General features: G+C 41.8%; 2 protein-coding genes across 2 annotated transcripts; one reads left to right on the forward strand and one right to left on the reverse strand.

Annotated features, from left to right (window-relative positions):
* Window positions 1-7,739: 7,739 nt before the first annotated feature.
* On the forward strand, window positions 7,740-11,837 carry LOC125302816 (protein FAM180A-like). Its single transcript, XM_048256135.1, has 4 exons — window positions 7,740-7,929; window positions 10,601-10,720; window positions 11,234-11,259; window positions 11,351-11,837. The coding sequence occupies exons 1-4, from the start codon at window positions 7,848-7,850 to the stop codon at window positions 11,630-11,632; spliced, it is 510 nt and encodes a 169-aa protein (XP_048112092.1). The 5' UTR covers window positions 7,740-7,847; the 3' UTR covers window positions 11,633-11,837.
* A 176-nt stretch (window positions 11,838-12,013) lies between these two features.
* On the reverse strand, window positions 12,014-50,955 carry LOC125303318 (solute carrier family 23 member 1-like). The gene is made up of 13 exons (XM_048257007.1): window positions 50,910-50,955; window positions 50,456-50,565; window positions 49,047-49,178; window positions 47,143-47,300; window positions 43,179-43,338; window positions 40,086-40,267; window positions 38,643-38,763; window positions 24,994-25,150; window positions 24,447-24,700; window positions 14,824-14,988; window positions 14,528-14,636; window positions 14,137-14,232; window positions 12,014-12,711 (listed from the first exon to the last, which is right to left on the reverse strand). The coding sequence occupies exons 2-13, from the start codon at window positions 50,501-50,503 to the stop codon at window positions 12,452-12,454; spliced, it is 1,842 nt and encodes a 613-aa protein (XP_048112964.1). The 5' UTR covers window positions 50,504-50,565; window positions 50,910-50,955; the 3' UTR covers window positions 12,014-12,451.
* Between the last annotated feature and the right edge of the window lie 21,134 nt (window positions 50,956-72,089).

The raw sequence follows: 72,089 nt of genomic DNA on the forward strand, positions 1-72,089 counted from the left end.
CCATTGGCTGTCTTTCCTTTCAGTATTGTTTTTCTACGTATACAGACACAATAGAAAGAAAGTCTCATGGAAAGTATTGTCTCTCCTTCTCTCTATCTATCTATCTATCCATCTATCTATCTATCTGGACTTACAGTATCTGCTATTTTTTTCCTTAAACACCACCCACCCCCACTCCTCTCTTGTTCTTCCCTGCTTCTCTGTTGTCTGTCTGAAATCATATTTTCCGGGCAGATGGCTCTAGGCAGGACGAGCACGCCCAGTTGGCGCGAGATGAAGGGGCGGCCCGCAGGCCCACACAAGGGCTCATGTGTCCTGTGTCTGTGCCGAGGAGAGGAGGGGGGCAGCGGCCGACGACCTTCGACCCCCTCCCAGCTCTGCAGCTGGGCTGCGTCGTGGTCCCCGTGGGGAGCAGGAGAGAGATGCATGCTGGGACGGCGTACACCAGGATGTGCCGCAGACTTTATTAGAGTCCGGCCATTCCGGAGGGGCCGGATTCGCAGACCCCTCGTCTGTTTTGGAATGACTTCACGGCAGAGTCGGGGGGAAAGAATAGAGCATGGTTCAGCGGGCTCCTCTCCGCGGCTCCGCTACGGGTCTGCGCACTTTCCCAGATGCTCGGCCCTTAATGGATTAAATGGTGAAGAGGACCAAGAGGAAGAAAAACACACACTGCTCTGAACAGGGTGTCCAGTACAGAAAACGCATACTAAAAGATCAGGAGTTTTGCTCGACACACACACACACACACACACACACACACACACACAGGTGCACAGACACACACACACACCACACACATACATTACACACTCTCTGTTCAGCAACTATGGTCTGACACCAATTTCTTTTTTCCCCCACTGCAGCCTCATAGAAGAAAGGCACATGCTGCATACTGCTTGCATTCACATTAATAATACCGTGATGATGCAGTGACGCTGAGCATTCATTTTCATTATGGCCTGTAGTCTTGGTCATTATGGCCCATGCCGTTCTGCTAATGACCCAAAAGCAGCTGGGTGAGTCCGGCACTGACCATGTCCTGATCCACAGCGGAGTCGACGACTACTATGCTCACAATCAGTGCTATGAGTGTTATTACTGAAATGAATCAAAACAAGCCTTTAAGTCCGGGGCTAGGCACCAGAGACCCCCTGGACGGAGCAGATGCCTCAAACAAATTTGGCGATGTCACAACAGTGGTTAGCTTTAATTCATTGCATGCTGATTGCTACTATCGTTCTTATTGTGATTTGCATCTTGAAGCAATTTAGTACAGTGGCCAATTATGTCCGTCGTGGTTTTAAGTGAAAGACCAAAAACAAAAAAAAGAGAGACAGAAAAAAATGCTGTTCATTTGTCAGCGTAATCGTTCCAACCATGGCGACGTTCCCGAACATATTCCCACCATGGCGACGTTCCCGAACATATTCCCACCGCTGCTATTTTCAGTTCAGATGGAGAGATGCTGCAAATCTGGTCTGTCCTAGACAGAGCCCCTCCCTCTGCCTGACAGCGGCGTAGCGGCATCCTTCTCCTGGGAAAAGTGTTTTTCGGCTGCCCCGCATGTTCTTGATTACAGTCATCATCGACTCATCCACCATATTCAGATGGACAATGGTCTGATGGTCATGGTTAGCGACGTGTGATTGCCCATGGGGGAGACGGAGAGGGGGGTGGGTGGCCACAGTCAGTCCCGCAAGTCTAAAGTGTGTCTTGTGACTCATCACTAACAAGAAAAGGATGAAAACAAGGTAAGATGGAGATAAAGAGGAGAAAGAGCGAGAGAAAGATAGAAAGAGAGAGGGAGAGACAGAAAGAGAGAGGGAAAAGAGCCAAATGCCCCTATGTGAAGATCTGGGACACTAATAGAATTGTGACAGATGGTTTCCACAGAAACTCCCTGGAAAATATAAAGAAGTGCCTAAAGCAATGCATGCACATGCACACACACACAATATGCCTCCTTATTTCAAAGGACAATTTTACCTCAAGATATGACCTTGAATATAAATGAGCATTACACTGTGGTTTGTTTCCACACGGTACACTAAAGGAATGATGGTGCATAGAGGAGACGTGTCTGGTCTTTAAGGTCCTGCAGAAATATGCGACTGTGATCAGAAAAGACAGTAGGCTACACAGTGAAAACAGTAGCCTGGACTGTGGTAAGGGATATTCACGGTTCTCTAGTGCCACCTAGAGGCATGTCTGGATATTCACAGTTCTCTAGTGCCACCTAGAGACTGTGCGATCACTCGTGTATTTAGGTAGACACTGCTGTAACTATGTTTTACTAGTAGATACCCCCATCTTGTGGCAATGAAAATTCACAACCTAACAACCCATCTACAACCAGAAGTTGAAAAGAAAATGACATAACAGCCTACATAACTGCATATAGGTATATGTAGGTAGTAGGTCTATGTGTGTTTGGAAGTCTGATGCATTTTGAGTGGGCTTTTTTTTTCAGCTGACAATGCAGTACATTTTCAAACTGGCCGTACTGGACTGTAGGTTATTGTGGGCATGTGGTGTGGCAGGCAGGGATTCACACAGTGCAGTTAGCAGACCCTAGGGGACCCTAGGAAGTCAACAAGTACTCGCTAGTATGCTCAGTCCTTTAGTACATGAGTTCACTCACTCTTGTGTGCTAACATAATCTAATTTCATTGGAATGCAGATGACTCGAATCAGTCATCATCATATCAGCATACAGTCTAAACAATCATTTGAAATGTACTCCACATCCCATTTATGAATAACAGAAGACAAAATGGCAGCTCATCTGCATTCCTTACTCCATCTTATTAAAGATAATGAGACTCTGATTAACTTCTCATTAAACCTCCATTGCTAGTCATTAGCATTGTGATCAATAGTAAAATATTCACATTTTAGGAGATGGTGTGATGGTTCAATGCAATCCAAATATGAAACTCCATATGTCCCTTGACTGCCTCATTTGTTGAACATCCCAATCGCATAAGGAGTCACGAGGCCCTAGTTAGACTCTAAATTACTCAGTGAGAAACTCACTACATATTTTCCATCATTTTTCCACAAATAAATGTTCTGCCGCACATACAGTATATTGTTTCTGTCCTGCTCATACAGGGGTCTGGACCTGGTCGGGCGCCAGATTACGGCCGGATCTGTTACACATTTCACAGCTGGACGGGATTAGTGAAGACCTGATTCTAGAAGGGACCCACACCAGGACTAGGGTCAGGCTCATTCCACAATCATCTATCTGCAAAGGCTTTGACCACAGTGCAAGCAACTTCATCAAAAAGACATGTTATAGTAATGCAATAGGCCCCGATTCTGAAAAGACTATCCATAGAAAACAAAGTCACTATTATATTTTACCATGTCATTTTTTCCCAGCTGGTAACTGCTTCCAACACACTGTAAGAATGTTTTTATTTTATAAAAACTTTTGTTGCAAAAAATGTCAGCTGATTACTACAGGAATTCTACTTTTGAGTTTCACAGAAGACTGAGTCTGAAACACAAAGACTGCAGTGTTTTATATAAAGCACATCAGTGTGTTGCTGTTGATTTGAAAGAGTATGTCAAGTGGTGCATGGTTTTGTTGCAATAATTACATTTTTAGAAAGGATTGTTGAGTTTTGATTGCAGTGTTTCATTTTGGGATAGATGTGAGTTGTTTACTCAAGTGCTGTGATTGATTGATTGGTGAAGTTTTCTTCATGCAGCAGCACATGGATCTGAATTTTTCTTATGCAAAACAAAACCTATTTGTTGAACTAACAAAAAAAAAAGCTTTCAGCCCTGCAGGCTGAATTTCAGGTGCTGCCCTCTGCCCCCCTTGCTGTGTTTTTCATGAGTCCTCTGGTAGCCTGGTTAGCACACAGACCTTCTCTATTGGAATTGAGAGTGGGTCTGAACAAGGTTAATTGACTTACGACTTCCAGCAGGGGCATAACTAGCAGTGAAATTAAACTTAAATTGGTGCGTTAAACTCTTACCAAATTGTTTCAGAAGTGCAGCAATCTTGTAAACGAAGGTTAAAATGCAGTTGTTTACGCCGTACCAAAGAAATACACGTCCATGCCGGATTGTATTTATGTGCACGTGCTTTAGGGAAATAGAAAATGGGCTTCAATGGCTTCGTACCCAGACGGACCTGCAGAGCAAATCCCAAATTTGCCAAAGGGACGTATGGGTATTCACAGACTATGTGACTGGTCAATTATTTAAATAAAATGTTAAAAGATAAGTAGATCTCTTTCTCTTTTTAATCTTAAAAAAGGACTAATAGTTAAAGGAAATAGCTATGTGTATGTAATATAGGCCCCTATCTTGCCGATCTAAAACATGGTCACTGGTGAATAGCTGAAATAAATGAACAGGTTTGTCCAGTCCACATTGGGGGTGGTTTTGTTATCAAACGTTGGGCGCCTGGTGCAAATAGGCGGTTCTTATGTTTCTTAATCAGTCATGGGTGTGTTTTGGGCGTAACATCCTTTAAACCAATGAGAGTGACATCTGTGAATAAAAAAAACGAAGGACATTTATCCTGCAGAGGAGTTGCTGCTTACATCTCGTGACTCGTTCAGCTGTGCTTCATATGCGCCTTCCGCTATAGACCAGAGTTTTCTTGGTCAGTGGCGTAATGCTTTTTAGATTGGTGTAAGATAGCGATTTTTAGATCACACGCCAGACCACACCTTATGTTGTTAATTGCCACACCCCTGGGCGCATCGTAATAAAAGAGAAGCGCACGGCAAAAAGTTTGAGTGTAAGATAGGAATAAACTTTGCGTCGTGATAAGAATACGGAATGCGCTGCGTTTTTTTGATCGTCAAATTAGAGCCCCTAATGTCACATCAGACAGCATGGTAACAGTTTGATGCGGTTGTTTCAAAGCTGACCAAAAGATGGAGCTAAACACTGGTTTACTGCACACAGATGTAACTTTTTGATGCTTCAAAAACAGGATTTTACTGGATCACACAGAATTGCCATGTGAAACCAAAACATTACTTTATTGTCTCAATATAAACCAATTTGATCATTTAAAGTGAATTAAGCAAGTCTAGATGACTTCACATCCGTTGATATTAGTTTGTTTTATTTACAAACAAATGTACATTTGCGGGTGCAAATTCAGTTGTAAGTAGAGCGTCATAGATACCTTTGCCATGCATATGGGTCCAACCTCTACAAGCTAATGTGACTGAATTACAAACCTACATGTACAGACTTTGTACAGACAGGGGTAACACACAAGGACACCTCTTCCTGTCATTTGCACGTCCAGTTCAGTTCCGACTCAAGCCTCGTCTGCTCCAGTGCCCACTGCCTAGACCTCTCCAGTGCCCGGTCCACTCTAGTGCCCACTATAGACCTCTCCAGTGCCCGGTCCACTCTAGTGCCCACTGCCTAGTGCCCGGTCCACTCTAGTGCCCACTGCCTAGTGCCCGGTCCACTCTAGTGCCCACTATAGACCTCTCCAGTGCCTGGTCCACTCTAGTGCCCACTATAGACCTCTCCAGTGCCCAGTCCACTCTAGTGCCCACTATAGACCTCTCCAGTGCCAGGTCCACTCTAGTGCCCACTGCCTAGTGCCTAGTGCCCGGTCCATTCTAGTGCCCACTGCCTAGTGCCCGGTCCACTCTAGTGCCCACTATAGACCTCTCCAGTGCCCGGTCCACTCTATGAAAAGTACATGACCATTAACCACATACCTGCATTGTCTTTAGCAAGGAATGGAAGGGGCATGCAGAGATATTGAGGTGGGGTCAGTTCAATGGTGATATTTTCCCCGTTGCCTAGCCTGAGAGGACGAGGACTTGTGGCCAGATCTCACACACACACACACACACACACACACACACAAGATAGCAATCAATAGCAATTTCTCCAGTAATTGTTTTTTACTTTTGTTTTGTTCTTTTGTTACATTTTTATAGAGTACATTCACTTACAGTATTGCATTGGAAATTGTGATTCTATTTAGTTCTGTAAGAATGTTTTTATTTTATAAAAACTTTTGTTGCAAAAAATGTCAGCTGATTACTACAGGAATTCTACTTTTGAGTTTCACAGAAGACTGAGTCTGAAACACAAAGACTGCAGTGTGTTGCTGTTGATTTGAAAGAGTACGTCAAATGGTTAATGGTTTTGTTGCAATAATTACATTTTTAGAAAGGATTCTTGAGTTTTGATTGCAGTATTTCATTTTGGGATAGATGTGAGTTGTTTACTCAAGTGCTGTGATTGAGTGAGTTGTTCAAGTGCTATGAATTGTTTGGCTGTATGTAGAGTTTTGACACAATGAGTCTAATTCTGCAAAAAGTGTGTAAGCAATAGCCAAAAACTGTAATAAGTCCATTAGAAGGCACAATATTGGACAGATTTTGTACATATGATGTAAAAGTTTTAGGTTGCAAAATGCATTTTTCTACAAAAAAGTGAATTTGTTATCTGCATTTCAGTTTTTCACAATTGCTAAAACACTAAACTCCTTTTGGCAAAACCATAAACAGTTTTCACCTGGTAAAACACAATTTGCAGATCTCATTAATTCTTTTTGCAAAACTCTAAACACATTCTCATGGAATAAAACACATTTTGCACTTTGATGCACTTGGAATGCCTATTGCACAAGTGGCTAAAAAAGTAAACACAAAGAAAGCACAGATGTCATCCGTTAAACACGACTCAAAATTGATACCACTTGTTTCAAATGATGTGACACAACCAATATAAGCTAGTAGGTAAGTAGAGTGCAAGTACAGTAGGTTGCTGAATAGTGCAGGTTCATATCAACATTGGACAGAAACAGTGAGGCATTTAGAGTACATTGTAGGCTGTCGACTGTAATGTACTTCTCATTTAATGTACTGAAATGTCTTTATTTTCTTGCTTTTGTTTTATTCTTGTTTTACTTTTTTTAGATGCAAAATGCATTTACTCTATACATACACATACTGTAATGTAAACAATGAACATTTCTCCTGGATCTATATGCCTTGCCCTGGGCACTGTGTTTTCATTGTTTGAAGTAGTGTGTAATGACTGCTCAGTAGTGTTTTCATTTTGACTGCTTTGTAAATTGTGAATGATGACATTGTTTGTTATAGAGCACAAGAAAAATAGTTTTGAGGTGATTGTTAAGAATTTGCAAAAGTGCAGAACCACAGAAGGTTTTGTGAATGTAGTTTAAGAATGGGAGGTTGTGTTAAAATAATTGTGAAAAACTGTAAACAGATGACGATGAGAATGAACGATGACAGAAGTAATGTCCATGCTGACGAAGAACGAGCATCCAGAGAGCGAGTCCCCTCGCTGCTGTGGTGATGTGCAGTGCAGGTGAGCCTAGGTGCTGATATGTGATGTGTGAGCCCCAGAACTGGGATAAGCAGCAGCTAAGAGCATCAGCAGTGCTCCTGCTCTGCTCCACCTGATGAGATCCAGATGCAGTGACAAAAAAGAAAGTACTGGCTAAGTAGGAGAGAGAGATAGAGCGAGAGAAGAGAGAGGGGGGGGAAGGAGTGAGCAAGAGCAACAATGACAGAAAGAGAAGTACCATAAGAAAAGAAAGCCACAAGAGAGGACATTTAGTGTGCTGTTGAGAGAAGACTGTGATTTTATGGTTTGCTGGGGCTGTTATTTTGACCGATGGTGTTTTTGGGGGATTTTAGTCAAGGCTACATCATTCTGGGGCTTTTGTTTTGATCTGTGGAGTACTAGACCGTCTCTCTCTTCATGACCACACTGGGTTGGGGCTTTTGCTCTTAGCTTTGGTGCCAATAGTGAACGAAAGTGGAGTGTATCTCTCTCTCATCTCTCTGACCGATGGTGCTGACTTCAGCATGGCACCCAGATGGTTCGTCATCCTCACTCTTCTCCAGTGTGCTTTATTTTTCTGTTTCAGTACAGCACGGCAGTACAGAGGTAAGATTCCATATCTGTTTGGATCTCTCTTGTACTGTGTAGCACTGTGGTATTGGTCCTGTGGATTTTGTCCATGATGTGTTGACCTGCAGTACACCACACTTCAAATTATAGTACCTAATGACTTACACATGAGTGTGTTTACAAATAGCAGTCAGGATGTGTCACGCTGTTTGCGTTAGGGAATATACTGTGTTTATTCACAAGGGTTACTTGGTATTAAGGTCAATTCAGAAAGGGTATTCTTCTGTTTCTCAAGAAGGTATTGTTATTTCTAGAGCTCAGGTATCAGAGACAGGCAATGTGTTTCACATATGCCTTTCTCTCTCTCTCTCTCCTTGTGTTGAGATTCCTCTCATTGGAAAATGGAAAGATGGTGCCAGCTCATTCTAAATGTACAATTCTTTTTAAAAAAAAATGTTAAAAATAATTAAAAGTCCCTTTTAGGCAGTGAGATATATTCCACTCCCTGTGTGAGACATCTGAATATGTGAAAATTGATATTTGTAATATGTAAAAATCTGTTTTGATTGTATTTGTGTTATTTTATTTTTACTTTCACACTGTCTAATACTGAAAAGCTCTGATTTTGTCAATAGGTCTCTTTAAATCCCTACCAGTTGTATGTTGACTGTTGATATTGTTTTGGTGCCAGGCACACAGTGCATCATTGTGCTATTGTGATGCCCAGGGCGTAAGCTTCATGATGATGCTTAATTAATGTCACACACTATTTTTGGGCATAATCAGAGCCACACATTCTATTCTGAGCATAGCCTGTTTTGACATTTGTCCGTGTTTTGTCACTAGATTTAAAACATGTGTGAGTGACTGACTGCACACTGAGTTGTGTTTATTAGCACAGATGCTTCAGAGGCGAATTAGCCATCATACAAGCCAGCTAAAACCATTTGCAAAACAATCCCTAACGCCACACATCTGCACACATCATTGCCTGGTCTGATTCAGTTGTTGCACATCACCTAGTATAGGAGAATTTTAAGCTCATGTCTAGTGTGTGTGTGTGTGTGACAGTAATGGGACATAGTTTTTCTCTATTGTGTTGTGTGTCTTTGCAAGGCTTCATGCCGCACAGCTGCACTGAGTTCTTAATATTCTCTCATGTGACTATGTGATGACTGAACTCCATTTTTGAGTTGACAGCTACTGGCTGAAGCGTTCCCACATGCTTCTGATACAGAGCAAGGAAGAGATTTCAAGTATGCTGCAGGAAATAGGCAGACCCACAAGAATGAAAACACCATTTCATCCCACTGAGCAGCTAGCTCAGGGCCAGATCTGCTTCACAGTCAGTCGGCATGGTAGAAGATGATTAAGGCCACACAGGCATGTTAGCATAGCACAAAGACTGAGACTGTCTACTCTCCATATTCTGACAGATAATTTCTCAGGAATGTGGTGGATTCTGATTAACATTTAATGTTAGGACAGACTTGTAAATTGCATTGGTGGATTGTGCAGTAACGATTAAGCATTTGTGAAAAATATGTCAGACACACTTGCAATGAAGGTTGGTATGAATGATTTATACTTCCATCATATATCATTTATATTTCTACTAGTTGAGTTTCCCCACCAAAGTCCAGGAGTGCATAAAACTTTTACATCACCTCCGAAGTATTCCTTAATGGCCTTCCATCACTGCTGTGACTCATTGTAAAAGGAGAAACTTTAAATCAGCCAATTGTATGGAAACACACACAGACAACAGTTTCCATGGTGATGGTTCGATCTCCAACCACTCAGAAATCCCTTACTATGGGGAAATACATCCAAAAGTAGAAGTAAACAAATTATACAGGTGGGTTTCAAAAAAGTAAAATATCGTGGAAAAGTTCATTTCCCCCCCTAATTTAGTTCAAAAAGTGGATCTTTCATATATTCTTTAACATCATGACCCCAGAGTGTAGCACTGTAGCTGCCTGGCTTTTCTTTATTTGCTTTAAGAAGAAACTGCTGCTCAACCCTTCTCCCATTTCCAACCTCCTAATTTTCAGTTCTGGGCTCCTGTAGATAATATCTCCTCATTGCTTGTGCTGTCCAATTTTAAAGTTTGATTTCAGGGAGTGATTGAGGGCAGTGCTGTTTCAAGAAGTGTCCTTCTAATCATGTCTTCCTGTTCCAATTAACAGGCCAAACGGAATACATGTTAACATCAGACTTGCAACCTGATGTCCAAACAGAGGCTTATTCTCAAATGTATGAAACGCAGGTCCATGCTTCAGATCTCCAAAACTGGTAGCATGCAGCATATGGGTTTGATATCAGGGGCTCTGAAGAGAGAGAATGTGTCTATATCTACATACAATATATCTACAAATCTCTATGGTTGTTGGCCACATCAAAGAGGTCTATGAACTGAACGGACCCTCTGCTGTTCTGAAATAAGATGAGCTTTTGCATGATAGCTATAAAACATGTTGTCTCCACAGTGCATCTGTCACAGCAGGCTACTGTACATCCATGTCTACAGATTACAAAATCTTCACTGAAAGTATCATTCTTCTTTGCTGTTTTTGTCAGTCTGGCTTATTGCCAAAATACACAGTGGATTAGAGCAGAATACTTTGACGGATGATGCCAAAAAAACATCGCTAATCATGTTGACATGTCAGTGTATTTCTGTCTCCGCTGTCTGTCCTCTTTCCAGCTCTCTTTCCTGCTGTGCACAGAGCGAGGAGAGGGACCGCAGCAATGGTGAATCCTGTCTTTCAGAAGTCCATCAAAGATGTTGATCTATTCTATGAGGTAGGCTTGCATCCTGAGGAGAGTTTAAGCTTCAACTATTAGTTTTATAAATTGAATCAATATGTGTTTCAAGCTAAAAAATATGAATCCTTTCTCTATTATTAGTCTAGAGAATCTAATACATTGAAATACTGTACATTCCTTTGTGATAAAACAATGATGAATAAATTATGCCATTTTTTAATGACAAAGAACATCCAAGACTGTGTTCCCCAGCTTTATATTATGTAAGTGATAGAGAGAGAGAGAGAGAGCATGCATTTGAATTCTCTCACTGATGAAAGATTGTGATGAACAGCTCCTGTTGTCTAGACATATATCTGCATCTGACTTCTTAGGCTGCGTCTCAAACAGCTTACTTGCACACTTCAAGTATTTAGTTTAAGTATATAGGCTAATGCAGATAATGCAAAAACTCAGTGCACTGAAAGTACCTGGATGACTCCCTAATAACAGTCAAAAAGTTCAGTGTGGAACAATAGACACTACTCACACTAAATGGGCATCACTTTCGGTAAGTGTTCCTTTACCTCAGTGCACACTAGCAGTGTACTGGTGGAAGTATGCGGTTTGAGACACAGCTTTAGTCTTGTTCACTGAGAGTACCTTTCATGCCAAGTCTGTCTGCTCTCTCCTCCTCAAAAGATCTTAGACGCAGGAGCTGGCGTCCCTGCGACACACACACATCCTAGAGGTCATCTGTGAGGACTTCCTGCCAAAGAAGCTGACAGACATACGCCGCTTGACCTCTGCCCTCTCGCAGCATGCAGGCAGCGCCACTCTGAGGCGGGAGGACTTTGAGCGCACTATCCTGACGATGGTGTACTCTGCCCAACATGTGGCACAAGCCTCCAGCCACCACCAGAGGGAGCTCTGGGCCGAGTCCTTTGTAGAGCTCTTCAGGGCTATTAAAAGAGACCTTGCCGCTAAATGACTACAGACTTGTCGCTTGTAGAGGTCTTCAGGGCCATTAAAAGACACCTTGCAGCTACAGGTACACAGCTACAGATGATAACCTGTGTTTAATGCCAGGTCACTTGAATGGGGCACTGGACCCTCTTGAGTGACAAACATTCATAGAATGTGCATATATTTGGCCATATGTTTTTTCTTTTTTTGTGACGGACAAATGCATTTTTATGTGTATGTGTGTATGACATAGTAATTCCTAATATTTTTTTTTCAATTTTAATAAACAACATGTTTATCATAAAGAATTGTACAGCCAGTGCACACAGAATCAGCTTTCAAAAGTCTATAAAAGACCATTCAAAGCTCTATAAAAGACAATACATACATGTTTATATAACTCTGTTTAATACTTTACATTTCATTGCATGACATATCCTGAATCTTGCTTCAGAAAATTATTTCCAAGGTGCCTGATAGGTTATGATAAAACTCTGGCTATTTTAAAGCACCAAAACCAAATGATTTGTACAGCGTAGTAGTAACTTTAAATACAAAAGGTATGGTGTATATTTTTATGCTGAGGAAAGACAAAAAGTAAAGTGAATGATTTTACATACCCAAAATACTTAAAAACAACATTCTTTAATGCCAGGACACAAACTTGGCAACTGTCCATGAAGGATAAAAATAAAAACTGTAAAAGCAGTGCAAAATATGCTGTCGATACTAAGCTAAACACATTGAACACTTTGGACCAGGGATCTTTTCAAGCAGAATTAAACTTCCCAGTCAGCTGCCTGAGTTGCAATAGCAACCCACACCACAGGGGGAGCCATAGCCATTATAGGCCCACTGAAGCAACGATATCTGTGGAGGTCTCCTTGAGGACGTGCAGCGAGCCCGAACTCTCGGGAGTGCCATCAGATGGGCTGCGGCTCGGTTGGTATGGGCAGAAAGGAATGTAACGTACCCACGGTACGGAGGATAGGCGGGCACTGAGGTTAAAGGGCAGGTTGTACACCTCGTCACTCTCGATGGTGACGTTCGAGTCCTCCTCGTGAGTTTTGTTCCATGCGATGATGCCCCGCTCACGTTTGGTCCCTGAGTGGGACAGGCAGGAAGGGAGGGACAGCGTGGGGTGGGGTGGGGTGTGGTGTGAGTATAAGAGATGAAAAGGTATAATGTTGTTTTAAAGGATTCTAAGGAATCCCATAATCCAATGAAATAGTTATTCAGCTACAAAATGGCATCAAGACACACACGGTACAGAGAAGGTCATTGCGGTACATTGCAGATCATGCTTATTGGATAGGTCCATGCCAGAACCATTTCTGTCTAAAACTACACAGGGGCATTAAAGCAGCAATAAACAAGATTTGCTGTCAGGGTCCCCCTACAGTTGAGAAGCGCAATAATAAACAAACTAAACATGCGTCTTTTGCAACAAAGAATGAACATAACTCCAATATAATATAGAGGGAATTCACCAACAGCAGTCTGTAGAGAAAAATCTCCAAATTCCTGTAGCATAACAGCTCTTTTCTGTTTCGATTTTGAACACAGAGGGCTGTATTACAGCGATCACAAACGAATGGCCAGAAGCAGAAACTTTATAGACATTAAAGGCGTGGCCAGTCCACATTCACTAATTTAATGGCGCGATTATGTGATCAAACCCCAGGTGCTGGGCGCAAAAGGGTTGTTCTTATGTTTCTTAATCAGTCATGAGTGTGTTTTGGGCTTAACATTCTTTAAACCAATGAGAATGACATCTGCCATTCCCTTCAACAGTAAGCATCGGTATTTTGATAGTCAGCGGTGATTTTGAAGGAATTTGAAGGACCGTATAGAACAGGGATTCCACTAAACCTTGCTTTACTAAAACCTGTTTGTGACAAGTAGTGTATAGCCTACAGTACATGCATCTGCACTCGTCTAGTAATTGAACTCATAGGCAAAGTGAAACTAACCTTACCTTGGTCTCATAGTCAACAACACAGTAACTACTTTCAGTATTGAATGGTTACCATCGAAAAACAGCCTGAAAAAAGCAACACTTACCCCATTAATATTTGAATGACTGAATAAAAATCCTAAGGATATCCTGCAGAGGAGTTGCTGCTTACATCTCGTGACAGTGCATCTTCAGCTGTGCTTTATATGCGCCTTTCATTATAGACCAGGTTTTTCTTGGTCAGTGGCATAATGATTTTTAGAGGGTGTAAGATAGCGATTTTTCGATCATACGCCAGACAACACCTTATGTTGTTAATTGCCATGCCTCTGGGCGCAAGGTTTAATAAAAGACAAGATAAAATCAACACTTTATTGAGTGTAAGAAGCTTTGCATTGTGCTTTGCGCCACCTTGCGCACGATCGGGGCCAGAACGTTACTACGTCGGTAATCGCCTATATAGAGGGCCGCTCAGACAATTGCAGAAGTGCCGTTCGTCATGTTATAAGGTAATGTGCATCCAAATGATTTTGGAAATGTTATGTTAAGTTGGTGCCTTTAAGGAGACTTACCTGGGATGGTGTTGTCTAGGATGAACCCAAAGAAGCCCCCAACAAACATACTGGTCGTCAGAAGCACCTGCATCACCTGGTCAATCTCAACTATCCCTGCAGTGGACACAGAACCATTTTCACTTGTGTGCGTCTTATCATCCGCATAATGATAATCTTGGTCTTATTGGAACAGCCCTATTTTTTTTAATTGTGCTAACTCACTTTTCAACACTCAGAGATGCTTTACAAAAAAAACATACATAACCTGCATAACATACAACAACAACATACACCTCTACTACTTCTTCATGTTCTAGCATCTAGGACAGTATTTTTTCATAACAAATGGAAAGTAAGCTGCAACATAGGGAAGAAGAATCAGGATCCAGTGAAATAGTAAAATTTTTACCTGTCGTGATGGCTGTGGGGTTTTTGAGTGTCCAGTTGGGAATGACCAGTCCAGTGAACATGGAGAAGCCAAAGATGAAAATGTTGCGGGAGGAGTTCATATCAGTGTACTATAAGAAACACATGACCATAGGATTTTAATGACCCTCACAAGACAGTTCTCCATTACCCTCAGTGAAATCACGTCATACGCTGAATTTCCCATTATTGTTATGAATAAATCAGGCCCTGCCGCATGATCTACATGAAAGCAAGCTAGTCTTAGCGTTGCCATGGTTTCAAACGAGGGCAGCTCACCTGGAGGTTGGACACTCCCGCAGCGGCTATGACTCCGAACATGACCAGGAACATGCCTCCGATGATAGGTGTGGGAATGGTGGTGAATATGGCAGCGATTTTGCCAAAGAGGCCCATGATGATCATTAGGAAACCACTGGCAATGATCACACTCCTACTGCCCACCTGGACAAAGATGTCAACTCCATGTTATTCATATACAGTGCCTCTAAAAAGTATTCACTTTCTCCTCAGAAGAAACACCCCACTAGTCTAGAGAGGTACACGCAAGTTACTTCAGCAGCCCTCAAAAGGAAGTCATCCACTGAAGGTTCTTTGGCCCCACCCTTCAAACAAACCAAGCATGTTTTATTTTTTGATTAATCACTTGGATTAATAATTACAGTGCATGAAAATGCACTGTACTGTTATTCCAAGGCTTTTTTTTCTTCTTCTTCTTCTAACGAAGTTAATGCAGCTTAAACCGTTTAACATTAGAAACTTCATTCAAACTATGTTACGAGGGTCTTACTTAGGACATGTGGGCTTTGTATTTTTCAACTTTGTAACTTTTATACTTTTTAAACTATTAATTAAAAAACTAGTCAAAATTTCCCATAGACTTAACATGGGCTGATGACATCACAATAGAGCCGTTAAGCAATTAGAATCCTATGGCAGGTGTTCGGGCCACCTGGACCAACTGCCAGTCTCAGGCTTTAAGCATACAAACTGGCCCTATTAAGACTACACATCCTGTTCAACTGCTTCCTCTGCCAAAAACTGTTTCAAAATAAAAGTCCTCACTACAATATTTCACTGTTAAACAATTTAACCCTTTAAACTACTGAACTTTTTAACTGTTCAGCCATTGTAACTGTTACTTGTCATCAACTATGACTCCTACCCACTGTAGCTAGTTAGCTAAGTTAGCTAAGTCACATGGTTAAGATAGTTAGCATGCAAGATGTTAGCATGCTAATTAACATTTTTAACAAAACTGCTTAAAATGATTAGCTAAGTTAGCTAAGTCACATGGTTAGCATAGTTAGCATGCTAGCATGTTAAGATGCTATTAGCATTTTAACAAAACTGCTAAAAATGATTAGCTAAGTTAGCTAAGTAACATGGTTAAGATAGTTAGCATGCTAATTAGAATTTTTAGGAAAACTGCTAAAAATGATTAGCTAGTTAGCTAAGTCACATGGTTAACATAGTTAGCATGCTGGTTTAGCATTTTTTAGCAAAACTGCTTAAAAAATGATTAGCTAAGTCACATGGTTAAGATAGTTAGCATGCTAACATGTTAAGATCTTTATTAAGATTTTTAGCAAAACTACTTAAAATGATTAGCTAAGTCAGCTAAGTAACATGGTTAGCATAGTTAGCATAATTAGCATGTTAACATCTTTAGTTAACATAACTGCTAAAAATAATTAGCTAAGTTAGCTAAGTAATATGGTTATCATAGTTAGCATGCTAGCATGTTAGCATGCTAATTAGCATAGTTAGCATAACTGTTAAAAATGATTAGCTAAGTTAGCTAAGTAACATGGTTAGCATAGTTAACATGTTAGTTAGCATAGTTAGCATAACTGCTAAAAATGATTAGCTAGGTTAGCTAAGTAACATGGTTAAGATAGTTAACATTTTAGCATTGATTAGCAGCATGCGATTTGCACCTGTATCAACTTCCAGCTGCAAATCTAGGCCCCATCAAAGAATCAGTTCAACTGATTGCACCTGTATCAACTGCTTTCTGCTGAACTAGGCCAACTCTCTCTGTATCTCTCCATTCTACAAGGATATAAGGCACATTTCAACCAACTTTCTATCCATTCATCCTCTTCAAACCATTCACTCATCCACCCATTAAACTATCCATCAACATCCATTAACCAATCTGCCTATCAACATCCATTCAACTTTCTGTCTATCAACATCCATTACACTATCTACATTTTTAAAACTATATACTCTGTCTCAGGCTTTAAGCATAGGATATGGCCCTATTAAGACTGCCATTAAGCAATTAGAATCCTAGGCCAGGTGGCCAGGCTATATTAAACCTCATCTACCTAGTTCAGTCATTCCAACTATTAAACCTCATCTACCTAGCAAATAATTTAACCTTTTACACTATCCACCTATTTAACTGTTCAGTCATTCCAACTATATTAAACCTCATCTACCTAGTTCAGTCATTCCAACTATATTAAATCTCATCTACCTAGTAGATAATTTAACCATTTAAACTATCCACCTATTTAACTGTCCAGTCATTCCAACTATATTAAACCTCGTCTACCTAGCAAATAATTTAACCTTTTAAACTATCCACCTATCTGTTCAGTCATTCCAACTATATTAAACCTCATCTACCTAGTTCAGTCATTTCAACTGTATTAAACCTCATCATGTTGGTTGCCAATTAGCACATCATCTGTTTTAACAATATATTTCACACCATATGTTTTGCATTTTCATGCACTGGTAATTCCCTGGAATTGCGTTTTCTAGTTTATTTTGACATCACTAATGTATACTGTATATAGACAACCATATAAGAGTAATTGTTACTAAGCCTGCCCTGGGTACACCAAGAATAATGGTGGGGGAGGCCACCAAAGCACCTATGACAACTCTGAAGAAGTTAAAAGCTTTAGCAGCTGAGATGTTGATACTATGCATGCAGCAACTTATTCCAGAGTTCTTCACCAGTCAAACTTCACCATTCTATGCTCTTATTGGACTTGTTTCCTACTGGACAAGTAGCCTGGGTGTCTCCATGAAAACAACCTCCAGAGAGCAGGATGGAAAACGTGGAGTGGACTATAGTCTACTACATAGACTTTTTGCCTCTTCCAATATCAAAATTGAGCTGTTTAATGCCCAATCACTCTCAAACAAATCTTGCCTCATACTGTAAATGACCATATCCTTGATAAATGTCTTGATTTTATGTGCATTACAGAGACCTGGCACCAACCAGATACTTTTACCTCTCTCAATGAGAGCTGTCCTCTGGGGTACAGCTATCTCCAGAAAGCTCGCAGCATAGGTTGTGGTGTCAATCTATCAATCATCTATTGCAGCGATCTGGATTTGTCCCCGTTGCCCTTACCTGAACTGTCTTCATTTGAATGTCTTGCATTTAAATGTAAGCCCCCCTCCCCAATGCTGGTTATTCTCATTTACCGACCACCAAAACCAAACTCATCCTTTATCTCTGAGATGTCAAATCTTCTCACAACTTTCTGTACATCCTCTGCTGATATAATTTAGGGCGATATGAACATCCACTCCTGCCGTTTTGTAGCTGAATTCCTCCAGTTACTGGACTGCTTCAATTTAGGGCAACTTGTTGATGTCCCCACCCACACCAGGGGGCACACCCTGGACCTGGTCATCACTAACTCTGGCCCTCTCTCCAACCTCCTGGTTTATGACCTGGGTGTGTCTGATCATAAGGCCATTTTCATGGGGCTGCCATCCTCACCCAACATCACTTAGCCTAAACGCGACATCTCCTTCAGAAAGACCACCACCTCCTGAAAGACTCAGAAAGACAGAAAGACTCACCACCTGTCTGGAGGAGATAAAGGTGTGGATGAAACACAACTTCCTCCAACTTACAGTAACAACTCCAAAACTGAAGCCATCAGGTTGGCACCCCTCAGCAGACCCAGTCATCATCCATAACCAGCATCATCTTCTCTGGTCGCATCCCCCTCTCCTCATCAGTCACCAACCTTGGCATTAAAATGGACCCCCAACTCACCTATGAATCCCACATCAACCACCTCTGCAAGATCTCCTTCTTCCACCTCTGTAATATTGCCAAACTCCTCCCCGCCCTCTCCCTCCCAGATTCTCATCGGGATCCCTAGCAAGAGCCTCCAGCGGCTCGAATACATCCAAAACTCTGCAGCTAGGATCCTGATGAGAGTGCGGAAATACGAGCACTTTACCTCTGTTCTTAACTCACTCCACAGGCTTCCCTCCCTTCCTCCAGGACTGAATACATTTCCCTCATCACTCACCAATGCATCTATGGAAATGCCCCCCCATACCCCAAAGAACTACTCACCCCACAAAACACAACACGCTCCCTCCGCTCCACTCACTCAAACTACCTCCACATACCCAGAACAAACCTCAAGACCATGGGGTATAGGGCTTTCTGTGCTGCTGCCCCTTGTCTGTGGAATGCTCTCCCTGACACCTTGAGGGCACCACAAACCACAGACAGTTTTAAAAAAGGACGAATGGAAGGTGAAATGGAAGAAGGTTTGTTGGTCTGATGAGACCAAAATTGAGCTTTTTGGGTCAGACTACATGTAGATGCTATTTTTGGCAAAGACAACAAGGTGAATGCAGAGTCAAAGTCCAGACCTCAATCCTGTAGAAAATCTGAAGCTGGACTCTGAAGCTGGCTGCTCCCCTTGCAACCTGGCAGAGCGTACAATTGCACTATCCTATCTACGCAGACTCCATGTTTTAATTGCGGCCAAAGGTGCAATTACTCAATGCTGACTTGAAGAGGGTGAATATTTATGCAATCACTTATTTTGCATACCGGTAATATACACTGCTCAAAATAAATAAGGGAACACTTCCCTTCATAACTTCATAGGAGTATAGCAACAAGTCTATCAAACTTGTAAGCTATTGGTCTAGCCAGTTACGTAACAGAGGTGGTTGTGAATCAGTTTCACCTGCTTTGGTGTCATCAAAGTTAACAACAGGTGCACTAGAGGGGCAACAATGAGACGACCCCCAAAACAGGAATGGTTTTACAGCTGGTGCAACTGATCATTTTTCCATCTTTATCCTTGGGTGATTTTTCACAAGTTTCGCATTTGGGTAGGGTCAGTGTCACTACTGGTAGCATAAGCCAGTACCAACTCCTCCAGAATGGCACACCAATACATTCCATTGCCAGGACTTCTGTGTCTCCCAGCGCAGTCTCAAAAGGAGATTACTGGAGACAGGCAGTTGCTCTAAGAGAGCTGGACAGTGTGGTAGAAGATCCTTTACCCAGCAGCAGGACCAGTATCTGCTCCTTTGTGCAAGGAGGAACAGTAGGAGCCCTGCCAGAGCCCTACAAAATGACCTCCAGCAGGCCGCTGGTGTGAATGTCTCTGACCACACTGTCAGAAACAGACTTCATGAGGGTGGCCTGAGGGCCCGATGGCCTCTAGAGGGATCTGTGCTCACTGCCCAGCACTGTGGAGCTCAATTGCCATTTAACATAGAATACAAAATTGGCAGGTCCGCCATTGGCGCCCTGTGCTTTTCACAGATGAGGGCAGGTTCACTCTGAGCACATGTGACAGACGTGAAAGGGTCTGGACATGTTGTGGAGAACATTATGCTGCCTGCAACATCATTCAGCATGACCGATTTGGTGGTGGGTCAGTGATGGTCTGGGGAGGCATACCCTTAGAGGGACGCACAGACCTCTATGCAGAGGCCGCTGGGTTCCCCCTGGTGCACAACAATGGCCGGCCACATGTGGCGAGAGTGTGCAGGCAGTTCCTGGAGGATGAAGGCATTGATACCATTGACTGTCCCCCACACTCCCCTGACGTAAATCCAGTAGAACACCTCTTGGACATTATGTTTTGGTCCATCCAACACAGGCAGGTTGCACCACAGACTGTCAAGCATCCATGGAACTGGAATCCATGCATTTCCACAGAATTATTTTTGGAATCTGATCCCTTATCATACCTGTTCAATTCTTACTCGTCGCTCGACTTATCGTGACTAAATTCAAGATGGCTGCAAACGCTAAACTTTGTGAAGATACTGTCTGTATAAATCGTCTTGTAAGTAAACTACCCGTGCTTTTTCAAAGTTCTCAATGTCTCGTTTTAAATGTCAGGGCCCTCGGAAGTCTACCAATGAAGTGTGGAGATACATTGAGCCTCCTAAATGGTGTAAAACAGTGATTTATTTGCATGGCTAGCCCGATGCCAAAGCACCACCATTGAAAAAGCTGTTGGTAGCATCGGCTAACTAGCGCCAGATTTTGGAGTGCAGGGGACAAGCCAAGATGGGCTATGAGACATACGTTCACACTCGGTATCATGTTTCAACACACTTTAGGTCAATATCACACCGGAATTCTCCTTTAATGGTGCTGTAGTGGGGGAGGTGCACCGATCAGACCACTCTTGCTCAGAAATCATAGACCACATTGCACATGAAATGGAAAAAAAAGCTAGTCAGAACAATTATAGAAAAGAACTCTCGCATCACTGTTACAATAGATGAGAGCACTGTGTTTGGGCGAGCATACCTGATTATTTTTATCCGATGTGATGTTAATGGAGATGGCGATATTGACAATGTCTTCCTAGATCTAGTTGAGTTGAAGGAGGGCACAGATGCCACTTCTATTTATAATTTGTTGAGAGGAAGTCTGAGGGAAGCTGGCTTTGATGATGTTTTTTTACAACATAATCTTATCAGTGTTGCTTCAGATGGGGCCTTAGTTTTAACTGGTAGTAAATCTGGTGTAATTACTAAACTTAAGCAAGACTTCCCAAGGATAAAATGTATTCACTGTCTAGCTCACCGATTGTAACTGGCTGTAGCAGACTCCCTGAAATCTGTCTCTGGCTGTAACCATTTTGAGATTTTCATTTCCAAATTGTATAGTTTATTCAACCAGTCCCACAAAACTACTCGGTTGCTGCTTGAGGCAGCTGGAGATCTAAACGTACAACTGCTCAAGATTGACCAGGTATTTACAATTAGGTGGGTGTCAAGCAGCTTTCAGACTGTGAAAGCTGTCTGGAGAAACTACCCGGCCCTGGCCAGATTCTTCAGAGCTGAGAGTGAAGATGCCAGTAACACAGATGTTATGAGGAAGAAGTACCTTGGACTTTATAAGTATCTTACCAATTCAACTTTTCTGTATGACCTGGCCTGCATGAAGGACATCCTAAGAGAACTGCAGAACCTTTCGCTGAAATTGCAGCAAAGAGACTCCTCACTTGTCAGCAGTTTTTACTATGTGCAACAGACTGTCAAAATCCTCTCAGCAATGAAAACAAGAGGTGGGAAGTCCATCTCCAAGGCTGAGAAGTTTGTGTCAGTTGGCTAGTTCAAAGGTGTAACCCTTGTTGGTGTCCGTTCAGGAAAGATTGATAGACATCAGTTTTTTCAGGCAGTTGTGGACAACTTGACTGCTAGAATGCCAACGAATGATCTGGTGCAACTGATCCAGCCCCGACAAATCTACCTGGCCAGAAAAGCAGGAAGACCTCATTTTATATGGGGAAGCCGAGGTCAACTTGTTTGCCAAGTTGCTTGGAGAGCGAAGCAGAGAGGCTGTAGAGGATTTCAGAGATTTCAAATATGGCAGGAAGGAAGGAGACACGCTTAAACGGCTCCTAATTGCTAGCAAGACCTACCTGGCAACCTCTGCAGAATGTGAGAGAGGGTTTTCTGCTTTGAATGACACTGACAGGAAAGCACGTAATAAACTGCGTGTCGACAGCCTCACCTCTCTTCTGTTTTTGGATTTGAATGGGCCACCATTAGCTAGCTTTGACCCCACTCCATTTGTAGAGTCTTGGGTGAAATCTGGCCATCGCCTTTCAACATCATGGGTTCCAGGGCGAAAGGGCAAAGATTGCCAGCCAAGACCAGTGTGGTCAGTTTTTTCAAGATAATTAAATGGATGAGTCTTAGCTTTTCAATGTAACATGATTGATTGATACCCTTAACTTGTAAAGATACATAATTGGTTGATTGATTTACCAGGATTATTGATACGTTCATAATCCTGAATTTTGATAGTAAAATGATTACATCTGGGTCAAGGCAACATATTTGATTGAGTCTTTCAAAGCTCTCAAATGTGATGGGGGTTGCTTGACTTTTCATTGCAACATGATTGACTGATTAATTGATAAATACTCTTAAATTAATACATAATTGGTTGATTGTCTTAACTTGACTTTGTTGTTCAATGTAACATGATTGATTGATACCCTTAACTTGTAAAGATACATAATTGGTTGATTGACTTAACTTTTCATTGTTTAATTGATTCAATTGATTAATTCATAATCCTGAAATTTAATAGTAAAATGATTACATCTGGGTCAAGGCAACATATTTGATTGAGTCTTTCAAAGCTCTCAAATGTGATGGGGGTTGCTTGACTTTTCATTGCAACATGATTGACTGATTGATTGATAAATACTCTTAAATTAATACATAATTGGTTGATTGTCTTAACTTGACTTTGTTGTTCAATGTAACATGATTGATTGATACCCTTAACTTGTAAAGATACATAATTGGTTGATTGACTTAACTTTTCATTGTTTAATTGATTCAATTGATTAATTCATAATCCTGAAATTTGATAGTAAAATGATTACATATTGCTTTGAAAAGCACATACACCCTTCTGTGTTGTTTTATTATAATGCATATGAATCTACACAAAACTGGGAAGTATGCTAAGATGAGGCATCCATGCTAACCAAAATATATCTTTGGACTGTGGCGCACTTTTACGCATGGGGCAGAATTTTATGGACGGTTTAAAACAGTGTTTGCCCCTGCCCGAATTCAACCCTTCCAATAACGTGTAGGGTGCATTGTACTTGCTAGTAAGATTATTTTACCTTGTCGGCCAGCCAGCCAGCCAGCCAGCAACGGTCATATGACCTATATTTTGAAGGAAAATTGACTGTGAACCACAAGTGTGAAATCATGTGTGTAAGACTATATAAAATGGAGAGTGACGTCATCAGTCAAAATAGCTGTACCCCCCGAAGCTGATGGTATGGACCCTTTCAAGAGAGTTCCATTATCAGCATCATAGTTGGCCCCACAAGACTTCCTTTTTAACATTCCATATGTTATCTTAATGTAGAGGAAGTAGATTGGGGCCCAAATAGAACGTTCAAGCATTGTTTTTGTTTACCTTGTTGAAAGGGTCTATAATTCGAACACTGCCTCTGTAGGTTGATCATTTTCATTACCAAAAAATAATGTGGCATCCTTTACCCAGTACACATTACCCAGTGCATATCAGTATAGATATCCAGCATGAGTTTTTTTCCCATTGAGATCTGAAGTGTTCCTTTAATGTTTTTGAGCAGTGTATTTTTAATTAACTAACATTACTTTGTAGAAATCTGCTTTCACTTTGTCATTAAATAGGGGATTTTTGTAAACTATTGTAATAAAAGGCCAAAATAAATTGATCAAGATTCCATTTATAAAAGCAGTAAAAGTGGAAATATAAAAGGGGGGTGAATACTTTGTATAGGCACTGTACATTATAAGATCTCCAGGGTTTCACAGTGGATTACTTTAATCATCATAGCATATGATATTATATGACACACACAAAATATCAGAGGGCTTTGGGTATTGCAAATAAACTACAACTATCTACATACTTTACATGTTAACACACATGATCATGTCCTCTGTCATATACAGTAATGAACAAAAATGTCATTATTTATGCCATTTTAGGATGAAACATATGCAAGCTCTTCACCATAGATTCATCAAGCAGGTATGATGACAAGAGTGATTTCTATTTGTGTTTTTTCCATCCTTTTCTATACAGGAGTGAAACCAACCCTCTCTAAGTCTCTCACCTTGGTGATGCCGAGGACCCCTACGTTCTCACTGAAAGACGTGGTTCCATTGCCTGTTCCCCAGGCCCCAGCCAGCAGGCACCCTAAGCCCTCCATGCCAATGCCCCGGTTGATGGCATGTTTAGGTGGAGGAGGGGCCCCAGAGAGGCGGGCACATGCATGGTAGTCGCCCACAGATTCAATCATGGAGGATATCACCCCTGCTAGGATCCCAAACACGCCAGCCAAGCTCACAGTTGGCAGCCCCCACTGGCCTGAGGAAAGAATGAGGATTATATCAGAGGATTTAAAACGCTATTGTGATTATTTTTTTGCCCAAAGAACAATGCATCTATAATTAACAGCGCATGTGCCTTTGTATTTTCATATCCAACCACAAATCTGTATTTAAACAAATCTGAATATCAAAAAGAGATAAAGCATGAATAAATGCTGATCAAACATATAATAATCCATTTCCTCAAGCACATGTGAGAGTGATTACTACAAACTAATCAAGGCTGTTAACAACTCGTCCTGAGGGTTAATTGTTCACTGGCATCAATACCTGGGTATGGAAAGGTGAACCAAGGTGCCCGGCCTATGACGTCTCCCTTGATGTCGGTGCGTGCCAGGTAGCCGTATTGTGAGGAGTCAGAGGGCAGGACGTTGGTGACGGTGAGAATGTAGCAGATCAGCCAGGAGAGCGTGATGCCAAGGAGCACCTACAGGATATTAAAGATGCACACACACATGGAATAGCTTTACTTCAGAAGAATAAATGCTACAGTGAGGTACTAATTTGGAGATTGAATCTAGGTATTAAAAGTAGTGTGTGAAGCGTGCAAAGAAAATTGTGCCAATAGACCATAATGTATCTAATTACAGCTTTTGTTCTCTAACTATCAGTTCAGATTGTATAAAAATCTGGCAGCCCTTCTAAACCTCTTAATAGAATGGATGCAATGAGTAGGCTATTATAGGTATTCAAATGATCTATCTGCCAGTTCAGTATTTGTACTTCTGGCTAGTTCTGTCAGCTTTAAATAATCTGTGTGGAGGGAGGTATTCAAACAGTGCCACTCAGTTAATAAGATTAGAACAACACAGAGTCAATGTAGTGGTCGTTTAAATCCCACATATAACTCACACCAAACTTAAGTCTACTTCGTCTTACTACAGTGGCCTAATAAACTAAACTTATTGTGATAAGCATGTATTTACAGCAAGGCAGACCCACATGCATTGTTTCCTGACTGTTGATGCTGTTTATTGTCACTTTGTGAATGAGTTTGGATTTTTCCAGGCTAATGTGCTACTGCTTTTTCTTTATGTTCAGAGTTTCACAACTATTCAGTTTTTAGCACTTCTGAAGTTTAGTTTAGTTTAAATCTTTAGGCAAACATTTTCTCACACTACCCGGGTGTAAGCCTTGAGTTTAGTCCCTCATCATTCCTAGCCTACAGCCTAATTTTCCAAATCGTAACAGCCCCTATGAAAATATGCCAAAAGTGCAATGTTAAAAATAGTCCTATTAATACTAATACATATTCAAATTTCATATGTCAGGTGTTTAACTTCTGCTTTAAAAATAGAGGTAAAAATAGTATTGTATGGAAATACCATAATCTACATTAGAGATTTTAAAAACGAATGCATAGTGCTGGTCAGCAATCATTAGTCTTATTGGTTAAGTAGTGAGTAAGTTCATGTATCATGACATCCTATTGGTTGGGGAAGGGTGAAGAGAAGAAAGAGGAAGGGGGGGACATGTGACCTCCACTCCAAGAGCCCACCCCCTACTCTGCCTCTGATTGGCCCAAGAAGGTCTGGCTGAGAGGGGGTTATGGCCAAGGCAGTCACATGTATGTCAACGTAACTTTCACAAAATCCAAGCATAAAAAAGCCAAACAAATGACGTCCATCTGCAAATATGGCCGTCTCAGTCCATCTACTGAAGATAAAATTCTTAATGAACGTTTGAAGTTTTATAATAATAGAATCAGAACATTTTGGGAGCAAGTTGGGTAACACTTTACTTGACATTATCGACATAACAGTGACACGACACTGTCATGAACACACGACACTGTCATGATACATGCATCCTAACCCTAACCCTAATCTCTAACCCTAATCCTAACCCTAACCCTAACCCTAACCCTAACCCTAACCCTAACTCTAACCCAGGGGAACCCAGGGGGAACCCAGGCTGGACAATTTTACAGAGGAAAAGAGCAGAGAGATTGTGGATTTTAAAACTTCAAACACTACACCCACAAGGTCTTAATGAAAAAAATTAAATTAAAGTTTTAAACCACTCTGTGTCTTTTTTTCAGCTCCTCTCTTTTATTTCCTTTTAACTTTTATTTTATTCTGTTTTATTTAATTTATTTGACTTTTAGATGGGATTAGTGAGGCGGGGACAACTGGCCAGTGCATAATGGTCCAAACAACCACTCACCAAAACAAATTTTAATTCTAATTTCCTAACCTAGCCCGTGCCGTTGTTCCACCGCCCCCAGCTCCCAACTTTTAGTCTGCATTTCACTGGACCAAACTGAAAAGAAAACAATAACCTCTTAAACCTACTTTTTACCAGTCTAAGCCTGGTTTCCCTTGCCCACTGACACCTTCCTGGTCTAGCCGCCAAGCACAGACCCATACTTGAACCCAGATCCTTAGGTTGTTGGTCAGCTACTCTACCACTAGACCACAGCAACCATTTTAATTTCTTAACTTTTCTTTTATCTATCATTTCCCTTTATAATCCTTCTAAGGAAAACACTTCCCTTCTGGGATTTGAACCCGGGCCTCCGGAGCCCAGTTACAGCATCATGACCATTGGGCCATTGTTTTTACCCCTAGACTAGATGCTTTCCACCCTATTCACTTTCCTTATGAAAGAATAGATACATTTTTTTAAGCCCTAGAACCTCCTCCTGTCCTTTTCTATTTATATACAAGTTGTCATCCTTTTTATTTCATTTTTTTATTCATTATATTTCATTCCTTTTATCCTTTCTTATCTTATTTTATTTTTATTTTCTAATTTCTTCTAAAAAGTGAACCTGGCTGCTGGGCCCACTTGAACCCATTACCCTTGGAGTCCCAGATTATTGCCCTAACCACTACACTATGGAGCCTTTTAGTTATTCCCTACCACTACTATCCCTTTCTCCTCCCCATCCCTTTTAGGTTCTAAACCTTTTCTTTTTTCACAGCACCACTTTTTCCAACACTACAGGTTCATTATATAGAACCCTTCCTTCTACTTGCAAACACCCACACACATAATGGATTCATTCCTCTTCCACCTTTCTTTTATTTTAATTTACCCCCCTTTGCTTTTCTCAAAAATTGGGTTGCATTGACAGGGGCTTGAACCCATGACCTCTGCACTACCAGACCCCTGCCCTGACCACTACACCACCAGAACCTTAATAGGGATTTACCCCCAAAAAACATCCTTCTCCCCACTACTTAATTCCCTTTTCACATAGCTTCCCCACACAGCATTCACCTACTGAAAACTAACTTCATCCAACACATAGACCTCTACTTAGACTCCAATTTCACTTTGTACATAAAAAAGAAATATCTCTTTTTCATAAATGCCAATTTTATTTCTTTTTTTTCTTTTCACTCTTGGGTTTGAACCCATGACCTTCCCATCCCCAGACCCGTGCCTTAGCCACTTTACCACTGGGCACTTAAAGGTTGTCATCCATTAGTTTTTATTTGTTCTTCTAAGTTTTATTTCCTACACACCAATTGGATGTCAATCACATCCATCACCTTACATCATCATTTTTTTAAACCAATCCCAAGTTCTCTTTTAGAACACCTGACTCCCACTTCCTTTTCCCAACTTCCTCTCCTACATATAGGACACCACAATACAAACACAGACTAGCCCTGAAGAAGTAGCAATGCTACGAAACGTTGGCTTTTTATAACTTTTACAAAGACTCAACACAGTGCTAGAACTTTTTAAATTTCGATCTTAGAAGTTCTTACCTAAGCTATTTGGCTTTTTTAATATTAAACTTTTAAAATTTTAACTGGAAGCTGTGGAGTTTCCCCTCAAAAACAAGGACAATATCCTCTCTACGAACCACCAAGGACTTCACCACTGGATCATCAACTTCAGCCTTCTCCATAAACTCATCCTGACAGGTTTTTTCCAACCTTAACACAAGGATTCATTACCACTGGCTGTACAATAAAGTTTCTACTGGACTCTGAAGCTCACCTAACCGCTTAGGTGAGCCTTTTACCTGACTACTGTTTTTACTGAGGTGATTTCCCCACAGCTATCCCCTTTTAATCTTGTTTAAGCCTGTTTTGACTCTTTGTTTTCTTACATTTTAGCTATCCCCTTCACATTTTAGTCCTTCTCTTTTAATTAAAACTATTTATTGCCCTTCCCTTTTTTATACAAGTCATTTTACCCACACCTTTTCTTTGCCCCTTCTATTTTTGTCCACCTGCTCACCTATAACCACACACATTTACTTTAATCTCATTTACCCCCCATGGTTTAGCCTAGCCTTACACTCAGCCTTTTTCCTTATTTCTTCCTTTTCTTTTTACTCCATTACTCACTTTAACTTCCTCCCTTCCCCACTTCTTAACCCTACACACGCACGCACACACACGCACGCACACACTTTTTTTTTTCCTTCTCTCTTGATCCCTACCCCACATACATTTACACTTCTCATATCTTAATTATATCCTCCTTTTTTAATTATTTCTTTTTTTTTTACTGCATGTTTTGTCTCCATCCACCCATAACATATCATGTCTGCCACGGTTCCCCCTCCCAAACACTCAGCTAGACCCACTCATAGACATCCCCCCTTAGACCCCAACCCCATCCTAGACCTACTGCACTCCTACCCACCCCCCCTCACACTTACAGAAATGCAATTACCAACCCCACACAGAGAGGCTTTCCTTTACAGTACCCTACCCACTCCTACCTTCACATAACACATCCTCTCCTACCTATGCCCCCACCCAACACCAGATACATTCACACACATAGACCCCCTAGGCCCACACACACATATGCATCCACCTTAACCTCCACTAGACCCCCCTCTTCACACACACACACACACCCCACTCCACCACCAGACATGTACACAAACACTCTCAGACATGAACCAGATCCCCTCACACGCCAACAAGCCAAACAATACTTTAAATTAATCCAAGTCACACATCACAAACAGATCACACACACAGCTCTGGATACACACACTTTCCCCACAGGCATGTACAGACAGGTCACCAAACTCACAGAATTCATCAAACCAGCCGCCCCCACACCCCAGACACTAGAACTACTCAGAAACAACACAACACAGTGGATGGAACAGAACATGCAAATTTTACACAACCACTACACCTCACAAATTTTAAATTTTACTACATCTTCAGCACCTTTTAACAACACAGCTTTTCAAATAGCGTTGGGCTGGGCCAGGATGAGGTACCAGAAAAGATTCACCGACTCCACTCTTCCCACAGTTCACCTGGCCCTCAACCCCCTACTCCTGCCCCTTGCCTACACCCTCCTCCCCATGCCCCCCCATCTACTTTAACATGCCTTTCAGATTTTCCACCACTTTCATCCACAACTTCACCATCACACACAACCACAGACACGTTAGCTCAAACACTTCCCAACCCTACTTCCACTTCCCCTCCCACTTCCACCCTTCCAACCATACACAATCACAACACACCACCAGGATCCACCAACTTACAGACTCACACACATACAACACCGACAGCTGACACACTCACTACACCACACTTTACACCTCCACGCACTCCTGCTAACACAACCACACACCTTTCCCCCTACATAATATCACAAGCACATACAGCAAAGCCACTACCCCAGCGTCCCACATTGAGAGTCACCACACAGTTTCACCACACACTACACAGCCAACCTGAAACAAACACTACCCTCACCACCACACACTCACCCAGGTCAACACGTACACAACCCCCCAACCACTTAGTAGTACACACCCTCGATAATATAGTTTCCTTGTCCCCACAGCACCCACCAGAGGAGGAGAGGGAGACTCCGGCGCCTCCGCAGCTGGAGAGGGCGATGACGAAAGGGCGGACTCATCAAGTCAAACGATTTGTCACAACCGCAGCTGAGCCCTCTCCATCAAAAGCTGTGGGACCGCCGGAGACACCCAACCCTCCTATCCCTTCCACACCCCACACCCCACCACACACCATCTCCAAGCTCCTCTTACAACCCACACCACCCACTACACACCTCTTCCACCCCACTTACCACCGGGCCCTCAGAAACAAACTGGAAGAATGGTCAATTTCAATACACAAACCACTAGCTTTCATAGGAGATTCCAATCTCAATAGGATTCCCCCCTTCACCCATCCCGATATACAAATTGACAGTTACCCTGGAGCCACCACCTATCACTTTGCCAAACTCTTACAGAAAACCACCCCCCCCCTTAAGTGAAGTCGCCAGTGGGCCTCAACAACAAGGACCATGACCCCAAAAACACCAGCATCAGACAGTTCCTCATCCTCTACAAACATGCTTCTACAGTTTTCCCCAATGCAATCATACACATTCCACTTATACCTATACCTTTATCACCGCCGCCTTAAAATACTCCATCACCTACACTCCCACCCCCTTCACTCTCCCCTCCACTTGGGAACCCCACACTTCACAATTAGATAAGAAATTAGTTAAGCACATTCACAGGGACAGGCGGGCACTCAATTCCTTTCTCAGACACCTCCTCCCCCACCACCAGCAACCTCACACTAGCGAAAACAGGCCATTTCACAACTCACAAACAATAAAAAATATAGTCATCAAACCGGCGGACAAGGGTTCCAAAATTGTTATCATGGACACCCATCACTACCTCACTGAAGCACACAGACAGCTCAACAACACCCAGTTTTATACACCCATAGCACAGTCCACCCAACCCAAGAAAGCACAGTCTGAAATCTGCCGTTAGTCACCCTCACTTTATCAAGAACACTTCATTAACCATAAACAAAGTATATTTTACAAGGACGAGGACCACCCCGACCACCACAATTTTATCTCCTCCCCAAAATTCACAAACCCCCACACACTTGACAGTTCCTCTCAGGTTCCTCCTGGTCGTCCCATTGTGTCAGATTGCAACAGCACCACATACAACATTTCCATTTATATTGACTCCTATCTTAACCCCCTTTCCAACAGACACCCTTCCTACCTCAAGGATACATACCACTTCCTCACTAGGCTTCGACCCATGGCAGTCCCACACCACACTCACCTCTTCACTTTAGACGTAGATAGCCTTTTACACCAATATCAAACACCCCGCTGGATTACAAGCAGTTCAAAACACTTTTCAAAATGCCCCAGACCCTCACAGACCGACACCATCCTCCTGCAACTTTTAGAAATCTGTCTCACTCACAATGATTTTAACTTTGACAATAAACTTTACCTACAAGTACGTGGACTGCCATGGGTCAACGCTTTGCACCTTCCTACGCCAACATCTACATGAGTGAGTGGGAGCAGGCAGCCCTGGCCAAGTGCCCCTTCAACCCACTTTTTTATTTTCGTTATCTGGATGACATCATTGAGCTTGGCCACACCCCTACAGGATTTCAACACTTTTTAGACACCTTTAAACTCACATCACCCATCCATCTCACTTAAGGCCACTATTGACCCTCACCAAATTAATTTTCTAGACACTACCATCTTTTTTTAAACCCCTATTTCACCCTTTTACACATAAACTTTTAGCTCCAAAGTTTATTTTAAAACCCACGGACACTCATCACTTTTGCACAAGCACAGACCTTCACCATGCCATACAACAACTCTTTTCAAGCCCTCCGTAAGAGGCACTATTCTAAACGTTTCCTCCGCCACATTAAGCACTTGACTTTGGCCGCCTTGCTCCCACTCACTCATACACCCCAAACACTTGCCCATCACCCACTCCCACACCAGACCTTCCTCTTAACCCCAACCCGACCCCAACCCAGATCCTAATCTTAACTTTTTTTCCTAACCTTAGCCCTGACTCTAACCCTAACCCCTTTCCTAACCTTAACCCCAACCCTTTTCCTTTAACCCCAACCTTTTTTCCTAACCTTAACCCCAACCCCAACCCTTTGCCTAACCCTAACCCCAACCCTATACCTAACCCTAACCCCTAACCTTTTCCCTCTTCTAACCCCTAACCCTCTTCCTAACCCAACCCTGACCCACCCCATCTCCTGCCCCTTATTGGCACCTACTCACACGGGCATACAACACCTTCACCACACACTGAAACAACACTATACTGATTTCCAAACAACACACCCCACCTTCCAACACCACACACTCATCTCCTCAAGATATAGACGCAATAATAAAACCTCAAAGACCTCCTCATACGCACCCAGCTTCACCCGCCACTTACAACCACCACCCCCCTAAAGAAAAACGTTACACTTCACCCTCACCTATTCATCACCAATATTCATAGTCACTGTTCTGCACCCACTAATCCACTAAACTTAGACACTCCCAACTTAGTATATGCCATCACATATATGACAGTGCACTCACTGTCACATGTTGTACATCGGGAAAACTGGACATACACGTGATACGCCTCAAACAACATCTGCACAACATACATAAAAATACACTCAACACTTATCTCTCGTCACAAATTTCCAGACGCACAACATCACACATTTGAGGGTCTGTGGCCTTGAAGGGAACCCAGGCTGGACAATTTTACAGAGGAAAAGAGCAGAGAGATTGTGGATTTTAAAACTTCAAACACTACACCCACAAGGTCTTAATGAAAAATTAAATTAAAGTTTTAAACCACTCTGTGTCTTTTTTTCAGCTCCTCTCTTTTATTTCCTTTTAACTTTTATTTTATTCTGTTTTATTTAATTTATTTGACTTTCAGATGGGATCAGTGAGGCGGGGACAACTGGCCAGTGCATAATGGTCCAAACAACCACTCACCAAAACAAATTTTAATTCTAATTTCCTAACCCTAACGTGTTATGACAAAACCAAATGTCACTTAATAACAGAAGCGTTATGTCATAAATGTTTATGACACGTTCATGACTGTCATGTCACTCTTATGTCGATACTGTCAAGTAAAGTGTAACCGCAAGTTGAGTGAAGCAGCTTAATTCAATTCAAACTGCGCCGTGGTGGAGGAAGAGTAGGGCGGCTTTTGGAGTGGAGGTCACGTGTTTCCATTTTAGGGTGGAGCTCTGCAGCCAGACCCCTCTCGAGAAGCTTGAGCTCATACAAGAGAGCTACAGAAATGTTCTCTTATATTGAGAATAGTGAATGGATTTGCATATAACCATCTTTCCACAGTTTCAGTTAAAGTGAGTTAATGCTGCGGAGTGAGACATAATGCTAGTGCATGTGTTTCATGTTTTTAGTTATTGACGTTTATCAAAGTTTTAGCCCTCACAGCGGAGGGATATTAACCTATCCTACTGCTAGTTGTAGGTGTAGGTAGGCTATTTGAATCGTGCGTAAGCCCTTTTTTATGCGCTTCAGTTACACAGTTCAGTTAGCACTTTTCAGTTATGTGCATTCTCCCATTCCAGATCTTGTCACAACCACAGCGTGCAAGTTCGAAATCAAGGCGGCCTTATGAAAGAGGCGTGATTTATTTCAAATATAACCTGACTGATCCACCACCTCTTTAATTTAGGTTGATACGAAAACCTGGAACGTGGACGTTCTCATTGACCTTCTTAATGCCATTTAAATCCAGAACGAACACAAAACCAGTCTTTGATTTTGAAAACGTAAGCATGGTGAACTGAATAGCGAACTGCCTACAGTAAAATGGTGTGTCATCTAGTGTTAATTTTGTCACCCATTTTTAATTTAGTCAGTCTTGTGACAAAATGTCCTTTTTAGTCTTTGTCATATTTAGTCATTCAAAAATAATTTTTGTTAGTCAAGTTTTAGTTGACTAAAAGTCTCGTCATTTTAGTCTAGTTTTAGTCAAAAGAAAACTAAAGGGTATCTTAGTCTTAGTCAGTTTTAGTCAACACATTTTAGTCTTTTTTTTCATAACAAATTATTTCTGATTACCATTTGAGTCAAATAGTGTTTCACACATCTCAATTTTCCAACAATATTGTGTGTCCACAGGGGTACTCGTCTGTTATAATTACTCATTCTGATTTTTTGTCAGTCAGTATGTTTATATGCACAGGTAAGTCGAGCTACAGTTATAGCTCGGCTGGGATTTGACCATAGACAGTAAAAGATTTGACTGGACCACTGTCATATTAGTAGACCAGTGTTTCTCAAAGTGTGGTCGGGAATCACTGGTGGTCCATAAGTTATCCCAAGTGGTCCATGAGCAGGCGTGGTAAAATATAAAATAGATGAGTTGTTTGCAATATTGAACCAACTTGTATGTAAAAACAGTTCTGCAACACTGTCTATGTAAGATATGCCAGTTTAAATCATACAGTATGAATCCACACAATAAGCAAAGTGCAAAGACAATAAGCAAGGTGGTTCAGTGAGTAGGCCTATAGTGTAGACTAATTATAGGCTACTGTTGAAGTAGGTCTAATTTTTTTTTTTTTTTTTGCTAGGGTTAGTTAAGTGGTCCTGAAACTGAAAAAGTTTGAGAAACACTGTCGTGAGACCAAAGTATTAATGTTTTACTCCGCCTAAGCTAGATGGCGATATGCCCAAACACAACACATTCCCCAAACAGACTCTCCATCTTAGCCATAGCTAACTTGCTAGAGAACTTTCCATATTAGCTTACTTGCTAGCAAACTTTGCATTATCAGTCTAACTAGTTAAATAGTTGACATTACATGATGAACATTTTCGAATGGACATTCTGGGGGATGTTAATTTGTATGAGAGAAGCTTCAACTTCTGGGTATGTAGCATTGTGGCATAAAGCTTAGGTTGCTAACTCTGGCAGAAATCTCCAGTGTTCTTGTTCCATGTAGTTTCGTGTTGCAGCCACAGGGTTGCAGCAACAGCACGTGAACTAGTCTACAGGAAAGCTGTTAGCGTATGAACTCATTCGAATATTTTGAAAACGTAACAGCTAGATATTCTGTCTTCTCATTTTGTAGACGAAAATGAAGAGAGATTTTAGTTTTTATTTCATGCAAAACATTTTAGTCTCGTCTTTTTTCGTCAACAATAATGCATCTTAACCCTCTAGGCGCCACTGTCGAGTTTACTCGACAAGATGCGGTACTGAATAAAACGGCCGATTTAGTCAAATAGGGTGTCATATTTCGATTCGACATCCACTCCCACTAGGTGGCAGACATGTCATCGTCATCCCCGAGTCGAAAAGGTCATGGTTTAAACAAAACTTTTGAGCTACAGCGCATTGAATCAGTGCGTGCAATACCGGAGCTAGTGTGCGTGTGAGCCACTTAGTCAGAGCGATATTGTCAACGTTAGCGAGTATTTGCATTAGATTATCGTCTAATGGCATCAAAAAAGTTTACCTGAAATGAAGTGTTGGGTCTTCTATTCGCGGACCCTGATTCTGAAGGGGAATATCTGCCTTCAGGAAATGACGGTGATTCGTTTAGTGAGGCTTCAGATGCGTCCCTGCCTTCAATGATGCAGCTGGACAAAGTGAGAGTTTACTCCATAGTTTAGCTTTACACCAAGCACAAATGTTGAATCGTTTGCCCAATGTCACTGGTGGGAATAATGTTTCACGGGTTCGGAGTGTTCATCGGGAAGTTAGCAGGGTGTTAGTGGTGTGGCGAACAAGGCTGGAGGTAGCCTAATAGCGCTAGCTTCTGTCTTTTGCCTCTCCACAATGTGGCGACAGTAATTGGTGGAGCCTTTGTCTAATGCGACTGGGTATGTTAGGCGAGGTCCAAGTGCTCATAGGAGAGTTAGGGGAAACGTAGTGGCAGTGTGGGGAGTCGCAATGAGAATGACAGTAGGCCTAGTCCAAGCTGCCAAATTCTCTACACTTTCTTGAGAGGCAGATCTGGCCATGCTGCTTTCGCATGGTGGAGGTGGTGACAGGCTCTCCCTCTCCCTCTCCCACACACACACACACACACATTGGGTCATGCATAGTCTATCACAAGATGATGGGAATGCCGGCCCTGTATGGATAGGGATAGGGAGTCATTATCTCTACAGCAAAGGCCTGCTACACTACAGCAAAAGGCCTGCTACATAAAAAAAAAAAAAATGTCAGCCATTTATTAGTTATGATTTACACTGTTGATTTGCTATCTATTTCCCTGATCATTTAGGACATACACTATGTGTTCCTTTTGTGTGTTCATGTCCTTGTGATGTGTGTGTCTTTGTCAGCTAAAAAAAACATCAACAAAAACAACAAAAGAAAAAAATACTAACATTGTCTCTTGTCTTGTCTTGTCTTGTCATCTCACTCCTGATCTGTGCCTTGCCGTGACAAATGAGCTTTTGAACTAAACAGGTCTAGTCTACTTGTGTTTTGTGTGTCATCTGAATAATCTATATGTGCCCCATACATGGAATCAGAGTGCCTACTGTATGTAGTAAATGGAAAATCTCTACAGCAAAAGGCCAGTCTACCGCTACATGCATTTGGTTTGTTTCGCCATTTATTAGTAATGATTTACACAGTTTGTTCACTACTTACTATTTACCTGAGCATTCAGTATCGTGCAATATAGCATACAGAAGGTGAGGGACATTTTGGGGGAAAGAAGTGGTGCATTTTATCATTCAAACATCACGACTTTTCATGAAAATTCTATAATCCAAGATGGCCGCCACCATATGACGACATAATATGCAAATTAGATATAAACATTTAATCTCTACATAAACTTTGGGTCATCCTTAATATTTCTCTAATTTACAGAAAGTCTCTATCTCTTATCACTTTTAAGATATAGCCTTTTGAAATGAAGATGTCAAAATTGATCGTTTCGGAAAAAAACCTCTGGCGCCTAAAGGGTTAAGATAGTCTTAGTCAGTGTTTCAGGACATTACTGCCGTCTTGTCATCATCTCGTCTTAGTCAAGAAAAAAAAGGTCATTGACAAACATATTTCCTCTCGTCTCGTCTGACGAAATTAACACTAGTGTCATCACATAGCCTAACAAAGAATTGACTGAACGAAATTTCCCTTTTGCTCTGAGGTTTGTTTATAAAGAGTCAAGACATGATTGAGGTGTGTAGATTCTTAATTTAAAAACTCACTGTTAAGAAAGAAAGTGTCAGTGGCAGCTGCTTCTAATAATATCAATTTATCTATGCTAACAAAGCTGTAGACTGACCTGCAGTTGCAGTTTCAAATACAGTAGAGACTCTCGCATAACAATACCAGCCTCCATTACAAACGAATCAGAGACAGAAGAATATAAACAATGCTGCTCGACAAAAGTGCAGGTGTCTGTGCCAATGTATGGAGGACTTTAGTCAAGTTGGAAAGAAATGGACAGATTCGAACGAAGTAGGCCTAGGCTATGGGATTATGACTTCACGTCAAGTTAAAACTGAAGATGCATAGTCAGTAAGCTCCAGTTTCCAAAGGGGGTGATTATAACAGAGTTTTCCCTGTTTAACAATGTAGTCTCATGGATAAGGTAATGTTGGGAAATATGCCACCTTGTGACACTGTAATGAGAAAAACATAAATCCTTATCAGCATATGAAACATCAAATTTGATACTGCAATGTTAATTTGTAACATTCCGTGTAACCTACATGAATTTAGAACTAGACCTACTGCCGACATCGAGCAATATGCTGTTTCACCTTGTAGTGGCGCTTGACCCACATAGCTAAAAAGCTGCGTCAGTGGCAGAATGCGCACAAGAGTTGTATACATAAGAAACGCCCAGATTTTGGGGTTGCTCCTCCCAAAATGCGTAACTCCCTCCATCGCGCATAAATGACAGATTTAACTCAAGGGGAGAATTCGCACAGGTTGAAAAGCGCTTAGTTACACGTTTTTTTTACTTACGCACCCTTACATACATGGGAGAATAGCACCAGGCTAATATTACGTATCAAGATTACAATAGTAATTTTTACGAATCCAATTCTAGTCCACTTGAAAGGGGTTACACTAGGCACTTCTCTTTGAATGAGAAGGGAGAGAGAATGTAATTTTAATTCTGACTTACAGGAAGAATCTGAAATATGTAAATCTTGGATGTGTGAAACTTCTTGGTTTTGCTGTAGGTGGGAAACGGCACTGGGATGTGTCGGAGGTACTGAGAGAACAGGACGATCATGCAGGTAGTCCTTTAAGGGAACAAAGAAAAGGGGTGTTAAATAGTATTACCCTTGTTGTCTATCTGGTCTTTATTCCCTAACCTTAAGTCTGGACCTGTTGGGCCACCGTAGAGAAGAGCCCCTATTGTGCATGTTGTTCTGTGTACCTTGTCTTTAAGTTTTACTCAGTATGCTCGGAGGCATGCTGCCTCCAGTCCATTCATTCTTAATGATAAGGTTGTTGTAGTACAACTCTGATTCATGGATTTGAGCTGATCAGAATTATTAGAAAAAAGCCTTAAACTGCAAGCTAATTACTAATGTCAGTGGACTTTGAATCACTGATGTTTTACCCTTTCTTGATTTTAATTTCTAATTCATTGGCTAGTTAATGGATCTAACATGCGCTTACCACACTTCCATTTCCTCCCTCCAACGACTTTCTCTCCTCCTACCACACGTTGGCTATTTTATGTAAGGGATAACGGCCGCCAAGGTGTCCTGTTATACGGAATTAATGGACGAGGGCGAGGGGCAAAGAACTCCCCGACGCACAGCGGAGTCCATTAATTCCGTATAACTGGACACACCTCAAAGGCCGTTATCCCGCCTATCACCCGGTTGCCACTGTAAAGCAAAGGAAACACACGGTTCCGTTTAAAAAGAAGCTCACTAGTTCAGCTTATTGTACAACTTTCGTTGGCCCTATAACAGCGGTAGCATGGGCAGTTAGCTTGTTTACAGTTGATTCCATTGTTGCAAAGGCTGCCTCCAGGCTCAACCGTCGTCCTATCGTTGTTATAGTTACCATTCATAAGCATTGATATGGAACGGCGATTAAACTTTTTTTACCAGATCTACTTCATAGGTGTCCCGTTATTCAGAATTAAAAGCCACCCCGCCAGCCAATCAGAAAAGAGTATTTCTTCTCTCTGGGTGATAATGACTTATAATGTTGCCACTTTTATCCTATAGCCATAGTAGCATATTGACAGATGTAGTAGTAGTTCCTACAGTAAATAAGGTCTCTTCTCTGTAGCTTGAAGGTTATTCTTTCTATAAGTGTCTTTGGGTAAAAGTGTCTGCTAAATGAATACATGTAAATGTAGCCTAAATGTCAACGCAGCAGAGAAGAATGGGTGTGAATTTGGACCCATTTCCGTTCATCTGCCACACAGGGATGTGAAATAACTTTGAAATGAACCTAACCTTGATCTGAGAGGGGTATCTTTAGTTTATTTTGTGAAATTAGTAGGACAATTAAGGCTTCTTATATGGACACCCAACTTAGGGTTTTTGAGGTTGGCATTGTTGTATGGAAACAAATAAAGCTGCTATAATGTGTTACCTACATGGCTGCGATGCCCCAGTGGTTGCCTGCGTTCATGCCGGCCGAGTCGTAGAGCGAGAGGCCGATGAGAGAGATAGTGGGAGCGATGGTGAGGGGCCCGATGAAACGCATGAAGAGCCCGATGAGGCCTGAGAAGCCCACCACGACCTGGAAGAGGGAGCCCACCATGATGGAGCCCTGCAGCTGGGGGAGAACACACACAAAGACAACACACACACAGACACATTTGATTATGCTATTAGGAATAACTAATACGGACTTTGAATGCCACAGCATCCAATTATTCGCAAAAATTGTTCCTGCAAGAGTTTAACAGGTGCGATAATTTAAAATACCCATGCTATTTTCCCATAGGAAAAACAGCCTTATATGGGCAAAGATGGCAGCTTTTTTTCTAGGCAAACTTCAGAGGTCTATATCCCAAGTCGTGTCAGCAATTAGGCACTGAGCAGGCAGTATTGTGCTGGGTGGGGATAGACTTGGAAGCAGGATGATAAGACCATCAGAAATTACAACAAGAGAAAAACAATGATCAGGTGAGCAGGGTCCTTCACTTTGCAGAGGTCAAAGAAGGTGATGTCTCCAAGATGAGGTGAAAGCTTGGTATCTGCAGCTGGCATGACTTAACGAAAAGCTGGTGCCTAAGAGACAATTAAAATGTGTCCAGGCAAGGCACCAGATATTCTAACAGGGTGTTGAAAGCCATCTTCCACTTGTCTCCCTTGCCTGTCCTGTATGCAGACTAGATGGGGCAGCTGTTGTTGCGGAGGCAGCTCACCAGTGCCGGCTGAAGTTAGCACCTAACCCCTCACTGTGTGCTGTTGTTGCAGGCCTCACTGTGTGTTCACTGTGTGCTGCTGAGTGTGTTTCACTAATTCACGGATTGGGATAAATGCAGAAACCAAATTTCCCTCACGGGATCAAAAGAGTATATATACTTATACTTATGGTAGGCATTGCGGAGGTCTAGCTTAGTAAAGATGTTAGACCTCACTACAGTTGTTCAAAAGTCAATAACATCAGAGGAAGAGGGTAGTGATTCTTCACTGTGATGTTTTTCAGACTCCTATAATCAATGCAAGGATGCCATCCTTCTTTCCCAAGAAGAAAATGGTTAGGATGGCGGCTTAGAGGGATGAGCGAATAATGCCAGCAGCCAGCGAATCTTCAATGTATTTATTCATGGATTCGGTTTCCGGGGAAGACAAAGAGAAAAGACGACTGCTAGAGTGCAACGTACCAGGCAGAAGGTTTATGGCACAATCATAGGGGTGATGTGGAGGCAGGAAGATAACCCGGGATTTGCTGAACACTGACTTGAGGTCCAGGTACTCAGGAGGAACGCCAGACAGATCCTGGGGTTCTTCTGAAGCAGATGGATCTGGGGACAGGGGTATGAGAGTGTTATGAAGGCAGTTAGACAGGCAAAATGGGCTCCAGCCTAGAATCTTGCTATAGGCCCAATCAATGTGTGGGTTGTGCTTAACCAACCAGGAGTGACCCAGAACAATAGGGACTTGGGGTGAGTCAAGCAAATGAAACACTATGGTCTCTTGGTGGTTTCCAGAGATAAGTAGACTCACCACTAGTGTGACATGTATGAACAGGAGGCTAGACAAGTGTTCATGAAGTTCCCATCAGCCCCTGAGTCAGTGAGAACAGAGACAGTTTGACAGTGATTGCCTGTGATGAGAGTAGCAGGAACCAGGATGTGGACTGTAGGGGAAGGATGAAGTGGAGTGACGCTCACGCCAGTACTCCCGCTCACTGGCGAGTGCTACCTCTTACTGTGCACTGGGTGATGTAGTGGCCAGGCAATAGTTTGGAGTGTCATCTTCTGTGTCTCTCTGCAGAGGACAGACGGGCACAGTCTTTTTACAGGGGCCTCAGGCTCGCTGGTAAGTGCAGGAGCTGGCAAGGTCTGAAGAAGAGTCTTACTTGGAAACCTTGGTCTTCGGCTGGACACTTGTTTTCTGTGGCACAACTTCAGATATCCGTCAATTCGAACAGCAAGGTCCACAATAACTGGGCCTTCTAATTCCAGCCACATATGGTAGTGAGGGTACGTTACACGATGGTGAAGTCTGAGACGGACCTACTTCCCTGCCGCATGTGCAGCATCTCCTGAACGGCCTCTCTTCCAGACACAGATCGATCGAAAACTCTCATCTCTTCTGTGAAGCTTGCATAGCCCGTCAACAGGGTTATTATATAGGCAATACGGGCCCCAGTCATAGGAAAGGTGGATGGCTGAAGCGCCATTACCAAGGAACACTGAGAGAGAAAGGATCTACAGGTTCCAGGTTCTCCAGCATATGGTTCGGGTGGAGGCAACCGGGGCTCTCGTGGAAGGCAAGGGTGGCTGAACAGGTTGGAGGGGTGCAGGCGGGGCGGCTGTGGGGGTGGTGTCTGAATCAGCTGGATCTGCTGCAGCTGGGCCGACATGTCATTTATTCAGGCTGGCTGTAATAGCCATCACATTCACGAACACAAAGAGAGACTTTCCTTATTGTTGGTCAGTGTGGACCATAGACCGTAAAAGAAATGGATGAACAGACTTTTCAATGGGAGGGCACTGACATAAATTTGAACGGTTTTTCAGTTGGCTTCCCATCGTCCTGCGCAGACTCAAACTAACTTTGTGACGTTAGCCATCAAACTGAATCTTGTAACTTGTCTGATAGATGGTTCACACAGAAATTCTTCTCACACCTCCCTCGCCTTCAAAGTCATCAAAGTTAAACATTTAGTTAGTTCTTACTATTAACATCATCATCACAAGTGATATCAAGTCGTGTTCACGGTAAACTACCAGACATGATCATCTTCAAGCACAGTCAATGGTAAAAAAAAGTTATAATCTTCTTTCCACTTTTCCGACCTAGCCTACTGTCAATCCATCGAAAACTTCTGAAATGATTAGTGCCGTTTTTTTTTAATTAGCTTTAATTGCCTCTATGTAATGCTTAACATACAATGGTCTTGTAACGTTGGATTCCCAAACCAGCTGTTGCAAGTCAGTTTCGCTTAAGGAAAAAGCATCTGCTAAATACCAGTCAACTTTAATCAGTAACTTTAACATTTGAACACTTACAACTCGTATGCGGCTCTGCCAGACTTGGATGAAGACGGGAGACGAGGTGTTGACCAGCGTGGCGTTCTGGGTCCAGGCCGGGCATTCCCACTCTGGCGTGGACAGCAGGGCCAGGCAGGGCACCAGGAGAGAGAACGTCCCACCCTGCAGAATGGGCAACCTATCAAAGCAATGGCAACACAGCCAAATTAGCTAATCATAAGGCATCTTTACATGAAGGCAGTGGTGGTGGTTCCTCCTGTTCTCAATTTAAAGGAGAATTCCGGCGATTTTTTACATAGATCTCCATTTCTCACGGTCACTGAGTATTGTTGGTACAAAAAACCCCTGAAAACTTTGGTTTTATCTACCTCAGTCCATGTCTTCTTCATAATATAATAATGCAAAATACTACAGCCCTTCAAGGTGTGAGGATTAGAATCTATATTAAAATTTGTTTGACCAAAAGTAAACTTCTTGTGCTCTGAAGTACACATTACAGTATATAAACTCAGCCACAGGTCAGAGTACACAGCAACTTCATATATATTTCTACATTATATTGCACTTTGTTATGTGTCTCTGTTTATTCCTTTATTACCTATGTTAATCTAGCCTGGCGGGCCATCCTACATCATTGAAATGTATAGTCTGGAATCGAACCGTTTACCTCGCTTAATCCAGGGGGCGGGCAGAGAATTGTCTTTCAAACTGCCTAGGCATGCAATAGGCCAGCGCTACGACCATATCCGTATCCGGTCGGCAAAGCGGCAAATACATCCTTCTTGAAAAGGAATGACTTAAGTGCATTGTGTTGCTCAATTTTCAAAGAAAAGCACAAGTCCAACTCTTCCAAAGTTGACGCCGATTCAAACAACCGCTCTTCGTTAGCCATAGCCACCTTCCTTGTAGTTCACCGTCACAGGACTGTCGTTATCCTGTTAAGCCCGCCTTAAGACTCTCTAACAAAATAGAGCGCTGTGATTGGATGAAGTTCACGGCGTCAGCCAATAGAAATCCCTATGGTTTGATACTAGACGTACAGGCTGAGCAAATTAATTTGCCGCCGCTAGAGTGCGTCTAGATTTCTAGGCTAATGTTAATCTATAATACTTCCAAAATCAAATTGATATGAAATTTCTATCAACTGATAAAAACTAACATGCTCTTTTCCGACTACAGCTACCTCACTGTTTACACTGCCACCATCTCCATTATTGTCACAATGGAACACAAACCCACTCAGGACAAGCTTACGGAATTTGGAATTACAAGGCACAAGATTCTGCTCTAATAAGGTTCAAAATTCCACCCTAATCCTATTTAAGACTCCAGCTGATGCAAGGGTAGACCTCTGCTGGGGCCTCTGCAATACAGTACTGCACACCGAGTTCAATCACAATGTTCAAGCATCTGACTGACGCAGGCACTTTGAGTTTTGTAGCTTTCTGTGCCCAAACTAAGTTGTTGGTACAGTGCCCAAACTGTACTTTCTGTGCCTAAACTTAGTTGTTGGCCCTGATAAACACTTGTAGGGGGACTGCACAACTCAACGAGGAGCCTTAAAGGAGAATTCCGGTGTGATATTGACCTAAAGTGTATTGAAACATGATACCGAGTGTGAACGTATTGTCCCATAGCCCATCTCGGCTTGTCCCCTGCACTCCAAAATCTGGCGCTAGTTAGCCGATGCTACCAACAGCTTTTTCAATAGTGGTGCTTTGATAATTCAGTGGAAATGCATGGATTCCAGTTGCTGCTACTGGAAGAAACTGGAATCCATGCATTTCCACTGAATTATTTTTGGAATCTGATCCCTTATCATACCTGTTCATTCTTACTCGTTGCTCGACTTATCGTGACTAAATTCAAGATGGCTGCAAACGCTAAACCGCGGAAGATACTGTCTGTATAAATCGTCTTGTAAGTAAACTACCAGTGCTTTTTCAAAGTTCTCAATGTCTCGCTTTTAAATGTCAGGGCCCTCAGAAGTCTACCAATGAAGTGTGGAGATACATTGAGCCTCGTAAATGGGTGTAAAACAGTGATTTATTTGCATGGCTAGCCCGATGCCGAAGCACCACTATTGAAAAAGCTGTTGATAGCATCGGCTAACTAGCGCCAGATTTTGGAGTGCAGGGGACAAGCCGAGATGGGCTATGAGACATACGTTCACACTCGGTATCATGTTTCAATACACTTTAGGTCAGTATCACACCGGAATTCTCCTTTAATACAGTGCTGTTCTGTGAATGTTCAGTCCATTCTGGACACAGTTATTTAATTTAGTATAAAACCCTACTGAAATTATTAGTGTTATGTGGTTTTAACAGAAATGAGAACTGTCACGTTGCTGGATATGTTTGTATTTGTAGAACTGGCAAACCTCATCCTTTTTGTATTCCCTCCTTATCCTTACATATGTGCAATACCTGTGGGCAGTAGTGAAAAACCTGTTGTTGATGTTGTTGTTGCACATGAACATGACCATGTACATGTCCAAGTACTGTGCAGTAGTGGCTACCCTGATGATGTGCTGTGTGGATGTGGTGTTGCTGCTGAAACAATCTACATTTTCCATTGTGAGAGATGTAAACAATTATCTTACCATATCTTATCTATTGCTGAGTGATGTTAAGTACTCATATCTGTACAATGGAGCGAACGTTTCACCCCAATAAAACAATTTACTGTTTTGACTTGGCATGTACAGTAGGGGAGCAACAACAGTTTTCCACTCCAGTCCATCCTGGGCAAGTCGTTGAATGGTGCCCCATGAGTGGTTTAGGCTCTGCATCTCCTTCTCCACAGTTCTTCACCATGTGTCCTTAGGTCTTCCTCTCTTTCTTTTCCCCTATGGCGTCCAATGTAGAGCTATTCTTGTAATATCAGTTGGATCTTTTCTCAAAATATGTCCTATCCATCTCCACCTTTTTTTCATGAGGATAGTCTCCATACTTTCTTGTTGCCATTTCTGATACAGTTCTTCATTTGAGATTGTGTTTGACCAAAAAATGTATTCCAACTTTTGGTGTGGAATGTTGAAAGACTGTTGAGATCTCTTTTTAACATTCTCCAACATTCAGAGCCATATAAAAGGGTGGATAAAACACAGCTCTGATTCAATTTGAGTTTGGTCTTTGTAGTGTATTGTCGTGAGTGCCATTCTTAATGTCTTGGTCTGTGCCCCACTCATGACTAATACTGCCCAAATACGTGAACTCATTAGTTTTGGGGACATCTTCTCCATTAACTTCAATTGGTGAGGGGTTAGGAATGTTTAAAGTTAACAATTCAGTCTTCTTTTGGCTTTTTTGTTTTACTTTTCTTTGACTATTGCCCTTCTATGCTGTTATTAGCTATTCCTGTTTGCTTGTGTTTATGTAAAGCACATTGAATGACCTCTGTGTATGAAATGCACTATATAAATAAAGTTCCCTAAAACGTTCCTAGGATACATCGAACTGACATTGATGAGCCTCGCATTATACTCAATTCAACGATCAGCTCCTATGTCATGAGCGCAATGCTGGCAGTGTCAACCATTCCGCTGCTGTGCCATAGCAGACAATAGAAAACCTTGCCGCTACTCAGTATGATCCCCGTTTTACTGTTGTGATGGGCCAAGAGTCACCAAATAGGCTTGTTCATGCCGCCTTGCATCTCTTCTATCTTTGCCAGTAATATATGTCAGGAGAATGTTATTTATATCATGGAATGACTCAGAACTGGGTCGGTAGATATGTAGAAGTTGTAGTAGTTAATCTTTTTCCAGTACACAGGCGTACCAATCCTCACTATGCATGTACATTTCAGACCCCTAAAATATAAACAAAGACCTATCTGTGTGTGTGTGTGTGTGTGTGTGTGTGTGTGTGTGTTGTGTGTGTGTGTGTGTGTTCGTGCGTGTGTGTGTGTGTGTGTTCGTGCGTGTGTGTGTGTGTGTGTGCGCGTGCGTGCGTGTGCGCGTGCGTGCGTGTATCACCTGATTCCAAATATGACCTGGAGTAGTGTGCAGAGCCCTGAGACGAAGAAGATGGTGCTGATGAGGTGGCTCTGGGTCAGACCGTCATGCTGAAGGCACAGGCCCTGTGACAGGATCAGCGGGATGGATACGATCCCTCCAAACGCAGTCAGGTAATGCTGAAGGAGAGAACAGGAGAGGGGCCGGAGAGAGAGACAAGGAGGGAGAGAGTGAGAGAGAGAGAGAGAGAGAGAAAGGGGGAGAGATAGGGAGAAAGAACAGAGATTTGGGGAGAGAGGAAGAGCACAAGACAAATATATGTTTAGAGGCTAAAACAAAACAAACAAAGACCACAGTATGCTGCAGGACAAAAGCAGATCTACCCGGCTAATACACAACTAAAATTACTGAATGTGTCCTTTATGGAGGTTTCAGACTGAAAGACTTAAGAGCAGAGGCCTTGTATGTCCTCATTAAATAAACTGGCAAAAACACCCAATGATAATATAAAAATACTAAATATAATAATACTAATATAACTAATATAAAAATACTAAAAATTCTCCATCAACGAATAGGGCTTCCCAGGCACATGCCGATTTAGAACAATCCATCAATAAATATACAGAGCATGCAGCTATACTGGGAAACATGAATAAAAGGTGGAATCCAGCAGTTGTCAGATGTCATAAATATCCAGCAGTTGTCAGATAAAATCATAAATCACGACACTGTTGCACCATTCAGTGTATTAAAAAGCAAATATAACCTAAAAGTTACAGAATTATTTAGGTACAGTACATGCAACTGAAAAACTGGGTTACTTGCAATTTTGACTTGGGAAAGAACATCAGCCCTGAAATGTCTAACATCTTAAGCCAAAGCAACAAAAAGGAGGCTGATCGGCTCTATGTACAATTTGCTGATAAGCATGGAAAGCAGTTATACATTATTACAAAGTATATAAAATAAATGGACCAAAGACCTAGGTGTTGACGTTAACTGACGTCACTAACATACAAACTAACTACTAATGAAAATCTGCTACTAATACAGTTTAAGATAATGACAAGAATATACTATACTAGAGATAAAAGAAGGAAGTTTGATACATCATCAGATAGATGTTTAAAATGTAGCATTCATGCATGCCTTTTGGTCCTACAAAGGGATTAAAAAGATTTGGTTATCTAAGTATACAGTACCAACAGAACAATCATATTCTCTGCTAGAATGTGTATTTTTTAAGATATAAGATATCGAACTGGCTGGTAGACATGTTTTTCCTCTCTTATCTTTAAAAAACTAATATTGCAAACTGGAAAAAATAAGGAAGCACCTTCAATAGAAAACTGGAAGGCCTTAATGAAGTGTGTTTAATGTCAAGATCAGAAAAGAAACAATCTGATAGCCGATGGAGCCAAATTTACAATGCCCTTGAGAGCATGTCTTTAGAACCCCCTTTACTTTTTTTTTTTTTTTGGTTGTGTGTGTGTATGTGGGTCCTGTCTTGAATGTGGACCAGCAATGTGCGGGGGTGGGGGGGGGGGTAAATGGGAGTGGGAGAGGTGTGCGGATGGTAGGGTGGGGGTGGGAGAGGTGTGCGGATGGTAGGGTGAGTTGGGAGAGGTGTGCGGATGGTAGTGCGATTTGGGAGAGGTGTGCGGATAGTAGGGTGAGTTGGGAGAAGGGAGGTGGGTTGGTAGGGGTGAGTCAGTATAATTAATAATAAGTATTACGGGAAGCATAGTATGTAAAACTAGAGATGAAACTGATTTTGAAGAAATTCTGAAATTGTTCTTTTTTCATTGTTTTGCCCATATTTGATGTACTTCCTGGTATCTAATCATGATGACCCACAGAAATTAAGGTCTCAAGGCACATGGTGTGTACCAAAAATGCTATGGCTCCCCGATGCCTCGTACCTGAATTCCCAGGATTATGCAGAGGTACCATGGAGGGACGTCCGTCACACAGTAGACGAGCTTGTCCCTGTCGTTCTCCCCAGACAGAGCTTTGCCTTCTGGGATTTCAAAGAAATGTTCTGCTCCATCCGCCTGTAGTGAAGGAAAGAGATTTCAGAACATCACCACTCAACAACCAACATTACTGATCTTACACAGGGATCACTATTTGCTGTTAGTTTGCGCACAATAGGAGAGACAAATGCACACAAACTATCAAAACTGAGCAATACAATTACAATACCAAACAGTAGTAGCACTAACTAGCGTGATTTTCCACTTTGCAATCTGCCACCCATCCTTATAATGACATTCCATAGAAGCTTTGGTGGTCCAGGTATTCAGGCTACTATTGCACAGAGATGGCTTAAATGTCAAGAGTAATCCGCTAACAGATACAGGAAATGTGTGCCAGCCTTTCTGCATGAGCCCCCAAGAATGAGATGTACTGTCAAGCAGCAGCCGGGTAGATGCCAGTGAGGCGATCCCATGACGATGCCAGTGGGGTAATCCCATGACAACTCATGATTAAACAGTAACATGAGCCCAACTAGTAACTGATCAAACCTGCACTCGCACTCACACTCCCCGCTGTTCCCACGGAGTGGACCCTCCCTGACAGACCTCCGGGTGAAATTATACCACACTGTTATGCTGTGAAGGTATGTGTGCCAATGTCTTTGTCTGGCTTTCAGTTAGGATGTCCCTGTCCTGGATGTCACAGAGGATGTTTTAATCATCCAGTTGCTAGCACCAGAGTTGTAAAATGATGTCCTGCTAAACGGAATAGGCCTATCCATCCTGTGGGGTTTAGCAGGAAGGAGCACTTGTGTGGTGGTGTTTCGCCAACAGAGCTCCTAGTAGAGCTTTTGAGATACAGTATCAACACTATTCCAACTCTAAAATGTCTGACCAGAACCGTTTTTTTCACAGGTCAAATTTTGTCAGATCTACACAAAGCTTAACATACTGTAGATAAGCTTCAGACCAAGCCTCACAAAAATTACCAGAAGGATTTTTGATTTTCTAAAGTGTCACATGGTTAAAGGGCATCATTTTTTACTAAGTCTCCCTTATGTTAGCTTCTTAGTGAAATGGTTTGAAATACACAAATTTTACAGCTGCTTTCACAAACAACCTTTTCATACTGCACAAAAGCTCTCCACAACACTCACGTTCCTCTGACAACAAGTAAAGCTAAGTGCTTTTAACAGAGCTCACCAGCCAAGCAGTGTTCAGTTTACAGACTCACATATAAATCACCTTTACCATCCAATTTAATGTGCACTTTGGTTCCTTAACAGTCGAATGTCTAGAGGATCCCCATAGGGCTTGTCATGCATGTCATAATGAATGTTTTTCCTACTTACTTCAAAGGCAATGTTGTCCAGTCCATTGCTTTCCTTGTCAGGAGCCATTAGGTCTACATAGAGTGCTGGACAAACTCTTAATCACGAGTGAACTCTGATACTCCTAGACCCTTATGAGTTAGAGCAATAGAGAGAGAGAGAGAGAGAGAGTGTGAATGAGACAGGAAAAGGGAGAGATAGATCCTGCAAGAGAAAGGGAGGGAGGGAGGAAGGTAGCGAGAAAGAGAAAGAGATCGGGCAGCAGGGACAGACGGCAGGTCTTGATGCCAGGGACAGTGGTTAAATATTACCTTTATCCTAACCTATCCACATCATTGCAAACACTGTACAGGAAAGGCTAGCCTTTTTTGCATTCCTGAGGCAGAAGAGGAATTCTAATTGCAGAATGCCCTTTGTAGTCAGTTTACTTCCTCTAATACCTCTGTGTATTTGTCTGCTATTGCTATTGCCTTACCTGCCATTTGGCTGTGTTTCCCGGCTCCCTGCTAAGTGACCCCCATAGTCTCCCCTCTCTCCAACCAGGAACTCCTCCTGAACTCAACTACTGAAAACTGAAATGAATATGACAAATAATAATGTATCTGTTGTAGTTTTGTTCAGTTGTAGAATTGTAAAATAAGTGTAATGTTTTTCTGTAGTCTGGGAAAAGAAGGTCTGAGATTTCCAGGGTAACTTTATGGTTGATTGTGTCTTAAACACTGGTTGATTGTAGTGTATGATTATTCCTGGCATTGCAATAAATTGTTATCTTAAGTGGTAATCTTTAACATTTAACCGCATATATTTGAGGACTCATCAAACTAGAGCAGGCCCTGAGCTTTTCAGTAAATTGCACCAAGCCTCTGAGTGGAAAACTAGACAAACTGTCAGAGAGTCACTGAACGAGGAAATTTAAACTTCATCTGAACTAAGTAACTGTTAAATGTGTTGGGTTGAATCCTATATGATTAACAGATAAGCCTTTGATAGAGATAATTCTTTGGAAGTACATATTACTAATTGTTGATGAATACTTCATAGTCAACAGTATCTGTGGCTAATCATTGAAGAGTCGGATAAGACAGAACACGTATCTTCCTGGGAATAAGTGTATATTTCCCAGCTTTCAACACCACACATACACATTCAGTGTTTCCCCTAGAAATTTTTCCAGCAGCGGTGCTATTACTTGGGGGGAGGTTGTTGGGCATTTTTTTTTTTTTTTTTTTATATATCATATCATACCTTCGTGTTTCTTTTGTGGACATTTTCAGCTTTCTTTTACATTATTGGTTAAAAATGATAGAAGAAAAATGAAATGGCACAACCCAGAAAAAGATTATTTACAATTTATTTAAATTTGTCTTAATGGCAAAGGCCACACCCAATCTGCGAGCACTTAATTTTTCTGGCCTTTTCAAAGAACATCTCTAAGGCTCTTTGGTAATTGAATTGAAGGGGGGCCATTAATACTGACACGCATGCACGTAGATGCTCTCCTTGTAGTCTATTTCTCAGTCCCAAAACAACAAACCCACGTATAAAAAGTAAATACTCACTTTTCTTCTACATCACTCCCACAGTTACCATACAACTCACTCACAATTAACTTTCGAAAAGGACCTAGGCTACTTGATTGAAGTGCGACCGTTCGATCTCACCGTCAAAGAGCAGCTGAAGTTATGAGAACACGTCTTTCTGATAAGAGAATGTAGGCTCCTATGTCTAATGCATAAGCGTAGAAAAGGTCTGTTTGTGATAGCCTATTATAGCTAAGTGGACAGAATTTAGGCTATCATTATATGCCAACATATGCTCATATTTCCTTTAACTATCAGAAAGTTTAAACAGGCCTAGACTGTGTTCGCCCTAGCTTTCCCATGCAAACATTACATGTAGCCCTACGCTAACGTTACAAGTCTAGGCTACAATTAACGTTAAGACCATACACCTTGTAGCACATTGGTTTACTCTATTGCATTACTTACGTTTTAATAATTTGTCGTTGAATGTTGATGGAGGCTCATCTTTGGGAAATCAGCTCTCTGGATAAAATTGTCAACCAGAACAGAGTTCTCAGAGTTGGCGATTACCGGACGTAAATCAATCAGCAGAAAGAACGCATCACAACAGTAGGCTAAATGTAACAAACTTTTTTCCCCCATGTTAAATTCATTTCGGTAATCATGAATTGGTTTCTTTTATTTGATGTAGGCTAGGAGAGGAGGATGCATGTTTCACATTAGTGTCAATGTGTCAAAGCAGGCTTTGGATCAGAGGAATTGCTCAAGCTTAACATATGGCATAGGCTACAAGCGAATTCGGCATACAAACAGCTTCGTGATGAAATATAACTAATATCATTTTATTGTCACCAGGCCTATAAGTAGGCTATTTATTGTGTAACCTACAAGTGAGCGATGACACCATAGGCTACACTGTGGCGGAGCAAGACCCCATCAGTCGGATAACTAAACAATGTAACCGTGTTCAGAACGTAGGCTAGCCATATGGGCTGCAGACTTGTCTTTGGGCTTGTAATCACTGGACACATCATGCATATATGTCCTGAATAATGAGAGGGTAAGTGCGGATTTGATGCATAACTTACTCAAGACTTTCAGAAAACAATTTCGAGATGACGTTGGCCGTTGTGCTTTTACAGTGTGTTAAGTGAATCTCTTGATATTATGTTGCAGCGGCGCTGAAAATCCAGCGGCGGCGCTGCGCCGCTGTTAAATACACTGTAGGGGAAACACTGACATTAGTCACACACATTTTCAACCTCGACCCGAACATGACTCGCAAATTCCTAATTTTAACAATAGGCTTAACGTGGTTGCATCAATATCATGAAGCCATTATAATGTAACTTTCCTTCACAAGACATTCATGTAGGCTAACAAATAAATAAATGCAGTCAATAGCCTTGGCTAAAACAGTCTATGCTATCTTAAACTGTCTATTACAAGGGGAGACGGCTGGACTTAAAAACAAAGTAGCTTATGCAACCCTTCATTCTCGCTCTCTCTCTCTCTCTCCCTCACACACACATACAGGCATGTGCCCACACTCAAACACATTTCTTACCTCAGGTTCTGTGCTGTAAACTTGCACAATGCAGCATGCCGATATTACTTTTCTTGCTGACAGTCAGATATGTTTCAATGGTGTAACTTGTCCTAAGCCGTAGGCTACCGACCGCAACTCTCGCAAATTTATAAGAAGACAATATTAGGCACAATGTTAGGCCATGCTATAGACCAATTAAACTAAACTTAAAGGAAAATTCCGGTATTTAGCACTTTGAGTCCCTTTTCTGGTTTGTTTTGGATGAACTAGAGTGGTGGACACCGATTTTTTGGCCCGATTGGTCCTGTCTCGACTTTTCTGACTCGTTTTGAATCGCCTTTACTGCTTCAGAGTGGCTGCAAGCAGGCATGCACAAACATGTCCTAAAACAACCCTTAGCGTTTGTTTTCAAAACTGTGCAACTCACGAGTGGTTAGTGGTGTTAAGTTGATTATTAAAATCAAATATATCGGTAGCAATGTATGATTTCCAGCCGTCTTATTTGCTATTGTGGAACTATTTTTTCAGACACCTCACAACCTCATTATAAACTTCGCTCAACATTTGAGACTGAAGCATAGAAGATTGGCGCCCAGTAATATCAGCGTGCAATGAGTCTTCCAACAGAAATCAATGGGATTTTACAAAATGCCAAATAAAACACGACAGAAACAGTATTTCGCTATGCTACTTGTTTTGAAACATCAACGAATACCACTAACCATTCGGTGAGTTGCACAGTTTTGAAAACGAACATTAAGGGTTGTTTTAGGACATTTTTGTGCATGCCTGTTGCAGCCACTCTGAAGTAGTCAAAGGCGATTCAAAACGAGTCAAAAAAGTCGAGACAGGACCAATCGTCAAAATTTCGGTGTCCACCGTTCATCCAAAACAAACCAGAAAAGGGACTCAAAGGGCTGTATTTTGCACATTGGCGCATGGCGTAAAACTCGTTTTCCACCCGGCGCCAAGTTTAATTTGGTATTTTGCACGTTCATTTTTTAAACAATGTGCCCAGGGGTGTGGCAATTAACAACCTAGGGAGTGGCCTGACGCATTGTCGCAAAAATCGCTATTGTACACCTGGTCAGAAGTCTATTGCGAGTTGTTTATGTTATTTTAAGAGCACACTGTCAACAGTCATATTGGCAGGTGCACGCACCATCCTTCTATCATTCATGAACGCACACCAGCGCACGTCCATGCAAAACATTACAAATTGCACGATTACAATGGGAAACATTATGTGGTGGAATGCATGGACAGAGCCCTGCGTAACGACCGAGGCACGCACAGCCAATGGGCTTGCATAGCCGCAGTATAAAATTGAACACCATGTTTGTTGTGGAAACGCCCCGGTTCCTCATTCCTCGTCAGTTCCTCGTTACTTCCTACTACGTCCCGTCTACCTGCTTGTCGGTATGTCTACTCTTTCTACACTATCTCCTACTCGCTTGGTTTTATTAGTAGTATTGTGATCACTTATTCTTGTTATGTATGGCTTTGTAGCACTTCTACCTGTTGCTGGCAGTAATTGGTGCCGCTCGGTGGTTTGTACCGGTGGAGTGCTTGCATTACGTTTTGTCGACGTGATCTTCTAAACTAAAGAACTCGCTGGTGCCCAGCTGAGTGTCTGATTTGAAGGGGAAACAGCTGATTTCCTGGTAGGTAGCCACCTTGGATTCTGCCTTCTCACTTTCTGCTTTATGGCTGGCTCTAACTGTTATCTGTTATTAAAAAAAACCTAGGAACACCTTGTTGCGCCATGCGCTTGACGAAAACCCTCCCAATGTGGACTGGACATCCTACTAAATTTGAATAAGCTTTTGACGAGTGACGATGCGCTTTTGACTGTCATGATAGGGCCCAAAGTGCTAAATACCGGAATTTTCCTTTAATTAGCCTACAGGCTAGTGTAAACATCAGTAGAGTGTGGCAACATGCATGGAAATAACTCAAGCAACTTCTTGGGGTTTTTGGGGACGTTACACGTTACCAGATAATTGTGGTTAGGACCTAAATGTTATCCCTTGACTTACATCAGATTTTTTATGAAATAGAAGCTACTTTAGACTACCATCTGGATAATTACAAACAACTGTTTAATTCTATTATAGGCCTATGGATAGGCTTTGTCCCCTCCAATGCGGTATTTTTGTATACAATCTATGCATGTGCATTTGAGACAGAGGGAGAAGGAGATGGGAAATCTCGCTATAGCCTACCGCACACGCACATGAATTTTAACCCAGAACGTTGCTATCTAGCGAATTTGTCCCAACCCACCCACAACCCGCAATATTACCTGGAAAATTCACCTGCCCCTGTGTGTGTGCTTATTTTATTTATTTTTTCATTTTTAACTATGTGGCGCTACAGTATATCGTAAATTAGTGGTTATGGGATGGGTTGAGATGCCCCAACGTACAAAACAAATGTGGTCTTAGGCCCTAAGCCCTACCCCAGATAGCAATTTCCTTTGGGCTGGATCCGCAAAAAAGCCTTTAGATCCGCCTGTAGCGGACATACGGTATCTTCACAGCAGACCCAGGTGGTAATGATATTAATTAAGGTGCTGATTCTGCTAAATTGACTGTCCTTTCCCTACTTCATTGTCAACTGGCTGCTAAAGAAAAAAAAAAGGGTATTTTGGAATGGCACAAATTTAGAAACCATGGGGGTGCACTATGTTCCCATGGCCACTTCATTTCTACAGTAAGGCTGGAAAAGAAGATATAGTTGGCTCAATATTGATCATATGTTCGTTTCATTATTTTTATTATTACCTAGCAGTGGTAAAAGTAGTCAATTGTTGTTTTGTGTCAGATCTAACAGTGCTATGAAACAACCCCATATTCTTGCCCGCATGCAGAAGTCCAAGCAGTAATGTTAATCAAGGATCTTTGGTTTGCTCACTATCAATCTTTTGACATGATTTGCCAGCCTGGGGTTGGACTAGGACAGCCCAACTTTTCAAGGTAGTAGGCTATCTGCTTTTTTATCTCTGTTGGTTTATTCAGAGACAACAACAAGCAACCGGCGATTGATAACTTTACTATTATTTTCCAGCAACAACAACTAGCTTAACTTAAGCAAAACAGCCATCACAATAACTATTTTGGAAAAACAGTGATAACGCAAACAGGATCACTGATGATAAAAAACGAGTGTAATTGTGACTTAGCCTATTTGCAAAAAGGAATAAATGGCTAATGTTTATTTTTGTGTTGTTTCAGATTGACTATGGAGATGACTGAGGAGGACAGCCTGAATATCGATGGGAACAGTGGAATTAACACGACTTAAACTTTGTCTGGGATTGCACTTCTACAGCCAGGTTGTTGAATAAAAAAATAATAAGACACTTATGTGTAAAGTTTTTTACCCCTTGTGTTTGTAGCCTAGCTTATGTTTATCAGTTGAGCTGTTGGGAAAACATTACAAACTTTAGCCTGAGTGAACCTATAACGAACCTGTTAGCAAATGTGTAGCAAACAGATTTTTCGGGATAATTAGCCCTAATTACCAAACACATTTCACATGTCAAATAAAGCCGGCTGATGTCTGATAAAGCGGGTCCGTTACCACACACAATAAAGCGGACCCGTATTGCATATGATAAACTGATCTGGAACACGTCAGTAACACAGACTACCATACGGAACTGGGCCAGTCTTAGCCCTTATTGGTACCAGATCCGTCAAACGAATCCAGACCAATTTTGGACCGATGTGCGTTTGGACGCCGGATCAGGTCCATTATGCAGATCCGTGCCGGACGTTGTGGTAGGTGTGGCCCAGTTCCGTCCCAGTGTATGTTTGCTATCTGGGACGGTTCTTGAGATATTCACTGAAAACTGTATCTGCCCTACCCTCCTTTCGGGGGGGTCCAGTCCGGCGGAGGGCTATATGCCCACCAAATTTTGTGCAGCCGGGTCTTTCAGTGTCTCAGGAATCGTTGACACAAAATTACTGAAGAAAAAGAAAAAAAAAAAAACTCCTATATGACCCTACACTAAATGGGAGTGATTGTGGGGCAGGACAAAGTAAGAGATAGAGACCCGACAAACACTGGACGGCCCCACGGACTTTAAGCGGACATTCACAACGTCCCCAATTGATTACCAGAACGTTATTGACGTCCGGAAGTTCTCCTTTTGGTCCTTGTGTGATGTCCAGTGTCTGACATTTTGGGGACGTCCCTGTTAAGTCCCTCAGTGTCGTCCACATTGGGTCATCCCAAAAACATCCCAAGGACAACCTTGTGTGTGCCCGACAATAACGTTATACCGTTATATATTGTTTGATAAGTGCACACGAGGCAAGTTAAAGTATTCTGGCTGCAGCCTGCAGGACGGGCGGGGATATCCACACATCCACATCTGCGACCTCACATGATACACATCATTAGTTCAGCTCACGGTTGACTAGCTACAGCATTCGGAAGAAGTACACCACCGGTGGCCACCAATGAAAGTAAGTAACATGTCTGGCTGTGTATGTAGCCGATAAAGTTTTCAATAACTGAATGAAACTTAATGAAAAGTTGTCAAATGTTAACTTAATGTAGCTGTCAAACTATGCTAGCTCACCTTTAGCAGGTTAGCAGCTCATTAGCCTACCTTAGTCTAGGCCAGTGGTTCTCAAATGGGGGTACGTGAAGGCACTCCAGGGGGTACGTGAGATTTTAAAATATACATATATCCTTGCAAAAATACTTTAAAAACAATTATGTAATAAATATTTGACATAATAAATATTTCAGGAAAATATAAGTTCATAAAATGAATTTTATAATTCAGTAGGCTATTCAATTTCATTATCCTAAAAACCCAGAGTCCCCATACCAGGATGGTTCGACCCAACCTGTCACATGCCACCCGCCATCACCTGTCAATCACTGTCAAAACTCAAATGATGGATTAGGTAGTTAAAGCGTGCGGTAATTCTTAATGGCTCACGGAGAGACAAGTGGCAAAGAAGGCCAAACTAGAGCTGGCAAAATTCCGGCTGTATCTTGAAGAATATGTTTTATTGCTCTGTTTTAAGTCTTTTTTTCTCAACTAAAAATGCTTTGCGCTGGTTAGGGGGTACTTGGCTGAAAAAATATTTCACAGGGGGTACATCACTGAAAAAAGGTTGAGAACCACTGGTCTAGGCTACTAGTTCTACGGCAATATACAGTTGTGTGTCTATGAACAAAGTAAGATCATTGCAGATATGGGAATTATGTAGTAGTTACGTTTTGAGTGAAGAATTTAATGTATGCAAGCTAGGAAATGGATTTTGGCAAATTCACGTTTAGGCTACCTTTTGCTGTGCTTGCTTGCATGCTTGGTGTACAAGTGTACAATACCATTTTATGAATTGTTTAAATGTCATTGTAATTTATTTGACGTATGCTCACGGTGTCATTGCTAAGCACCGTTTAGAAGTTCTGCTGTCCCTGAGAATTTACCATGACGTCACAACAAAAAAATTCTTCGACGGCATTTCAGAATGTAAACAATAGGCTCCAAGATACTTCCGGGTGGCAGAACGCAAGCGGCTTCCACTGATTTTACATAGTTAAAAAATGTTGGTGATCAAAGTTGAAACAATAACGAAAACGTGTTGTGTTTGGGGTTGTGCCACCAGATATACAGCAAGGGAGACAAATCTCCGATTTGAGGGACAAATCTCCGATGAGATTTCTGACGAGAAGCGAAGGAATCAGATACTGAGAAAGAACCAGTCCCTTAAAGATTGTGATGAATTTTTTCTGACTGTCAGGTATTTTGTATGATTTCTCTACTGGCACTTCAGCCTAGGGGTCATTACATGTGAAAACAGACAATATCAGAGTATCATGTACATGATACCTCTTAGCCTGGCGGGCCATCCTATATCATTGAAATGTATAGTCTGGAATCGACCAATTCACCTCGCTTAATCCAAGGGGCAGGCAGAGAATTGTCTTTCAAACTGCCTAGGCATGCAATAGGCCAGCGCTACGACCATATCCGTATCCGATCGGCAAAACGGCAAATACATCCTTCTTCGAAAGGAATGACTTAAGTGCATTGTGTTGCTCAACTTTCAAAGAAAAGTCCAACTCCTCCAAAGTTGACACCAACGCCGATTCAAACAACCGCTCTTCGTTCACCATAGCCACCTTCCTTGTTGTTCACCATCGCAGGACTGTCGTCATCCTGTTAAGCCCGCCTTAAGACTCTCTAACAAAATAGAGCGCTGTGATTGGATGACGTCCATGGCGTCAGCCAATAGAAATGGTTTGCTACTAGACGTACAGGCTGAGCAAATTAATTTGCCGTCGCTAGGGTGCGTCTAGATTTCTAGGCTAGGTACCTCTCAGATTTTGCTGAAAAGCTGTGAAAATATGCCTTACGAGGGAATCTGAAGTTTCAGGTCAATATCTCAAATGGTTTGCCCGTGGCGTCCATTTGAATTCCGGGTGCCACGGCCCTAATTGACACATTGGAGTCTCTGAAGAAGACGCATGGGCATCGAAACGTTAGTCTTTATAGGGCTGTATATAACGTTGTCCAAATTAATAGGTCGTAATTAGCCTAGAAAATTCAGACCCTGATAATCTAGAAAAATTAAGAGTCTGGCAAAGAACAATGTAATGGCCCAACTCGAGCGGTGGCAACAAGCATGCATTTAAAAATCTCACTGCACGCAATTGGATGACACTAGACCATGTTTACTCTGAATGATTTCGGATTTCGACTCAATCGGATAACACTACGACCAATGTGTACCGTCCTCCAACGTTGCAGTGCTGTCTTCATCAGTTTAGCTGGTTCCCCGGGAATGTGGGGTAAAAGTAACAAGCATCATTGCTCTTTGACAGAGTGTCTCGCAGAGACAATTCCATTGTGCTCTCGCGAAAACTCCAGGGTAGGTCGTAATTAGGCGTTGATGTAAAGATATTGCATGTAGATGTTAAGCTACTAAATTTTCAGGTGACCAATGCACGAACAAAACCAGGAAAAAGACAAATATTATCAAGGCTTTGAATGTTTCCGTCTGTGCACGGGGGTGTCTGTAGATCGGTGTGCATAGCATTAATTCCTGCAGGCCTGTGGCCATGCATGCACCCTTAAAATAGCATCTGAATTTGCGCGACTGACATTAGACCAGGAGGTTCCTGGGGGGTATTCCATCAACCTCGCTAATGAAGGCGGCGCTTAACAGAAATAGCCTGGCTTGAACTAGCGTAAACTTTCACTTGGGGCATCTTGGCCTCGTTTATTCAAGCGAGGTTTAGTTCAGCTTCATCTCTGCTCGTGCACGAGGTAGAAAAGTAGACCAAAACAGTAGATTGACGAAAAGACGATATATGTCGTAAAATTAAGACAATACTAGACGATTTCTGTTCGATAGGCAAGCGCCATCTACAGGATTTTCATCGAAAGTCATGAAATTTAACATCGAGAGAAAGAAATAGATTGCCTACAGAAATTGGAGAATAATGAAAGCATACATTTAAAACAACAATGCTAATGGTTTGAAATCAATTGTGAGTTTGATTGGCTTCACTCTTGAACACATAGACTATAGCCTACAGTCTATACTTGAACAAAACGAGTGAATGAATAAATAGTATAAACTCAAAAACAACTTTGCCATATATTTAAAACTATCTATAGCCAACGGCTAAGGCCAGATTTTTTCCTGAATTGTTCAGTTTTTGCGGAAAGCACGAAACTTGGTACAGTTATAGTACTACCCCTAGTGATCAAAAATTGAAATGGACCCCAACACATAGCGCCCCCTATTTTGACTTTTTGACTTTTGACCAAAATATGCCCTTTTTTCTACATTTATAATGCTCTGCAGCTTTTAACACATAATATGACATGTCTATAGCCATCTTTCAGCATTATGAAATACATAATGTGACAATCATGCATAATTAAAATGGCAGACATGTTGGATTTTAAGGAAGTAACCATAAATTCTGACACAGAGTCAAAAACTGTGGTGCATTTAGGCTATGTGTGAAGTTTTAACTGTGTGACTAAACCCTGCACTTGCCTGGGCTCAATCCTTCTAATTTGCCCCCTAGAGGCTGGCATGCTAGCAAGGAGGCTAAAACCCATGGATGCTAGCGTCTGTCAAGTCTCTTAAAGAAACATATGCTACTATCCCAGTTCAGATAGTAGAAAGGAGAATGCCATGGTTAATAGCATCAAAGAATTAATGAATACTAATGACTTAGCAACTTAGATGAGGACTTAGCTACTCTCAATGCTTCGGTCACAGACAGAAAAGCAGTTTCAGTAGAATGACTTGAAAACAGACTGCATAGGGTCTAGCAGGTTGTTATGATGTAGTAAGTCCAAGACTTGCTTAAAGACCACTTTCTCCATAAACATTGACAAGAAAGGAAGAAGGGAGATAGGACTGTAAAAACAGGAATGATTTTAGAGGTGGTGGCAAATGATACATATTCCATCTTTATCCTTCTTGACTGATTTTTCACTAGTTTCACATTTGGCTAGGGTCAGTGTCACTACTGGGAGCATAAGCCAGTACCTGGAGCCTACAAAGGTTGCACAGGTAGTCCAACTCCTCCAGTATGGCACACCAATACGTTCCATTGCCAGAAGGATTGCTGTGTCTCCCAGAGCAGTCTCAAGAGCATGGAGGAGATTCCAGGAGACAGTTGCTCTAGGAGAGCTGGGCAGGATGGTAGAGGGTCCCTAACCCAACAGCAGGACCAGTATCTGCTCCTTTGTGCAACAACAAACAGTAGGAGCCCTGCCAAAGCCCTACAAAATGACCTCTTCCAGGCCACTGGTGTGAATGTCTCTGACCACACTGTCAGAAACAGACTTTATGAAGGTGGCCTGAGGGCCTGATGGCCTCTGGAAGGACCTACAGTATGCTCACTGCCCAGCACCGTGCACTTCAATTAGCATTTGCCATAGAATACAAAATTGGCAGGTTCGCCACTGACACCCTGTGCTTTTCACAAATGAGACCAGGTTCACCCTGAGCACATGTGACGTCTGAAGATGTCTTGGAGAATGCAATGCTGCCTGCAACATCATTCAGCATGACTGGTTTGGTGGTGGGCCAGTGATAGTCTGGGCAGGGATATCATTGGAAGAAGGCAAGACAACGGCACCCTCACTGCTCTTAGGCATCAGGATGAAAACTTCAGACTCATTGTCTGATCCTGTATTTGTGCAGTGGGCCCTGGGTTTCTCCTGGTGCACAACAATGATGGACACATGTAGCGAGAGTGTGCAGGCAGTTCCTGGAGGATAAAGGCATTGATTGAAATCCGATTGAACACCTCTGGGACATTATGTTTTGGTCCATCCAACACCGCAAGGTTGCACCACAGACTGTGAAGGAACGCAGTGATGGCTGTGTCCACATCTGGGAGCAGATCCCCCCAGGACGCCACCCGCCGTTTCATTAGGAGCATGCACCGATGCCATCAAGCATGTCGGGGCCATACGAACTACTGAGTACCATCATGAGTTGCTGCCATAAAATTCAAGCAAAATGGACTAGCTTTCCGGATCATTTTTTCACTTAGGGGTCTTTGAATTCAGTCCTCTGTGGATTGGTAATTTTCATTCCCAAATATCGAAGTGACATCCTTTCGTTCCTAACATATTACCCAGTCCATATCAGTTTAAATCTTACCTCACAGGACGCTTGTTTAACATATCATGGCTTGACAGCTGTCCGCACCTCACCATCTCACCACAGGGGTCCCCCAGGGCTCAGTACTGGGCCCCCTTCTCTTTGCTATCCACACCACTTCTTTGGGACAGATTATCCGTTCGCACAGCTTCTCATACCACTGCTATGCAGACGCCACACAGCTCTATATGTTCTTTCCACTTGATGACCCCTTGGTCTCGGCACGGGATCTCGGATTGCCTCTCAGACATATCTACATGGATGAAGACACACCACCTCCAGCTAAACCTCTCAAAAACCGAACTGCTGGTCCTCCCAGCTAAACCTACTATACATCATGACATCAACATCAAAATTGACTCTCTGTCTGTTGCACCTACCAGGGCTGCAAGAAATTTAGGAGTCGTTCTTGACAACCAACTAACCTTCTTTGATCATGTTGCCTCGGTCGCCCGGTCATGCCGTTTCACACTCTACAACATATGGAAAATCAGGACTTGACTCAAGATGCTACCCAACTCCTGGCACAGGCAAGTCACAGTGAAACCCCTTCAGATGATCCAGAACACGCCGGCGCGTCTGGTCTACAACCAACCCAAAAGGGCACGTTTACTATGGCCGCCCACATCAAATTCAAGTCTCTAACGCTTGCCTACAAAGTAGGGCTGTAACGATATGCGATTCGAAACCGAAATCGCGACACTCATATCCACGATACTGGATATCCGCGACACACCCTTTCCAGTGTTTCACACAGTGCTTTGCAGCTTACACGGCCGCATAAGCAACACACATCTCCCGCTTTACTTGACGTTGCTCAAAAATAAATAAATAAATAATTTCATACCTCTCGTTGCTTTCATTGTAGACTAGGCTATGTGTTCAACTTTAGAATATAAGTAAACAGAAGTATAGAAGTAAACCCCATCTCCTTACCCCGCTCTCTCTCGCGCTCCCTCCCACTCACTCCTCCCTCTCCTGCTCAATGAACACATGTGACTCGGCCAATACAATCCAAATAAAACATTCACAGTTGTGAAAGCAAGGACCCATAGAAGACGACTAGTTAAATTACTGTAACATCGGCGCACAAGACATTGCGTAGCGTTCTCCCACGCAGGGCATGCTGGGATACGGGAGCGAACATTTGGGGTTTATGTCTGTATTTCTCCTAAGTTATAAGTCTAAAGTTAGCGTCTTTATTGTAACATGTTTCCCTTTTAGTTCTCCCTCGTGTGTGATCCTCTTTGTGTGGGGGGCTGCGTCCACCCCTGTATGTGTAGCGTGTGTGTGTACTTGACCTGCTCCGTGTGTATTGTGTTCTGTTTCCCTGCCCTCGTTCTCAAATAAAGCTTGCATTGAACGAAGCTTTGTGTCCTGAAACCTCAAAACGTTACATTACTATTAAATCCGCTTAGCATCATTACATTGCTGCACATATTTGTTTAAAACGTTTGCAGTGAAGTTGACTGATCATCTCAATACCAACGTTTCCCAAAAGGCCTGTCCCAAGGAGAAACAAGTATTAGGCTACCTTGAAACTTAAACACACATGGGGAAACTGAACAGTCCAATAAGTAGACTATGATAAGCTAGCCAACTATGCTACTTTGTTTATAATATTTCCAGGCTTCAACCAGACAACTGAATTAAAGAGGTAGAGTTGTAATAAAAATAGTAGGCCTAGGCTATAGGCTATAAAAAAAATCGAGGTTTGTATCGAACCGTGAGTCTAAAATCGTGATACAAACCGAATCGTGAGGTTGGGGTATCGTTACAGCCCTCCTACAAAGTAGTCTCCAGTTCTGCTCCCACCTATTCAAATGCCCTCAGACAGGCATACCTCCCATCTGTTGCGATCCTCAGACAAATGACGCGCCACGCTAAGGTCAATCCAAACTTTTACCAGTTCCTACTAGAGCAAGGGCATCTCTCTCCATCTTCAAAAAAAACTCCTGAAGACCCAACTCTTCAGAGAATATCTCCTCTCGTAGCACAACTTACAACTAGCTAATTCTAGCACTTACCACCTGACTAAAACTGACACTTGACTGTATAAAAACAGCACTCACTGATGCACTTTTTCCTATTGTTCTCTACCTTTTTGAATTGTTTTAAATTGTTCTACAGTTGTTGAGAGAATTGTTTTAAAAGCTTTAAACTGTTTACCAGGTTGTAAGTCGATTTGGTTAAAAATGCGTCAGCCAAATGTAATGTAATGTAGATGTCCAGCATGATGTTTTCCCCATTGTGATCTGATGTGTTTTATTTTTTAAAGTGTATAATTTTTTCAGCAATTTGCTCAGAAAGAGATGTGATGAAAATATAGAATTTCTGGCTTATTTTCTTACACGGTGGCAATATTGGAATCTTACCAGATTATTTATACTTGATGCCTTATTGAGGTTGTGATAAAATGACTTTTCAAACTTTGAAATGGTTTTTGAATGATATTTCTATCATGAATAACAATAGAGATGGTCTATATTTTCACATTTGGCAGGTTTGTTTGTAAATCATGTCAATAGCTTCCTTGACCCTAAAAGTTAAGTGTTAGAACTTAAAAGACATTTTTATCTTGCTTAATTTTGAAGTTGTATCAACAATTCTTTTAAGAATGGTGGCCATATTTGAATTCAAGATGGCGGCCACTAGGGGGTGCTATGTGTTGGGGTCCATTTCAATTTTTGATCACTAGGGGTAGTAGTATAACTGTGCCAAGTTTCATGCTTTCTGCAAAAACTGAACGATTCCGGTGCTTAGCCGCTGTACTATACGTTCTTATATTAAAAGAGTTCACTCCAAATTATTGTCTAGGTGTATGTGGTCATAAAATAAATTAGTATCAACATAATAGCCTATTGTCTCCCATAAGTCCCAAAGTGTTTGAAATAAAATTATCTGAAATACAATGGCTTTCAATTCAATTTATGCCTAGTATTTAATCTGTGTACGTAGCACACAGTTGATTTGACATTCATGAACAATCGTCGACACATAAAGCAGTTTTAATTATTAGCTGCCTAGCCCTAGGCTACACAATAATTATCCTTGGGCTTGCATCAGATATAATATAGCCCACTGGCAAAGCTGTCACTGAACAGCCTACCAAATGTGCATGACCCTTTATCAGCAGTAGACATATGTCTTTCATCAAAGATTATAACTAAAAATACCATTATCAAGGTGTTAAACAATGTAGCCTTAATACTTCGTTTGGGAAGCGAACCTGCGAACACGCAAGAATGTAATTCCTTTCCTATGCCGTCTCGCTGCACGTTACACCAACACTCCCGTTTTCCCCTGGTTTCTTCAAGGTCATCTCCCAGCACCCTCCCGTTTTGTTATTTCTCCCGGAAAACTCCCGTAAATTGCATGGCCATCAAACTTCATTTTAAAATCATTGATCCATTCAGGTTGCCAGATTGTGTATGAAATACACCCTACACATACACAATCACTTAGTTTCAATTTCAACCATTTTGTCATAGGCTAAAACCTGGCAACCCAAAACCCAAATAAGGAAGCGGGTGCCGACTGCGCAGCCTGAGTCTCGTCGTAAGCAAGCGGGCTAGTTGAATGGCCTACTCCAGAACTAGCTGTTGTGAAATTGTTGCGAATTTAATTGATTAACACATCACATAAACTGTTATTGAGTGTTGTTGATACACTGAACTTGTGCCCTTGGAACCAAATCTGACAGCAAGCAGCTTTGGAGTTTTGGAAGTAGGCTGCAGGCAGGCAGCTGGTGGATACATAACTGGCATGCGTAAGGTAATGGTAAGGTAAAAGCAACGACCGAAATGCAGTGCTGAAACATGTGTATGAAACGTATTAAATATTTAAATATGCAAACACAGATCCGGTTATCGGACCGATAATAATATTTTCATTTTTTCACTTATCGGCTAATAATATATCGGCCGCCGATATATTGTGCATCCCTAGTTCTAATCAGTAAAAATTAGACTGTAAAATGAAGGAGAGTGAAGAAAACGTGCTGCCTGGATCATTGATTGGAACATTTACTTTTTAAAAACGGCCTGATGGTGTTCATAAAAAATAAAGTGTTGAAAATAAAGTCCTCTGCAATGTCTGCAGCAAGGAATTTGCATATCAACGGAGTTCATCAACTCTATAGTCGCACATCAATGCAAAGAAATAAGTGTTGACATTGAGGGGAATGTTAATTTATTTTCATTCAGAGGCGATTGCTCTAAGACTACAGGGGAAGCTCAGCCACCTCTAAAATATCACGGAAAATCGCATCAAATAACACTATTATATTAGCTTCTAGCCTACTATTCCAACTAGAACATGCTGAAAACATGTTCATCTTCATGGCTAGTTTGTTCAGCAATAAGGTTTTGCCGGTCATTTATCGTGATTTCGCACCCGTAATACATTGCTGTGATGACGTGATCCATAAAACAAAAAACATGCAAAAAACCCATAGACGCTCGGCTTCACTGGACTTTCAATGGCACTACAGAGTGGGCTGATTTCAGTGCAGAAAAGCTACACATTTATTGGACAAGCGCCACAAAATCGTAATTTCCAGGGAAGCCCGGCGTCTCTGGGAGTGAATAGGCGTGTTCGACTTGAGGCAGATCTGTGCAGATCTGACTTGATGTGATACATGCTGGGTTGAACACAATGCATACTGGGATGGACGTAATGCTTGCTGGTTAGAAATTCTGTCCGACTTCTGTCAGCTGGGGAGGGACTTACCACCGTGACACCATGTCACATGACCTTAAAATATTGCGGGAGTCTTAGCCTGCAGACAGATCTTGCAGTTGCCTTCCACGAGCTGAAACACGCCCTCATGACGTCAGTTCAAAGACGTGATAGGGCCATTTGGGAAGAAGGTCCTCATGACGATTTTTATGGGAGTCTCATGCTGCTTCCTTATGTTGGAATATGCGAAAATGAACAGAAATCGAAGGGATACCTTCTTATATGTGATTTCTGCAACAATGGTAGGCTAGCCTACTGAAAACGTTTGGATATTCTGTTATATTCTGCTGTTGGCCAAATAGATAGACACACATATACACAGGTTTGCCGTTTACCAACAAAACTAGATGCGCGCGCAGCCGTGAGGCAGAAGACGCTTGGTGGCCGTCCAACAGTTATAAACTTAACCTAAATAGTCGGCTGTTGTAAGCTACAATCGGATTTTTTTGTATACCCCTGTTGTCTCAATGATAATAACATCTCATTTTAGACTATATTTCAAAGTTTGACGTTCATTTGGATTATTAATATAACATCGTATTTTTGTCATTTTTAGGCTTAAGACATGCATTCCGTTAGGGATATTGAACATATTTAACATTCTCTAACCATCATTGATTTCAATTGGTGCAGTTTTCAGCACAAAACTAATTTTATTCTTTTTGCTTTTGCATTGCTCTATGCTGTTCTATGGTACTTTCTGCCTCTTGGTTGCGCACGCATGTTTTCGTGACGTTCCATAGAAATCCATGTATAGGGGAAACACTTGATATTGAATTGATGTACTACAATGCAGGCCTGTTAACTGTATGACAACAGTGGTTTATTTAAACTACATCATAAGAATTTATTTTGTCAGTCATCATGCTCATTTTAATGAGTAAGAATGAAAGTTCTGCTGTGTTTATTGCAAACAAAATTCCGCGATATCTCCCATGTCTGAGTCACGTCAGGCAGACTGTAGCCTGTCTGTCCGGGATGAGCTGCCCTCTGTTGTAGCTCCTCCCGGCTAGCCTCTGAAGATCACGTTTACGTAGAAAGCCAGACCAAGTCAGATCTGCCTCAAGTCAAACAAGCCTATAGAGTGGCGAAGTCCCGCCCCTTCTACTTCCGGTCCATGGGACCTATCTTTCAAAAAATTATGAACGGGAGTTAATGGAGAGATAACAATTATTTTTTGGTCCAGTTTGAATTGTGCCACGAATTTCACATATGATGTGTGTGAATTTAAAAGATAATTTTTCATGTCAAGAAAGTACTGTTGTTCGATAGACTTCAAAAGTTATGTTGGTTTTGTGCGAATCCACTCAGTGGACTACATCTCTCGTCTCGAACGATGTACATCACCAACGTAATGAAACGATAAGAGCTGTTATGCTAGTTAACGGTTGCATCTTGCTGTCACTTAACAGTATGTAATGTACAGTCTATGGACGAATACAACTTACCTGATGTGTTTAATCCTCTGACTCATGGTATTTTCTTCGGCAAGGAAAGCCCAATTAAGACCTGTTGCTGGTATGCTTGTACAATCTAGTGTGGCTGTGAATGAGCTAACGTCACTAGCGCGACTGATGGGTTTGTAGTCGTTGGAATTACGATCTTTCACAATGTTGTAATTCAGTAGTTACGAAACAAACTGCAAATGTCTTTACATGAAAAATTGTCTTTAAAATTGACAAACATCATATGGGTAATTCAAGGCACAAGTCAACCGGGACCAGAAAATCATTTCTTTTTCGCCATAGACTGCCATTCAATTTTTTTTTGAAAGATAGGTCCCATGGAGGCAAACAGAAGGGGCGGGACTTCGCCACTCTATTGGGACAGTGGGATGGCCCGGACGCCGAGCTTCTGTATGATGATTGGAGGAACCGTCATAGAGGCTGGACTCTTTTTGATTGACAGCATATGTTGCGATCTGACAGGAAGTGGTTCAAGTTCAAGGCAGGGATGCGTTAACGTTAGTAGCTTTTGTTCCAGTTGTGTGTATTTAGGCTAAATTAGGTAGCGCGCTATATAACAGTGTAGGCTACATTATGCTATGTCTGCCATGCCAACTCTATAGCCTACTGTTTGGGATACTTTTTGCCCCTCAAAGAACAATATAGCACCTTAATAATAACATTTTTATCAGAGCTTCCCCTGTTCCAAAGAGCAGCAATCGCCACTGTTTTCATTGTGTCCCCTAGGTTTATATCTGTGGCCTGAAATGCCTTGTATGTGAAAAAAAACTTCTTCCCGAAGCACTTTTGAATTTATTTCCTTAGCATATTAGGTCATATCATAGATTATTATGACGATTATTTGAACAGTGAAAAGAATAATAAGAGTTTTTGAACTTTAATGTCACTAATGCTGATTATTCAATGATTCATTTGAATTTAAATATTTAAAATACTTTCACAGCAAAAATGATATATGCGATTAATTTAGATTAATTAATCATAGAGTATGTAATTAATTAGATTCTTTTTTTAATCGATTGACAGCCCTAATTAAAAGGCTAAAGTCCTACATTGGCTATGTTGTAGCCTATCCCCAGAATATCAGCAGCAAACTCCGTCTCTGTCTCGCAAAACAGTCTCCAAATAAAACGCACATCGGCCTGTTGCCTATTCTGCCAGCTTGTGCCAATATATCATCCAAAATGCTTGATTGCATTGCATTCTCCACATTTTTAGCTACATTTTCATGTACCACATCAGCATTTTTGTTCAGTGAATCTTTTGTAAATTGCTTTACAATAGCGTCGGGCCCTTGTCAGCAGCCTTCGGCTTGCCTCTTGCCACTATTCACTCCTTCGTCTTCAACGTTCCCTTCTCAATATTTTTGGCCTCAATGTGTCTAGTTACATCTCTGTTCTTAGTCTTGGATTTTGTGAAGTAGGCCTAAATGTCTAAATATCACCTGCTTGCTGCAGCTTCCTTTTAAAACAGCATCTTTTTCTCTCTCGAGCATTTAATCTGCTGCCGGTTTGTCTCTCCACATCGTCCAAAATGTTTGATTGCATTGCATTCTCCACATTTTAAGCTACATTTTCATGTACCACATCAGCATTTTTTTTCAGTGAATCTTTTGTAAATTGCTTTACAATAGCGTCGAGATGTGACTAAAGTGGATGACATGAGCCAGATCGTCAGTTATGTCATAGTTGAGCAAGATGCTCTCGGTGTTGCCATTGATGTGACGATTAAAGAGTCATTCATCGGTTTACAATTAACAGTTGTCATTTTCAAAGATCTACAGCCTGAAACCCTTTGCACTGAGACAGTTGATGAACTGTTTTTGCAAGCAAACCAGGTGGAGATTTACAGATTACATTACTACTGATTTCTCAATGGAACTGTCATTCTGTGCATGCTTGAAAGACCATATCTCACAAATGAAAACAGTGCAACAGCTGACGAAGATGTTGATCATCGACAACAGCTGCATAACTGCGAATTTCGGGGAGGTTTGCATGCTTTTTATGACCATCCCAGTGAGAGTGGCCTCTGCAGAGCTAGTTTTTTCTCCCAAAACTGAAACAGATAAAAAGCTATCTCAGGAGCTCAATGGGACAGAGTCGTCTCTCTGGACTTGCCATACTGTCAATTGAGAATGCCTGTGCGCGCCATCTGGATCTTAAGGATTTAAGATGAGTTTGCACAGAGGAAAGGCCATGAAATGCAGCTATAATGTAAGTGAGCATCTTTTTTGTGTATTTGGGCCTAGGCCTATGTTTGTGTAGTCATGGTGACCGTGATTTCTTCAAGTAAGAGTTGTTCATGGGGGGGCCAAGATGGCGCTGTAGTTGGTAAGTGAAATGTAAGCTCTGTAGAAACTTTCAAGCATTAAATCATTTAAGTAAGTCTAATATGCTTTGTGCTGGTTAGAAAATATCATTTTTATTTTAGTCGTCATAATTAAGAACAGGCAGTAAAGTTTTTCTCATTATTTGCGATATTTGGCTGCCAGCGACCTGTTTACTAAGTGATTAGCTGCATGATATAGCCTAGAAATCTAGACGCACCCTAGCGGCAGGAATTACATTTGCTTCCAGGGCTAGTCTAGCAACTCTCCGTTGGCTTGTGAGCTCGAAAAATTAAACTTCAGCCCAATCAAATCGTGCCCAATCAAATCAGCCCAATCAAATCGTGTATAGAGTCGTTAGGCGGGCTTAACATAATGAT

Source organism: Alosa alosa, chromosome 11 (genome assembly GCF_017589495.1).
Source record: "Alosa alosa isolate M-15738 ecotype Scorff River chromosome 11, AALO_Geno_1.1, whole genome shotgun sequence".
NCBI lineage: Eukaryota > Metazoa > Chordata > Actinopteri > Clupeiformes > Clupeidae > Alosa > Alosa alosa.

What these genes read in the sequence shown, in the direction of transcription:
- LOC125302816 (XM_048256135.1), top strand. Translation starts at nt 7,848, where the DNA reads ATGGCACCCAGATGGTTCGTCATCCTCACTCTTCTCCAGTGTGCTTTA. An exon ending in AGGCTTGCATCCTGAGGAGA is followed by an intron (nt 10,721 to 11,233) that starts GTTTAAGCTTCA and finishes CCTTTACCTCAG; the next exon opens with TGCACACTAGCAGTGTACTG. An exon ending in CTAGCAGTGTACTGGTGGAA is followed by an intron (nt 11,260 to 11,350) that starts GTATGCGGTTTG and finishes AAAAGATCTTAG; the next exon opens with ACGCAGGAGCTGGCGTCCCT.
- LOC125303318 (XM_048257007.1), bottom strand. Translation starts at nt 50,503, where the DNA reads ATGGCTCCTGACAAGGAAAGCAATGGACTGGACAACATTGCCTTTGAA. An exon ending in GCATAATCCTGGGAATTCAG is followed by an intron (nt 47,301 to 49,046) that starts GTACGAGGCATC and finishes TCTCTCCTTCAG; the next exon opens with CATTACCTGACTGCGTTTGG. An exon ending in CAGGTCATATTTGGAATCAG is followed by an intron (nt 43,339 to 47,142) that starts GTGATACACGCA and finishes TTGCTTTGATAG; the next exon opens with GTTGCCCATTCTGCAGGGTG.